Source organism: Amborella trichopoda, chromosome 3 (genome assembly GCF_054954075.1).
Source record: "Amborella trichopoda isolate Santa Cruz 75 chromosome 3, AtrichopodaSantaCruz75HAP2 v2.0, whole genome shotgun sequence".
In the NCBI taxonomy this organism is placed as follows: domain Eukaryota; kingdom Viridiplantae; phylum Streptophyta; class Magnoliopsida; order Amborellales; family Amborellaceae; genus Amborella; species Amborella trichopoda.
In genome coordinates, this window is record NC_142338.1 from 57,545,183 (window position 1) to 57,617,271 (window position 72,089).

The 72,089-nt window shown below is 35.2% G+C and overlaps 3 protein-coding genes, 1 long non-coding RNA gene and 1 pseudogene across 15 annotated transcripts in view; 3 read left to right on the forward strand and 2 right to left on the reverse strand.

Moving 5' to 3' along the window:
• Positions 1-634: 634 nt before the first annotated feature.
• On the reverse strand, positions 635-1,981 carry LOC148782995 (uncharacterized). 4 transcript variants are annotated; one of them, XR_016051898.1, is made up of 2 exons: positions 1,355-1,981; positions 635-1,246 (listed from the first exon to the last, which is right to left on the reverse strand). It is a non-coding gene; the product is annotated as an uncharacterized LOC148782995 (long non-coding RNA). The 4 variants fall into 4 exon arrangements; XR_016051901.1 differs by having other exon boundaries at positions 635-1,260; XR_016051899.1 differs by having other exon boundaries at positions 1,316-1,981.
• Positions 1,982-9,176: 7,195 nt separating this feature from the next.
• On the reverse strand, positions 9,177-11,832 carry LOC18429571 (putative indole-3-pyruvate monooxygenase YUCCA4). Its single transcript, XM_020664182.2, has 4 exons — positions 10,594-11,832; positions 10,119-10,367; positions 9,795-9,917; positions 9,177-9,621 (listed from the first exon to the last, which is right to left on the reverse strand). The coding sequence occupies exons 1-4, from the start codon at positions 11,272-11,274 to the stop codon at positions 9,400-9,402; spliced, it is 1,275 nt and encodes a 424-aa protein (XP_020519841.1). The 5' UTR covers positions 11,275-11,832; the 3' UTR covers positions 9,177-9,399.
• Positions 11,833-27,306: 15,474 nt separating this feature from the next.
• APS1 (ATP sulfurylase 1) lies at positions 27,307-35,400 on the forward strand. The gene is made up of 5 exons (XM_006838857.4): positions 27,307-27,775; positions 33,080-33,485; positions 34,269-34,529; positions 34,769-34,855; positions 35,063-35,400. Exons 1-5 carry the CDS (start codon positions 27,324-27,326, stop codon positions 35,198-35,200), a joined length of 1,344 nt encoding a protein of 447 aa, XP_006838920.2. The 5' UTR covers positions 27,307-27,323; the 3' UTR covers positions 35,201-35,400.
• A 2,952-nt stretch (positions 35,401-38,352) lies between these two features.
• On the forward strand, positions 38,353-39,594 carry LOC105420292 (pentatricopeptide repeat-containing protein At1g08070, chloroplastic pseudogene; annotated as a pseudogene).
• A 25,719-nt stretch (positions 39,595-65,313) lies between these two features.
• LOC18429573 (protein argonaute PNH1) overlaps positions 65,314-72,089 on the forward strand; it is a 9,567-nt gene continuing 2,791 nt past the window's right edge. Inside the window, exons 1-16 of one of the 9 annotated variants that reach the window (XM_020664346.2) lie at positions 65,314-65,950; positions 66,147-66,355; positions 67,432-67,581; positions 67,868-68,001; positions 68,103-68,212; positions 68,314-68,438; positions 68,638-68,773; positions 68,905-69,021; positions 69,158-69,265; positions 69,379-69,450; positions 69,622-69,744; positions 70,299-70,458; positions 70,590-70,711; positions 71,116-71,253; positions 71,434-71,576; positions 72,085-72,089. The exon at positions 72,085-72,089 is cut by the window's right edge and continues 58 nt beyond it. In XM_020664346.2, the coding sequence (XP_020520005.1) occupies positions 65,621-65,950; positions 66,147-66,355; positions 67,432-67,581; positions 67,868-68,001; positions 68,103-68,212; positions 68,314-68,438; positions 68,638-68,773; positions 68,905-69,021; positions 69,158-69,265; positions 69,379-69,450; positions 69,622-69,744; positions 70,299-70,458; positions 70,590-70,711; positions 71,116-71,253; positions 71,434-71,576; positions 72,085-72,089 (2,182 nt within the window). In that variant the 5' untranslated portion in view covers positions 65,314-65,620. The other 8 variants (XM_006838858.4, XM_020664347.2, XM_088861699.1 and 5 more) reach the window with 8 other exon arrangements.

Below are 72,089 nucleotides of genomic sequence, written 5' to 3' on the forward strand. Positions count from 1 at the left end.
TGAGTTTTGATGGGCAAAAATATTCAATCATTCATATTTCATAACTTCTTTCTCTCTCTCTCTCTCTCTCTCTCTAAGTAAGAGCATGCAAAGGGACGGCCAAATCGAACCGTGACGCTAGATTACGTCATTTTTTATCTTGGTTCGATATGTCTCGTCTCTAGCCGTATCAACTCACCTCATATAGTACAATGAGACAGGGTGTATGACTAAAGTACCCTGAATCAATTCATTAATTGTCAATAATTCCAGAAATGGCAAAACGTACGTTTAGTCTGGTACGCAAGATTTAGCAAAGGTTGGAATACGTGCTCCGCCGGGAGCATCTACAGTCCCTTGGGAAAAAAGGCATTACTAAGGACCTTTTTTATCCGGATTTTTTTTGATCCATCTAGGAATCACCGAACGATGATTGTTTTAAAAAAAAATAATAATAATTTGTGCTTTTAACACTGAGATTTTCTCCATAAAATTTGGATGGCCAGTATTAATTTGGGAATGTTATCTTTCATCTTGTAGGTCTACTCAGCACTCACAAGACCTTCTTGGGAGGAAATAAATTTTTTTTTTTTTTCAACTGAGATTCTCATAACCATCTGAGAGAATCATTAAACGGTCCTTTACAAAAGAAACAAATTGAAATTTAGCTTTCTAACATTCAGATTTTACCCTCCAACATCGACTCTTATAAGTAGGAATTAAAGCATAAGAAATAAACAAACCAGGAGAGGAGAAGCCAGATTTAACAAGGGCTACTGCCTCATTGGCCGCACGGTAGACATGAAAAAAAGAAATAAGAAGACCAGGTGTCAAACAGAGGTCAATAATTTTCAACTAAAAAACATGAAGAGACCAAAGAATTATTTGCTTCTACTTACTCCATTTGATTATATTGAGGGAGTCACCTTCAATGATAATCGCTCTTGATGTGCCTTTACTAACGATAATCTCTAATCCTTGTAGAAGGGACGAGATTTCTGTGTGATTAGCCATGGTATTGCCACAAGGTCCTGCATAAGAAAAATGGTCGATCCCTCACGGTCTCTAAGCAAGCAACCAATTCCAACATGACCCGAATTGCCAATAGAGCTTCCGTCAAAGTTAAGTTTAAGAGGGCCCACTAGAGGTGCCTTCCAATTAGAGTGTAGACTAGAAGTCGGAGAGCAAGGGTAGACAAATATGCTTTCAATTAATAAAGATGCCCTCCATGACCTTTAGCAGTAGAAGAAAACCAATCCCATGGAGCCTGCAAGATACAATCTTTAACACTTTTAATAGGTAGGAAGAGAAATCCCATCAAAAGTTATGTTGTTACCTTCCAACCAAATTTGCAAGATAGAAATGGAAATTATACTCTTGCACTTAGTGTGACGGTAAAAGATTTGGGTGGCCAATGCAAGAGCGTGGGTTCAAATCCAGAGAGCAGCCACTAAAAAGCCAAAGATTAGGACCAACTCCAGCTCATCCCTCTTGGACCATGCGAGACCATCCCCCTGTTTTAAATGGAAATTATACTCGTGTGTAGGAGTGAGTAGAAATGTTTTGGCACAACTGAAAATTGTCGTCGTAGGTTATGGATGACCATTGAACACGGAAGGACACGGCAAACCACAAATAAAAGACTAATATTGTGGAGATGGAAAGAGAGAGGACGGGAGCATTGTTCAACAAAAAGCATGAAAATATGTGAACTGACAATGTCATTTGCTAAGTTTGGAAGGGCAAGGTGGCGATGTCCTTTTGCGTATTTGGCATGCGCTTATGCATAGATTGTGTCGTGTCGTGTCCTTGCATTGGGCTCGAGCAGTTTGAACAAACTAAAAAACCCTCGTGAAATGTTTGGCATTCTTCAACAAGGGTAGAGAGAGAGAGAGGGGATGCAATTATTGAAAGCGTGACATCCTCGAGGCGTTTCGTTCTTCAATCTCCCGTCAAATCACGTAATTACCGTTGCCTTTACACGTGATTGCGCCTATGCACGATACACTTTTTTAAAAATTTGAAATCTTTTTTTTCCTCATCTTCATGCATTTTCATTTTGATGTCCACACGACATTTTTGCATACAAAAAGTTTTGAGGTCGGCTCTAGTTTGATGGTTTAGAGCCTATAAATTTTTCCTTTATCCGGATGAAAAAAGACAAAAGAATATTGCATGCACCTATCGCTCTCTCCAATTACAATATAAAATCTCTCTCTTAGTAGGAGAGATTATTTTAGGTAAAAAAAATAGTATGTATATATTTTAAGATGTGAGAAAGCTTTTTATGTTATCCTACAACATAGAAGTTTTATCCTCTTTTTAACAATATCCAACCGTCTATTTTTTATCAAGAGAGCCATTCACCATTTGATTTCAGATCCGACATCTCAAAGTATTTTATTTTTGAAGAATATACTGTTTGTAATTTTTTGTAAACTTTTTTTTAAAATAAATTATTGGTGAAATGTTTTATAGAATTTTACTTTAAATCAAGGTCTTTAATTTACTCCTACTATTAATTTTCTTATCTATAAATAAAAATTCAATAATATTAAGTTAATGAAGAAATAAAGTAATAGGGAATAAGTTTTTTTTGGAAAAAGATAAAATATGGGTTTACATCGTTTCCATGAAAAAAAGTGATTTTTTGAATATCTTTTGAAAAACTCGGATTTTGGATTTTAAAAAATCGGATTTTTTTTGAAAAAAATAAGTGTTTTAAATAGAGACTTGCTAATCATGCTCTCTACACCCATTCTCTTTCTCCACCTTTTCCCTATCTCTCTCCCCTATACATAAGCTTCTATAAAAATCCTTTATCTCATGCATTAATCTCTCAATCTCAATATTCTCTATATCTCTATCTACACATCTCTCTCTCCTCCACATAAATTGCTATAAAAATCTTTCAGCTCTCCTAAAATCTCTCAAGCACTTTGTCTCCACATCTCTCTCTCTCCCATCTTTCTCAATTTATCTCCACGCAATCCCTCCCTTAACTCTGACTTAATATACCCTAACCGTAAGACTCCTAACTCTATTGTTTCTTTCAGATAGGGTTCTTTCCTACTTTTTGCAACATTGGCTTAATAATGTAGTATAGGTATTTACCGATATGTTTATTATCTCCACCTCCCTTAACTCTGACTTAATATACTCTAACTATAGGACGACAAGGGCCCACCTCTCACTTCAGCTTAATATTGTAGTATAGATATTTACCAGTTTGTTTATTTTGAATGTAGCAAACTAAATTGAGGCTCTTCTCTATCTCACTAGTTAAATTGGTTACTTATCTGGCTCTAGACTAGCCACAAATTGGACCATTTTTAAGCATATATGGAATCGCCCTATATGGATAGAGAGTTGGTGGAATCGATCTGGTTTCATGTCAGACCTGTTGCCATGGAGCTCATCAGCTCCTTATTGGTTATTTTCTTGTATTTTAAATTTTTATTATTTTTAAATTTTTTTTTTATTGACCAATTCTTTCTACCAGATTGCAATCTCGATAAGTGATTCGCCAATCCAAACCGATTTGCTAGATGGCTGATTCATCGTTCTATTTGGGTCTATATGGTTGGCCGACCTGGCAATATGGACAGGTCTAATTGGCTATCTAGTAAAACAATTAAATAATTTTTTTTTATATATATAAGGTGCCAACTTATATACTATTGAAGTAAGGTGTAGAAAAAAAAAAAAAAACCTCTAACAGATAGTGTTCAGACATTGGAAAAGCCTTCAATTTGATCATCTTAATCTTATGAAGATAAAAAGAATTTCAAGTTCTAAAAATAGAGTCTTATATCAAATAATCTAGACCGCATATTTCAAGATTTTCAAGTTTTTATAAATGTGCTCGATGTGTATCATTTTTACAATTCTAATTTTTATAACTAGCGATGGAAGTAGAGTTTCAAACCACGTAAGGCTTTGGACATCAAAACTACATCTCTCGAAAAAATTTAGAGGTAATCTAAAGCACAAGGAAGGCCCCTTCTGCAAACCTCACGCAATCGAGAAAACTGGAAGAAAGAGAAGATGGGAAGAATAGGTGCCTTTATGAATTTGACTTGAGATCGTTAAGACAATAAAACAAAACAAGGTCAACATGAGAGAGTAGATTCCCAACAATAACACAAGGGGAATATTAGAGATTAGAGATTCCAATTCTGGGAAAGCCAACCACCAAACCATGTTCGGATTGGCAAACCAGATTCAAACATCTATTTAGGTAGACCGAATTGTTGTACACTATGCTTCCCACGGCAGGATATTGTAGGCTCTCGAAACATAAGCCAAATATTGAAACAAAATGCAGAAAGACATTATACTCCCATAGGAGTATACTATCCATTTACTTCCTCAAGTAAAACTCATCATTGGTTAATTTAGGACCCCAAATTTTGAGGATATAACCTTTTCAATCGCTATATTGACATCAAGAAAAACAAAATCCTAATTGCATCTTCTATGCACTTGAAAAAAGTAAAGTAAATAGAGACCGTCGAGTTTTTAGAGGGTGAGATCTAAGTATCAAGATACTCAAAATTTTAATTTTAATTTTTTAGAATAATAATATAATCATTTTTAAGGGGTTACTAGAAGCTCATATTGAAAACCTCCTCCCAAGTCGGTTTTGTGACTAAAAGGGTAGATGTACACTATGCTCCGGTAGGATCATACTATATGTGTTGAGAATTGCAAAATCTGATAGAAGTATTTTTTTTGCAAGGTATACGGTTAGGGGAGAATGAAGACCTAGACTTTAGTTGGGGCATAGGTGGTGCTACCACCATGACCCAACCCCATCTACAAATCTTGATTCAAGAAAATTTCAATGCGAAATTGTAAAATTCCTATAAACAAGGTTTTAAAAAATAGATTGATGACTGGAATTGGGCATTCTGATTTTTAATATGGTGTAGAGGATTGGCGATCCAGATTGACAATTGGGTTTCCCAAACTGGTCTATTAAAAACAAAATATTGAAAAAAAAAAAGTGGCTGGTTTCCTATATATTTCACAAGAACTGGTTCACACGCGAGGATTTCCAATCTAGATCGGTTAGTTCTAATCGGGATATGCGTTGAAGGTCGCTTGTGAATATGTGGAACTGTAAATCCTTTGAATACAAAGGAAAATTGAATGAAAGAACGGGAGAGGCCCCAAAAAGTTGAAAGGGAGAAATGGGGGCTATGGGGTGCCGTTATTTCCCTCGATATATGTGAAGAAGAAAAGTGCGGAGTTGCTTTCTTAATACAAAAAGGTATTATCGAATTTTAATATAAAGGAAAAGATCGAAATACGATTGATATTCTTTCCATCCCATTTGTTGGCATTTGACATCATCTCTCAAAAAGGGCTGGCAAGTTCCACGCCCTCTCTCTTTCTCTCTCTAGGGTTTTGTTTACTTTTGGAAAGCCCACGGATTGCATGACGTTTACCTGTCAGCCCAATGCATATGTGGGGTTGTCTCTCATGCACGGAGGTGCAAGGACGATAAAGAATATTTGTTTTTTATGTAGTTTTAGATGGAGTACAAAAAAGCTGATTTATTTTCAACTTCGGATTTTGTTACCCTTTTTAAAATTAATATAATATTCGAATCAAGTAGTGAACACTAAAAATACATTAGAAATAGTTGATATTATCTTAAAAATATTTCAATTGACCATCTCGACCTCAAAAATTATGAATATGAAAATAAAGATTTCAATTGGTAAATGTAATTACATCATATAATATATTATCTAGACCGTTTATTTTTAAGATTTTCAAATATTTATAAATTTGTGTCTTTCGACGTAATTTGATAGTGTGCTTTACTTAAATTGTTTAAAATAAGCACCTTACAAAACCATTCGTTTTAGGTTTATGTTGGGTTCCCCTTTTGTGAAATGTTGCTTATAAGATGCAATTTATGTATGGTATCAATCTTAAATAATCAAAGTAAGGCTTACTTTCAAACCTCGCCAAAAGATGTAGATCTAGTGTTGAAAATCCTTGAGACTTGAAAATCTATTTTCATCTTGCTCTAAAAATTGTGCAAATCGAGTTGATTTATGAATACCTCAAAATCTTTAAGATCAATAGTCGAGAGTTTTTTTTTGGGTGAGTGAATAGTCTACATAATGTACAACAAGATGCACTATTTTTAAAAATTGAAATTCTTTTCATCTGTATCCTTACAACTCCAAGGTCGAAATTATCAATTAGGAGTGAGATTTTAAAGTGCACCTTATACAATGCATAAGATGACACCTTGATAAACTTGTTTCTTATGAAAAAGTCATTCACGAGTAATCGAGAGCAAGAACCAACTGACTCATTATCGTCCATCTCTAAGATGGATGTTTAAAAAAAAAAACTCACAGGGGGCTAAAATGAATTTAGACATAAAAAAGTTTATAAAAAAATCACATTTTAAATATTAATTTTTTTATAAAAAATCACATTTTAAATATGAAAAAATTTATTTTATTCTCATATTCATAATCATCTTAATCAAGATCAATAATCCTAAAAAATTTAGGTTAAAAATCTATTTTTAAAATAGATTTAAGTGGCACCCGCATATGCACAAATGAGTTGGCTGACTCATAGAATCCGTCATTTTCTCATTCAGGTTGTAACATCACAGATAACGATTACGTCATGCATGCGGAATACTACGAAACCGGTCCGTAGGGCCAACAGGGGCATTCGTGGTTACGGGGCAGGTGCCCAACGAACGTAACATAACATGCTCTATTTCACTTAACGGATTAAAAAAAAACGAACAAAAAAAAATGCCCCTAAACTCCCTGTCTCAAACAATAATCCAGCTTTGATTAATGGGCGTTTAATTACGATTAACATGTTTATCCACTCTTCTCCAACAAATTAATAACCTAGCAAATTTAGAAAATTTTTTTTTATGGAAAAAGTTAATATAAGTGCAAGGTTTTGACCTATCAAATTAAGACGAGTCTCAAATATTTTATCAGAAGAGGTTTTTTTATGTTCAAATATGCTCCAATTGATCATCTCAACTCCAAGATGTATGAACATGAAAAAAAAATAGATTTCAAGTTTTAAAAATAATTCATCTTATAATGTATTTTTGGACTGATATTTAAATTTTCATAGATTTATTCGATCTATATTATTTATAAAAAATTTTAAATTTTATAGTTAAAAATAAAAATATATTTTAAAACCGTCATCAAGATTTTCAGTATTAAAACCATATTTCCCACACTATTTGAAGGTGCGCTTTGCTCTGTTTAGAGCGTCAGCAATATACAAACCGCACCAAAATTTATGAGGGGGCAATTTAGTCTAATCGAAGAGATCCGATCGGCACTCGTCATCGTTTATTAAATAATGAGTTGACCTGTTAAATTATGCAAGATCCATGCATTATAGCCATGGAACGAAAATCTCCATCCTGGCCTCAACATGGGAAGTTTCCACTTCCAAGTAATAGGCAGCTGATTTTAGCGCATTTTCTCAAGGAAAATGTTTTGATTGGCCCAGCCCTATAATAATAAACAAAACGTAATTGGTTGTAGTTCTAAGGCTTTGACCATTAGGGTTGTGACAAAAATTAAGATCTTATGCCCGGTACACATTATGTAAATTAATATTGGTTTTGACCATTATCGTTGTGGTACACATTATGTAAATTAATATTGGTTTTGACCATTATGGTTGTGGTACACATTATGTAAATTAATATTGGCTTTGACCATTATGGTTGTGACAAAAAATAGGATCTTATGCTCGGTACACATTACGTAAATCGTTTATTTCACCCTAAGAATAAGATATGTATATTTTTTGTGCATCAAATTTTATAATTGGTGTAAGAAACTGATTTTAGCCACCATGGAGATTTTTGATGTCTAATACTTTTCGAACGGGGATTTTTAAAGCCACTATAGAGGTTCTTGATGTCTAATGCTTTTCGGACGAAGATTTAAATGCTGCTTTATTTTATTTTCATAAAGCCTCGGTCTTATAGAAACTACATCCTTTGACCAAATTCAGCTCAATTTGATAAGATCTCGGCAAAATTATGGCCATGTATACGAGTTTGGCAGGCTTTCTATTTCAAAATTAAGGAATTTTTAAGAAAAATTTAGAAAACATTTCTATCAACATTTTGGGTATTTGCTAAGTGAAATTTACACAAAACCCCTTTCTATATTTTACTGTTTAAGTGCTGGATTTTTACTGGAATTTTTATCCAGAGGTCTTGGGCCATTTGAGTGGACAGAGTTTTGGCCTTTGGGCTACTCTGCAGGAATGCCGTACTCTATTGGAACTAAGTGGAAACGAAAACCACAACCGAAATTTCGGAGCACTGGGGATCTGAGCCTTACCCATTCTTGCCTTGAAGACAAAGAGTAAATACGTCTCCAGTAGAGGGGAAAATGTCATGAAAAAGTGGAGGCAAAAAAATAAAAGAGACAGAGCTTATTGACATGAGAAACAGAGAGAGAGATAAAGCTTATTGTGTGTGTGTGTGAGAGAGAGAAAGCTTATTGAGATGAGAAACAGAGAGAGAGAGAGAGCTTATTGAGATGAGAAACAGAGAGAGAGAGAACTTATTGAGATGAGAAACAGAGAGAGAGAGAGCTTATTGAGATGAGAAACGGAGAGAGAGAGAAAGCTTATTGAGATGAGAAACAGAGAGAGAGAGAGCTTATTGAGATGAGAAACAGAGAGAGAGAGAGCTTATTGAGATGAGAAACAGAGAGAGAGAGAGCTTATTGAGATGAGAAACAGAGAGAGAGAGAGCTTATTGAGATGAGAAACGGAGAGAGAGAGAAAGCTTATTGAGATGAGAAACAGAGAGAGAGAGAGCTTATTGAGATGAGAAACAGAGAGAGAGAGAGCTTATTGAGATGAGAAACAGAGAGAGAGAGAGCTTGTTGAGATGAGAAACAGAGAGAGAGAGAGCTTATTGAGATGAGAAACAGAGAGAGAGAGAGAAAGCTTATTGAGATGAGAAACAGAGAGAGAGAGAAAGCTTATTGAGATGAGAAACAGAGAGAGAGAGAGAAAGCTTATTGAGATGAGAAACAGAGAGAGAGAGAAAGCTTATTGAGATGAGAAACAGAGAGAGAGAGAAAGCTTATTGAGATGAGAAACAGAGAGAGAGAGAAAGCTTATTGCGAGAGAGAGAGAAAGAGAGAGAGATGTACAAGAAGTGTCCATTTTATGTATGTATGCATAGAGAAGATCTCATGCAAAAATGGTTCATGTACAAAACACAAGATCTTCATACTGTGTATACCAAACAGGCCCAAAAACAAACAAACCAACCAACCAACCAACCAATCAACCAACAAAATGAGTATGAGTCCGCATAGAGCTTTTCCTTTCTTCTCCATAAAATAAAACGACCCCCTTACTCTCTCTAATTTAGCCGGGTTTTGTATATAGGATGAAATGTTTATGGTGGTGCGGCCTCTCTCCAAGATTTCTCCATTGTGCCCCTATGTCCTGAGCCACATTTCTTGCATCCGACCCCACACCAAGTAATCCTCTCCTCGTGAAACCCACACTGTACAAACCCTTCTCCCCTTTCCAACCATTGGGAAATGACTTTCTTGGTAACCCTTCTTCCCCAAATAATTCTCTCTCCTATTCAACAAAACAACCAAACTATTAACAGGTTATTTAGAGAGAGAAAGTGGGGCAAACCGCCCAAATTTAAATGTTCATAAACAACTCACTATAGTCAGAGAGAGAGAGAGAGAGAGAGAGAGACAGAGAGAGTTAAATACACAGAGAAATTATAAGTTGCAGATGAAAACCTTTAGCCAAGAAGGGACGTTGCTTTTGTAACCTGTAGCTAAAATCACTGAATCAAAAGCCTCTTCTTGCCCATTCACAAATTTGGCCCCATTCAATGTCAGAGACTTCACGGCAGGAACAATCTGAGAGTAAGAAGGAAAGAGAAACAATAGTTTGTTACAGAGGTTCTATGAACTGATGAACCGTAAAAAGATAGAGAGAGAAACACATACAAAAAGCAAGTGGAGGAGTCGATGGAGAGAGTCCATTGTTTTCTCTCTCCTCCTTTTTTTCCTTTCTTTTTGAAAGTCAAGTTGGGGTTTCTAAGTTTGTTTAGTGCTTACCTTGATCTTTCCACTTTTGATTTTTGCAAGGGCCCCCACATCTAAAACAGGGGTCTTTCCTGTAGTGTTCTTGAGCTCTATAGGTCCCATTTCAGGCCTTTTCAACCCCTGTTTCTCTGTGCTCCCCAGTATTACATGTGAAGCCATTAACAAGAACTTGTCCACCATCCTTAATGGAAGCCACTTCAACAACCCCATTGCCACCCCAAATGTCGACAGCCCAAACATCTCTCTGGGCAATACATGCACCTGTACAAAAAAACCCATGTTGGAATCACTAAAAATACCTTGAAAAAATATATATATATATATATATATATATATATATATATATAGAGAGAGAGAGAGAAAGAGAGAGAGAGAGAGAGAGAGAGAGAGAGAGAGAGAGAGAGAGAGAGAGAGAGCAACCCTTGTCCACTAAAAAAAAAGGATAATGTCTGAGAAAAAGAGACAAGAAGGTAGGTATGAAACATACACTGTTCCTAACCACCATGAAAGGCTTTGCATCGTGGTTGCAGAGGTCAAGGCAAACCTCCATGCCTGAATTACCAGACCCAATAACCAGAACCTTTTGCCCCTCCATTTCTGAACCAGTCTTGTAATCACTAGTATGAACCACTCTGCCTTTGAAAGAGCTCAAACCAGGCAAATCAGGCACCATTGGCTCTGCATTCTCCCCTGTTGCGACTACCAGCCACCTGCATATGTACTCCACTAATATAGACTCTCTCTCTCTAACCATTTCAGTCCTCACCCTCCATCTTTTCAACCCTGAATCATAACAAGCAGACTGTACCCTGCGGTTAAACCTCGGGCGTATATTAAACCTCTCTGCATAAGCATTAATGTAAGAAATGAACTGTTCTTTTGTGGGGTAGGTTGGAAAGGTTTGAGGAAACTCCATTAATGGGAGCTCGCAAAAATACTTGGGCAAATGGAGTTTCAGGCGGCCGTATGTTTTGTATTGCCACATGGAGGCCATGCAATCTTCTTTCTCTAGAATAATGGAGGGGACGCTCTGTTGCTTTAGGCAAGCGGCCGTGGCAAGACCAGAGGGTCCTGCACCCACAATTACAGGCCCACTGACCCAGAAACTGATAAGGTGTTGGTGTTGGTCTTGTGACCCTTTCCCCCGTTGCTTGCACACACAGTCCATCAAAATGGCTCTCACTTTCTCTCTCTACAATGATACTCTAGCTATCTCTACGAAAACTTCAACCAGGCACACTCCAAATACTAATGCTTTCTCTCTCTAAAGTGAAGAAAGCTTGGTCCGAGACACAGAGGCACAGTGAGTCTCTCTTTAAATGGCTGATAGCTTCTTGAAATGCAGGGTGTCTTGCTTCTTTGGCGGGCTTCCTCTCTAGGATAGAGAAGGTGGCGTCATGAATGCATTGATGGGAAATGCAGGGTGGTGGTGGGGCGTTGAATATAAGGGGGTGGAGAAGAGAAGAAGCGAGTACATGCATCTGATAAAACTGGCAAGAGAGAGAAGAGGGTTCGTCCTGCAAACGGAACATCTCTTCCGCACCCATCTCTTTCTCTCACTAACTTCTCTCTCTAAAACCCTCTTAATCCGACCCAACCTTCAATGAGGATACTTCACGGGCTATTAATAGTAGCTTAGCTCGTTGCAGCCCTTCTTCTAAATGTTACCAAATTCTCAAACTACCCCTATCTTCGCCGATTAATATCGGCTATTTCTTCTTAGACCGAGAGATACACGAAACTTCCTCATCATTTAGCATCTAGTACTCAATTTTTTTGGTTTTTTTTTTTTTTTTTTTTTTAAATGTTAACATAGATAGGTTCCAAGTATTCATTTTTAAATTTCATGCGACAGCCATTCCCCATTGCGTATGAATCCACAGGATATTTCACATGATGAAAATGGGTAATTTGGACTTTTCACGACTCTACGATAAACGGTAAAATATGGCACCTGTCTATATCTTTAACCAGAAACAAATCGGAAATTCTCAGACCTGTTGCACAATGTTCAAGACAAGGTCAAATAAACCTCAACCTGACTTCTCTCTCTCTCTCTAACTTCTACCTGGCTCTTTCTCTCTCCTAGTTTTGAACGTTTCTTGTATTTCCCTCTCTTCTCGTGCGCACCCGGTCTGTCTGTTTAACTTCAGAGTCCCACGCCTCATTTCGCTCTCTACCCAACACCCTCTTTCATGATTGCCTCAAAATCCTCTTAATCTAAAAACCCCCCCATCAACTATATGACATTCTAAAGCCCAATTCTTGTAAATCCCTATTCTCTCTCTCTTCATCTAACTTCCCTCGAACCAATGTCTCTTTCTCTCTCTACTAAAATATGCATTCATCTCTCTCTATGGGTGTCCAAATGAAATCTTTGTGAATCTCTCTACTATCCAGCCATACCACGCTTCTTTCTCTCTCTTACATCAGGGAGTTGTATTCTCGAGGAGAGAGAAACGGCCCGTTCCGGAACCCTCCTTTAAAGCTCTACGTACGGTAGACTTTCCCCTCTCCTGCAACGCCTATGAATGTGGCCAAACACCCTTTTGGACTTCATTCTCTTTTTTCTTTTTTCTTTTTTTACATATTTTGGATTTCATTCTCTCTCTCTAACGTCCCTTGGTCCCTTGTTTATGAGCCGTCACTTTTGAGCCCCTCGCGTCACGACAAGCCCCCATCGCTCGTGCCAAGGCACGTGACAGATTTCACCAAAAAAAGCCGCCCACGTCGGACTCCTCTATGCACGGCCGAAGCACACTATGTGCAGGAGTACCGAGAAAGACCGCATCTTTAGAATAAATATCCATACTGCCACCAAGTCATCCTAGCCCGTGGGTGGACCCCTCGAGTGGTTATGGACCTGGACCTAGACAATAGAACTGATTGATCGGGTAGGTCCATTGACCTTGACGCTACTAGGTTTGGGTCCGGCTTGGGTCGCATCTGAGTCGAGGCCAACCTAATCCAACTCGAATCAAAATAAGTAAATCCTTACCTCATAACTCACCAGAAATTGTATGTCGAGCATTGAAAAACCTTTACATACATCCATTCGACTTGAATATTATGGTTGTAAAAAAAAAAGGATTTCAAGCTCTTAAAATATTATATATTGTAACAAATTATCGAGACTATCCATTTTACTTTTAAAATAAATGTTCACATGTCTGCATCATCTATACCATTTTTTGGGTTTCAAGTTTGATTGGTGGTGCGGAAAATTGATTTTAAAACCATCATAAAGCCAAAGGTACTTTCCAGATGAAGCTTTAATTTATTTTTGTAAAGCTTAGACCTTAAAGAAACCTCATCCATATTAATACAAATTACATATAAATAATAAAATCAACTTTTCGATATTTTTATTTACAGACCTAATAACCCAATCCATTAGGTTGGGCCCGGATCCAAGAACCCGATCCAATCTAGGTCTACCCGGACACAACCCATTCCTACCCCTAATGCCCTTGCCCTGGCCTTCATGAAAAGCATACCAAGTGATCTATGTGACTACATGGAATATGGACACAAGAGCTTGTGCAATTATAGGTTGGACGGTGATGAAGAAATAGTGGACCTCAGATTGAATTCCATGATATTTGATGTAGCACATGCTTGAGCCAAATTACTCTATGATTTGACACTTACGACCACATGGTTTGGATGGTTATATGGATCATAATATTTCATTATCACCATCATAACTTTTATCCAACTATTTCGGGTCAGCTATATGAATCTTGATTTATCATTCTACTCTATTAAAGGTCATATCCTCAATGAGACTATAAGTCCCTATATCTTTTCGCATTATCTCGAATAATACCTTTTTAGGCTTATCACTTGCCAATTTTTAGCCTTCTATTTAAAGTAACTCGCATCTCTTTGCAAGTGGTTCCACCTAAAGTTTATGTTGGTTGCTTATCTAACACAAGTCACTTCTTTTATCTAGATTTGACGGGTCAAGAAAAAGTTTGAAATCCTCACCTTTTTTAAATCGATGGACCATAGTATTCCATTCCCTCGTATTCATGGTCATTCCACAAGGAAAGTGTCTACGCTCTTTATGCATTTATGAACGGGCCATTGCCCGTCAGGGAGGATCAGCGCTTTGAAAACTAACCAGTCGGTCACACATTCGTCTCAAACATGATCAAAACCATGTGGCTTGGGTTTTTCGAGATCCTTCAGGATCAGAAACTTTTTTAATAAAAAAGAGAAGTTGCTAAGAACTGGCAGGAGTTGAGGCGAAACTTGAGAGTTTTCGCTCCATACTGGTATCGATTGCAGGCTAACTTGACGATTTTTGAAACACGGGTGAGGGCAGAGGAAAATGTTGCCATAGTTGATAGTACAAGCGATTCTGGTGAAAATTTATGTCAGCACAAGGATTAAACTCGCAATTCATATTCTTTTTGAAACTTGGCATTTATTGAAAAATTCAGCCTTAACCACTTTCATATTAAAATGTCCCTTCCCTGCAAGATATGGAAATTACAAATTAGCAAACTTTATTTAAAAAAAAACGTTAAGCAAATTTCATTGAGGTAATGAACAGGTTACATTCGCAATAAAAGAGAAAGGAGAGAAAAAGAAATACAACAAAAAGGCAAAGAAAGGGGGTGAGAGAAAGAAGAGGAAAATGAAAGGGAAAAGGGAGGCTCTGGACCAAAGTCACCTGTTTAGCGAGACAATTTGCATCCGTATTGAAGTCTCTAACAACATGAGCAAAATTGACTTTTTTTCCTTGCACGAATAAGAGGATTTCATCTATAACATGGCTTAAAGTCGAATACACCATTTAATCACATTAGCTGAATCCCCTTCAATGATCAATGTCGAATGGGTTGGGATAAGTTTGGAGACCTCCATCTTGAGGGCCAGAGTTCCGCTTCATTAATATCACATTGGTGCTTGGTATGTCCAGAGGGTACCTCCTTCTGAATCCCACCCCATAGCCTCATATTTGTTGTTCCATCAAAATTGCAAATTAGGTTACTTGCCCAACGCCAATAAATTCCTTTCCATGCAAATTAGTTTACTAGCCTTGCCTTTAGTTTACTTGCCTTGCAAATTAGTTTACTTGCCTTGAGTCGAGTGATTTCCAAAAGGGCATGGGATGATATTAAACAAACAATTAGGGACATTTTCTATTATTTTCTGGCATTACAGTTAAAAAGTGGGTTTTGTCCTCGTCTCTGTCCTACGCTTCGTTGCACGCAGAAGCATCCACGTCACAATTTTCATCGAATTTCCCAAAAAACCGTTCCTTTTTCTGTATATGACAATTGTACTCTTCAAATGCAGGATCAATTTTTTGCAGTCGAATGAATACTTATCATTTTCGTTGTTTTTGGTATTTAATTGCGGGCAGGCACATTTGAGCCTCATGCACATGCACGTGGGTTGACCCATTTTCTTATCACATTTTAAAGTTTTGCATTTTTTAGAACATAAGGAAAAACACCTAGTATAGTAAATAAGTTTGTAACTAGAGAAGATAGATGGTCGAAAAATTAAATAAAATTAATGAACCAGGGGACTTCCCTATGGTTTAGAACCTCCGATAGGTTCTGAGAAGGTGGGAGGGTCCTTATGTTAGGTGATCGGTCCATGACATTAACTTGACCGGTGACAAAATCCCAAGAATTTTAATTAAAAGCTAACTATGAATTAGTGCGTTAAAATGAAATTCCAATTACCCCAAATTTCACCATGATATCAAATATAGTTATCGGATTGGTCGATCCGACAAACGAGGCTATTGAATGGTGCGTTGGCTAGTCCGGTAAATAAAAAATCGAGTTTGGTTGAAACTAGTCAAAACTCATATTTGACCGTTTTAACTAATTAGACAAGCTAATAAAATTCGATAATGTTTTTATAACTATACTTCATATCTTAGAAGTGTTAGCCTTTATTTTATTTTAATTTTTTTAAAAGGTGGTCCAACAGGTTCGACCTGCAACTAAACTAGTTTTAATTGGAGCAGATTCCTCTCAAATTCAAAGGCCATCCCAATTCTAGTAATAGTCAAATCCTCTTGCAAAAAATAACTATTTATGGCGTTTTGCCACTCGTTGTGGTGCGTTTTATGTAAGAAGAATATGACATATGTTAAATTTATTTAAGCTCAAATCATCTTGCATAGATTTGGCTATTTTCTTAATTTTGTTTTTCTTGGTGCCTTTCATGCCTTAAGTGATTTTCTCACACTTCTATTTTGAATATTATTATTTAAAATGTTTTAGATGTTTCCTCCAAAACACATGACATCCAGTATAGAATGTGAGGCATTAAATGTTCCTTTGGCAATGGAATCTCTAGCATGTAGTATATAACTCAATCAAATCTGAAATTCGTTATGAATTTTCCCTATTGCAAACTTGTTCACCATGCGATTTTCAAAAGAGAGTCACTCACCGTCTGATCTTAGATCCTAAGTGTCAAAGTATTTTATTTTTAGTTTTTTTTTTATACAAATTGTATGAATATGAAATTTGTTATGTGCCATCTTCTCAAGTGGGCGCACCTATAAAAAATATTAAAAATGATTTTTCGATAAAATATAATAATCAAAATACTCCTTGAAACTTTTAAAGGTATTTTGGTTATTTTATTTTATTGAAAATATTTTTGTATATTTTTAGCTAGTGCCAGTTTAATTGAGGATTGGACGTCCAAAATTTGGTGTCAAAAATAGTTTATAGAAAAAAATTAAAAAAAAAATAGTATAGAGACATGACATTGTGTTGGGGCAATCTTAGCCCTCCATTTGGAATGGACTGTTGGATAAAGAGAAGTATATAAGTTTTATGCTGTAAGGGAAGCATAAAAAGCTTGCCCTTCTTTAATTTAATTTACTTTAGAAAAAGGAAAAAATTTATATAAGGAATCAACTTTATAATGTACGAGTACGATGCACCTAAAAAACCACTGAAAAAGGTTGTTTCTATGTTGAAAAACTCTTAAATCGATCATCTCGACCTCAAGATTCATAGACATAAAAAATGAATCTCTTGTCCTAAAAATAGTTAATCTTCTAACACATTATCTGGACCATCCATTTTCAAGACTTTTAAGTGATTATAGATCTGCTTGATGATCATTATTTTTAAAAATTTCATAAAGGGAGGCAACAATAGATTTTTTTTCAAATCATCGCAAGGCTTTGTTGCATCAAAACTGCATTTTTGATATAGTTTTGACGTGCACCTTAGTTCAATAATATAAGATTGACACCTTGTAAAAACCTCACCCTTGGAAAAATTAACCTAAAAGCGTGTATATCCTCAAAACCTGAGGCTGTGTAGATTGCTCGTTTGGCTCCATGGTTTAGTTTGGGTGAGTACAGTATGCTCCCAAGGGGGAAAGACTTGGAAGATTTATTTATTTATTTTCCCCTGAAGTTTTGGGATCTGTTACAGTATTATTACTAAATAATTATTTTCCAAAAAAAAAAAAGAAAATAGATTTTGATTTCTTAAACATATAAATCAATCATTGCAAATGTTGTACAGTTTTTGTTCAATCTTGGTACACCATTTTTTTAGGCATATCGGGCGTACAACCTTTGATTTTTTTTGTTTTATTAGGAGATTGGTTACTTGGTTCAAGAGATCATATCCCAAATTTGAGATCTAAAAAGCATTCTTGGCTTAAGTTTTGCTACGAGGTAGGATCAACTTTATCATGGAATCGGTTCACTTTTAGCGAACACGTTACTGAGTTGTCATGGGCAAGACTTGCCCTGTCCTGTTATGTTGCTAGGGTCCACCACAATTAGCCAATTCTCATCTAGGATTATGAGACCTTGCAACAAGGACCAAGATTCTGTGTCATTCGATCCACAAGCTGGGACCGGACCTAAGCATTTGAGAATAATAATGATCCCGAATCAAGCCCCCAAGCCAGTAGGGTCTGTGTTTTTCAGAGAGCTCCCATCAAAATTGAGTTTTAACACGCCTCCTAAAGTAAATCTTTCTACTGGGCGTACTTTTTATTGGCTAGGCTCATTCAACTAATTTCATTGAATAGGGATTGAAAGTCTGAAGCATTGCTCGTTCCTTGGTCCAAAAATTATTTGTGGCTTTAAGCTTACCTTTTAAAGACTGAAGCTTGGATCATTAGTCCTTGATTAATCGGCTACTCCTTTCAAACCATAGTAGCCATGTTGTAAGAACTTTTAACTGGTATAGTAACAATCCCAAATAGGGAATGGAAGAGATAACGATCGCAGATATTGCATGTCAAGCAAAGTAGGGAGCAACCCTTTGATATCAGAGAGACCCTACACAAAATACCAAGCACCAAATGCAAAATAACAATATAGAGGGTAGTGTCTTGCTACTTCCTCAACTTGTTTGCAGAGAAGGTATATGTTGGGGGGGTAAACCTCTATTTCTGAGATGGTCTACTGTCGAGGCTATTTCTGGCCCTATGAGCCAGGAAAAGACGCAGGTCTTCTGCGGGCATGGTATTGCTCACACTGTATGAGCCGCCGAGTTCCCAGCACTGTAGCTTGCGAGTAATCTACACATCAACTTTACAGGGAGCACTTCTGGGGGACTGGTTCCCATAAGTAGAATATTTTTGTCCCGCAATCCACCCTAAGCAAGATTAAAAAAGCTCAGCTCGGGCTTGGGACTTTGCCCCTGCCTGGGCCAAGTAACCCAGGCCAGTTCGAGTGGATTGGCTTGATCCTAAACTAGCCCAAAGTATGATCAAAATTGCCAATAAAAATACAAGTAATTTAAAAATTAGTATAAAGTAAAAGATGTTATAAACATCAGCAAAAGAGAATAGGAAATATGCATATAGAAGATGGATCATGAAAAAAGTGATTTATGGCTTGAAAATTTAAAAAATCCAAAAAAAATGGAAAACAAATAATAAGAAAAATTCCCCATCATTATAAATAACTTAAAAATTATATAGGAACATACATAATTTCTAAGTGATTCGTTAGTAAAAAATTTCAAGTGATTTTAACAAACCCCAGCTCGTCTATGAAACTCACCTCGAATTACTTGGCCAAGTGCAAGTCAACTTGGCCGAATTCTGAAACACTGACCTGATCAAAGTCCGGATGAACGTGGTCCTCTCTCATAAATCGGGGTTGTCACCTTTAGCGATGTCTTGAACAAAGTGTTCTCTATGTTAAAGGAGCTGGGTTTCAAAGTTGGATGTTTTTGGGCACACCAGGAATTTATATTCATATCCCCCCCACATTTCGATATGGTAGAAACCCAGAAATTCCAGTTTCATAAGATTTATTGTTTATATTTTACTATTGTTTTTTATTCGTGATTGTTGTATGGCAATTGCTTCCCTATTTATTTTCACATTCTATTATAGCTTAATGTACCTAAGATTTCAAGATCTTGCCCAGATGTCCTCCATTTCTTCTCTTTTTTGGGAGATCTCGGCTTCCTTTGTCAAGAGGAAGCTATTTTCTCATTCTTTTCACTCTATTTTTGTCACTCCACATTTTAGGCCTTTACTTGTAAGTCTATATACGAATTACCAACTGTTTAGTTTTCTCTTCTATCTATTTGGGTCCACCGATTGAGCTTTATATGAGGAGTGCAAAGCTATTGGTGGGCAGCTGCTAGCTCTTTGTCTTCTTTTTCTCTTTTTTTTTTTTTTTTTCCTTTTTAAGGGTAATTTAGTGGGGACGATGGACGCTACCCGTTTTTCAAATGGATTAGGAATTAGCTTTTTTGAAGGTGTCAGCGGGTGGTGTCAGCAGGATTGGAAACGATAACGTGATAACTAAGTATAGGGATGCCACCACCACGACCTAACCCCTTTCCTATGCAGCTACAAGCTAGAGGGCATGCTAGACTATATCGAAGCCAATGGGCCTAATATTAACTTTCTTCTCGGCAAACTTTAAGGGTTCTATGTGTTCGTTTGTCATATGTTAATCTCTTGCTTATTTAAGAGAAAAGAATGATAATATTTGTTTCAAGAATCGCTATTGAGTTTTGATCCTTTGGATGTAAAATTGGGTGGCTATAAGGTGTGCCAGGACTCAAAGTCTAAAAAAAAACTTGTTGAACATGCATGGCTAGAATAATTATAACCTTTTTATATAAAAAATCAGTATTTGTGTCATATATAGTAAAATCCAGTAGTTGTGTCATATATTAAAAATCAGTAGTTGTGTCAAAGAACGTGGACAATCCAATACGTTAGAACGAGCAGTCTACAAGTAAATTGAAAGCTTTTGAAAAACTTCTAACAATGGAGATCAGTGAACTACAATCTTCAAATACGGAAAAATCTCTTGAATTTGAAATGTATACCAAATCACTGGATTCATTTCTACACCTTGGAGCTTACTGCAAGTCAAATGATTTTTAAAGGACTGAAATGAAGAGTCCAAAAAAGTCGTACGAGGTGGACCATATTCTATGGATTTTTAAAGGACTGAAATGAAGAGTCCAAAATAGTGGTACGAGGTGGACCATATTCAACCATATAATTATTCTTTTTAGATTCATGAATCTTGGTCTAATAATCAAGAGCAAACTTGGCCGGTCCAATTCAGAATTGGGCACTCGCCAATCTGTTTTTGGCCGGTTTTGGTGGTCTGGCAGGGCATTTTTAAAAAAATTAAAAAAAAGTTTATAAAATCCTAAAAAAATAAGGAATTTGTTTGTAATGTGGTTTTAATATTTCTTATTTTTTGGCCAAGGCTACTTACTTTTACATTTTTCCATCTTTTTTTTAAAAAAATCTAAAAAATACTCCTGTGCACAAATTAATTTTTTAGAATCCATTTTTTTCACTACTTTTCAACTTCATTTGGATGTGCTTTATTTAATTAAGCTTTAAATATGCTTTCAATATTTTTTTGGATTTTATTTTTTTATTTTTCAACACATTTCAGACTGGACGGGACCTGCCCGATTAGGCCAGTTGAACCAGCCGGTTTAATGGTTACCTCAAGGCCCTTAGCCAGTTTTCGAGGCTGGTTCAATATTTTTAACACTGAATCAAGAGTTTAGATCTAGAACCATTTCTAAGATGGATTTAGAAGGGTGGGTTTTCTACAATAGATGTGTTTCTGGACACACCTAAACCACACCCCTTACATAAATCAGACATGGTTGAAGGTAGACCAACCTAATTTCTTAGGATTTGTTTTGTCTATCGTATTGGAATTTAACATTAGCCAACATGATCGTGTATATCTTAAATGACCTACTTAATAGTTTCTTCTCAATCTAAAATTTGGAGATCTACTATAGAATCACCAAAGGAGTGGTTTTTTTCAAAAAACTAGATTTTTATGTTTTTCTTGGCAAGTAGAATTGACCATCCAAAAATTGGATAGTTTACGCTGTCTTGTAGTATTATTTTTTTTCAAGAACATATAGAATGCAATTGGTTTTTTTTTCCCTTTGATATTGCTCTCTAGTTGAAGAGGTTAGTCCACCTAAAATTAAGGTCTTAATAATACTTCAAAATATTACGTTCTAAAAATACTTTTCAACCCAGAGCATATCACCCGTAGGAGCATAAAATCTATAATCTCATGGAAAGTAGTTTTGAAGCATTTAGATCTGGTGCAAACCTTAGTTATCAATATTAGAATGGACTAGGTACTCCAACTAGTGAGATTGCTAATCGGTACTTTGATCGTTCTAGTGTCATAGCAAAAATTGAGTTTGGTAGTTAGTCGAAATTAATGTTTGTGCTAGTTCTGGTAGGTCAAAGTCAACAAATTTTGACCGATTAATAAAAAAAAATTATATAAAGACACCATTTATTTTTGGTACAAAGATGTCGTAATCATTGATTAGACTTAAAGTTCAAATTTTCTTTTCTCAATCGTAGTGATACCCCCAAGTCATCCAATTTAACATCTAATGGCTTGGAGTAATTGTGACCTTTGTGTACCAAAGATAAATGGTTTCATAATATATAATTCCATTTTTTAATATATTAAATAGTATTATTGTTTGTAATTTTTATTTCAAAAAATTATAGATATCCCCAAAATGAACTTCATAGATATCCTTTCCGATACTTTTAGTATCACACCCTACACCCAAATATTATTTTTTCTTATATTTACTCTCAAGTCCAAAAAAAAAATTGAAACTATAATTCTTTTTCTCACTCTCTTTATCCGTCATCTCTCTCACTCACTCACTCTCTATCCACCCTCTCTCCTAAAACCTGAAAGGCAAGCATATTTTTTCTTTACTTAGTGGGCCTGTAACAGCAACATATAAATGTCACTCTCCTCTTATATCGTTAAAATCTAAATGTCGACCTTAAGGCCCAATTGAAGTTTTGGGCACCTGCCCAATCAAAAACTGCTGAAAAGAATCTGCAACTTCCAAGACGTAAGAATGGAGGAGATCTTTCTCTCTCATAGCAACCTTAAGCCCGAACTAAAGTTTTGGGCACCTGCCCAATCAGAAACTACTGAAAAAAATCTAGAACTTCAAAAACGTAACAATGGAGAGAGACACAAGAATGGAGATCTCTCTCTCCCTCCCTCGTTCTTTAATGTCAACTCTTAAGCCCGAATTGAAGTTTTGGGCACCTGCCCAATCAGAAACTGCTGAAAAGAATCTGCTAACTCCAAAGACAGAACAGTGTATGGCTCTCTCTCTCCCTCCCGGGTAGTTGCGGGTAGATATAGGGCGGATAAAGAGCTAGAGAGAGCGTAGGTAGCGAAAGTGAGAGGAAGGCATTTTAGTCTTAATTCTTTTTATTTTTTTAGTGGAGTAAATACAATAAAAAATGATGTTTAAGTGGAGGGTGTTATACCAAAAATATTAAGGGAGGATGTCTACAAAATTTATTTTGAGTATCCATAATTTATTTCAAAATTATTAGGGGAAGATGTCTATAAAGTTCATTTTGAGATATCCATAATTTATTTTATTTTTTAATTTTAATTTTTTAATTTTTTTAAATCCATTCTAAGTTATTTGAATTGCGGCTCCACCATTTTCCTCACCAATTTAGTAGGTAGTCCAATCCTAATAACGCTAGTTCAAAAACTCTTATGACCCCATGAAGGCAAAGTATATAATGAGACTATTTACCTATGTTACGTGGAGGTCACAATTAATCTTGACCATTGGATGTAAAATTGGGTGGCTTAATTTATTCTATTGACCAAGCGTAAAGTTCAAAATGAATTTTCTTGAACTTTATGACCACCCAAGCAATCAAATTTTACATCAGATGGTTATAACTAATTGTGACCTTATAACAAAGGCAAATAATTTAATTTTTATACAATCCCTGGAGAAATACGTGAAACAAAATGCCTCCTCTCAATTGGAGCTTATATGTAAATAACGGAAAATGATCTACTGCAATGGTTGTATAGTAGTATAATGCAACCACACATCTAGAAAACCATATTTTTGGCATTTTGTATGACCCCAAATTTTGCACACACATTTTCTTTATCTTCATAATCAATCCTATGAAAAAAAAATTTCAATTTACATCCTAGATATGGTCAAAATTAGTACCCATCTAACAATGAATCTCGACCATCCATTTGGTGAATTTCAAGATCTAGGCCTTGACAAATTCAAAATCACTTTTTTGTTTTTTAGCATTATTAATCTAATGATGATAACGCTGTTTAAAAATTTTGGGAATAAAAAAATCATTTTGAGGCCTATATCTAACCATCTCAATAAAATGGACGGCTTATATTAATTGGGCTAGAATGAAAACTTTCTATAGCATTTTTTTAAAATTTTCTTTTTTGTGATTGTTCTTCAGCATTTAAAAATTCATGTCAAACAAATGCCTCTAGCATAGTTTTTTAAGATAACTGCATTATACTACTCTATACACCCGTTGCATGAAATCATTCCCTGTATGTAACGGCCTAGGTGGTAAATTAAGGGCCGATGTTGATCTTCTTGGTTACATACTTACATGCTAGAATCATGGACAAATGTTTTGGTTGCAAAACTTTACAGAAGTGCATGTGATCAAAGCGAAAAGAGACTATAAACAAATGAATTATAATAGAATGTTATTTCTATTGATCATAAAGTCAAGAGGATTGTATCATGGAAGGCCTTGGCACAAGGAGATCACAGCTATCAAGTGTGAAATTTAAATTTCAAAATGTTGTCATTTGGACTTTGTACCTAATCAATAATACATCTCTAGACAATTTAAATTCACATCCAACAACTTAGATTGATGATAACCTCTTGTACCAAAAGTAAATAGTTTTATTGTATAATTTTTTATTATGCAAAAAAACATATGGCTTCGACAACAATGATAATTTTTTTATATATTGTAAATAAAAATTTATTTATTGTGAGAAGAGAAATAGGCTGAATTGGATTAAAAAACCAAGAGTTTATAGCTAATCTTACAAATCGGGACATTTCGTTCATAACCTTAAACCAATGGTTGATATGAAATGTAAGAGGGCCAATGGGAACTAAAATTTATCTTTACCCCCCTTTGGAGGGACAAGAGGTCCATGTCATGCTGTACCATCTACCATATCGATTTCACCACATTCGTCCATGGAATATTTCACCAATATTTTGCTCAAAAGTCTACATCGGTGTTTCAATACCCGCTGGGTTGGATTAGAGTTTTAGAAACAAGTGATTTTTTATTCGGATAATTGATATGGATGGGAATAGGTCAAGATCAAATCAGTTCTGGGATGACATGGGTCATTCCCCCCAAAAACTTTCAAATATGTTGTTTTTATTTTTTATTTTTTTATTATTTTCTAATATTTTTTTAGTTTTTTTTAAATCCCCACTGCATGAACCTAAATTTTAATTTTTATCTAATTGTTTATTTTTAAATATTTTTATGGGTCATCGATTCAAACTGGATCTTGATCGTTGATCTAGTGATCTAACATATATTTGTAGGTGGATGATTCGACCCACCGATCATCAGACATATCGTTCACCCACATATTTACGTCATATCGTTGGATCGGTGATAAGATCGGGTCTGGATCGGTCTGAATTGATAAACTAGGAAATATTTAAAATAAATAAGATTAGATAAAAAATGAAAATGAGGTTTATGGTGTGGAGATTTAAATCAGAATATAGAAAAAATTAGATAAGTTTTAAAAAGAAAAAAATAATACAAAAGGAGGCTTTGGGGAAAATTAGACTGAGATCTATACCATCCCAGAACTGATTCGATCCCAACTGATTCCCATCTAGAATGGTGATCTGAATCGGCAATTGCCAAGTTTTAAAACATTGGTCAACATCAATATCAATACCTTGGTTATATTTTTCCATTCATCATCATTTTCGTTTGGGCTTTATCTCGACTATTTGAGGTCGGCTATACAAATCTTTTTTTGCTATTATGCTATATTAAGGGCCATATTCTCAGTCAAACCATAAGTTACTATATATCTTCTCAATACTTCCATCAATGTTATTTTGAACTTTCTCCTTATCCGTTTAGAGCCTTCAACTTCAACCGAGTTGATGCTCCTAATCGATGGTGTTGTTCTAGGTCGGTGTGGCACATGGTGAAATCACCTGAGTCTACTTTCTGTCATCTTTTTTACCTATTGGAGCTACTCTTAAGTTTTATCTTATATATTCATTTAGAATGCTATCTTTTCTTGTTTTATCACTCATCCATCTCAACATTCTCACGTCAGTTACATTCATTTTATAAATATGTTGTTTCTTGATCCCCCAAAATTTTATCCCATAAAGCATGAGTGGTCTTATAGCGTTTTATAGAACTTCCCTTTCTATTTCGTTAGTTATATATTACCATTCAAGTACCAATGACCATCCAAACATTAACAAAATAACAAATAAAAAGTGATCGATATTTTAAAAATTATTCAAGCAAGTCGCTTGAATCAAATAAAATTAAGGAGTCAGGTGGTTCTAATGGTCCCTGTTCATCAAAACACACGGTTTCCTGGGTCGAATCTCCTGGATTTTTCATAGGAAAAATAATACCTTATTGAAATGCTCTAGTCCAAAACTCGGAGTGAGTCGTGTGATTAAGAAGGGAGTTAGAATGGGACGCTTATGTGTCGGGCCCAAATTCGACTTTTAAAACACTGATTGTGACGATAAAGATGACGGTATTATGCAAAAGAAAAAAGCAAACTTGGTTGTGGGAATTAAATAAGGGATTAGGGGATCAGTGTGGATGATAAAGTTACCCTTGCCTGGCCCAATAATGAAAAGGTAGCCGGCACCTTATAAAATACATTAAATTGAAAGACCATATTTAAGTGGAAAGATAGAGATGGAGGGGATTCAAAAACATGACCAGGTTCATTCCCCCGTCGTCCCATTCTCCTGCATTTCCCTCTTCTTTTTGTATGGGATTTGCTTTCTATGCATCTTCCTCTTTCAACCTTCAAGTGCCCACCTCTCTTGACTCACGCCCACCCTCTCCTCCTATATATATATATATATATATCATGCTGTAGTACCTTTGTACATAGATCTCTCTCTCTACATTGAACTTTCTTACACTTTGCATTGGACTCTCTCTCTCTCTACATTGACCTCTCTCTCTCCTTTTCAATTGGATCCCAAGCTCACATCTGCACCTATACTGGGGAGACAGAGGTACACGTCTCTTTTTACTGTCTTAGAGACTCTAGATCCAAAAGGAAGCCGCCTCCCTCCCTTATTATTCAGAATATACAGAATCTCTCTCTCTCTCTCTCTCTCTCTTTTGCATGGTACTTTGACCCCCCCCCCCCCCCCCCTCTCTCTCTTATTCAAGGGCACAGGTGCATCTGAATCAAAAGAACCCCCCTTCATTTTCAAATTATGAGAATCGAATCCGCAAAGGACATGTATCCGTCTCTTTCTGTCTTTAAGCAGAAATCCACTTAACTTTATTTATTGTGGAAAAAACAATTATTTATATATCAACAACCACATGTGCATGTGCATTTGAAAACCACCATCCCTCTGTTTCTCCATTTTTTTTTTTTTTATGGAGATGACTGAAATACACTATCCCATTAAATGAAATAAATAATCTCTCTCTCTCTCAACTCGCAAACAAAACCCACTTCGACGCTTCTCTTGAATTGGGTCTGTTTGGGTCAAGGAGATGGCGTCAATGTCTTCCTTGATCCCCAAAACCCAATTGGGCGAGACGGGTTTTCTCCTATCATCATCACCCGCCCTCAAACCAATCCGAAACCCTTCTCTCTCAAATTCAAATTTCATGAGAAGCATCAGTTTCCAAAGTGGAAGAAGAACCAAATTAGCAGGAAACAGGGCATGTGTGAAGAGAGAGGGAAGCGCCTTATCAGTTTCTTGTAAGCTGATTGAGCCAGATGGTGGGCAATTGGTTGAGCTCCTGGTTCCTGATTCCAAGAGAGAGAATAAGAAGAGAGAGGCAATGGGGTTGCCTAAAATCAAGCTGTCAAGGATTGATTTACAGTGGGTACATGTTCTGAGTGAAGGATGGGCGAGCCCGCTTCGCGGGTTCATGCGCCAGTCTGAGTTCCTCCAAACTCTTCATTTTCATTCACTTCGATTGAGTGATGGTTCGGTTGTTAACATGTCGGTGCCCATTGTGCTCGCCATTGATGACAGTCAGAAAGATGATATTGGGCATGCCAGCAGCGTCTCTCTCGTTGATTCAAATTACAGGCCTATTGCTATACTTAACAAGTAAGGTTCTATTCACTTGATTCTCATGCCTATCATGCTTTTTGTAGGGTTTTTCTTAATTTGATTTCCATTGTTTATTGTTGGCCGTTGGAATTTGGCTTATTTCTTTTACCTCTTTTGTGAAATTTGATTTCTTATAATAATGTCTTTGATGGCATGTGAGTTCCGGGGATTTTTGGTCCATTAGGTCTTCTTTGTTTAAGGCGTAATTCAGTGTGACCCCATTTGGAAGTTGGGGAATTACTTGCTCCATTTTCTTTTCATGCAAATTTTGTCAAGGTTTACTTATTTGGCTCAGGCCCGAATAATTCTGCGACTTTTGCCCGAGTAGTGTACAGCCCAAAAAGGGTTAAAAAGTCAAAACGAAAGAATCAGGAAAAAAGGTAAAAGCCAACTAACTGTAAACAACATTAAAAGTCCAAAAATGATCGAATTCGGAAAATTTGATTTATAGCTGTATACAATTTAGAAAAATCTGAAATAGGGGAAATAGAAAAAAAAAAAAAAAAGGAAAAAACGACAAGAATAACTCACGAATCATTGTCAAAACTATCAAAATTATATATAAAATATCTATACATTGATTTAGTAGAAAAAAAATATAATTTTTATGGTTTTTTATATAACCCAAGTTTGTACCTAGGAACTCGGCTTGGCAAGGTATCAAATCTGAGTAACTTGGCTAAGTCCGAGTCAACTCAGCCGAGCTTTAAAATCTTGGTCTCATGTTTTTGATCTGATACAGATTGCATCTGGATTTGAAGATTCATTTCTTTATTTTGCCTGTCTTTCTCTCTTAATATCTAAATTAACAATAGAATGCTCATGGACATTGAAGATTCCTGTGTGTGTGTGTGTGTAAGAACAGAGGGTCCTTGTTCCTAACTCAGAGAAGCTTCAAGCAGAGTTGGAACAAACAGCATTAGTGTCTTAGAATTCAACTTTGGCATTTCATCTAAGACAGTTTTAGTCTTGTTTGTGTGATGTTGTGCTCACTGGTGATGATCAATGGGCTCTTAGGTGTTGCTTCATTATCAGTTTGAAATGCTAATGTGGGTTTTTCAAACAAAATTTTTGGTGTAGATGTAGGATTGTTCCCTTATGTAAATTTTCAATGTAAGTGTACTTAGAAGCTTATACTCGGGCATGTATCATAAACAACAGCACATTGGACCCACTTAAGTCAAAAATAAAGTTCTCGCATCAAATGGGTGATCTTGTTGCTGATCCTATTGTGAGACTTCTTTATATGACAGTTACTTGGCAAGATATCATATACAGTGTTCATGTTGCTAGCTGATAGCCTCTTAATGGAAGTCACGCTTGTCCTATACAAATGATAGGGAAAGGCCCTTTGATTGTCCTCTTTGGTACCTTTTAGCTCTAAACATATTTTGTTTCAACCGGGCCAATTGTCCAAATACTACCTATTCCACCATTGGGAAAGGCCTTTTGATTGTCTTCTTGGTACTTCTCGTCTTTGAGGAATAAGAATCAGGATACTGTTTCAAGTTCTTTTGCAAAAATTTAGTATTCTTCTATGTCAGATCCGTCCGCAGAAGTATTATGCTCATGCACTGTTTTTTTATCTTTGGGCACCCACACCTTAATAATGTGACAAAATCATTGCCATTAAGACAACTTGGAATCTTGGTTTTCATGAGTGGGTAGAGCATTTGAGGTCAAATTTGCTCTTCATTTGGTGTTAAAATTCTTGTTAGTGTTAGCTTCCTACTTCTTATTCCATTATAGCATAGTTAGGTGACTTTATTAAGACCATGATTCTCGATCATTATCAATATTGAGGAGCAATCCCTCCTTGCTTATTGAATGAGTGAAAAATGGGTTGGGGGCGGGAAAGGCTGTGGAGGATCAGACTTTACCTATATATGCATTGTTGCTATTGTATAAGTTGTAATGGTGGATTTATGGTTACATTGTGTGTCTTAGGCCACGTTAGTCCCTTTCTCATTCAAGGGCATCTTAGTATTCTTTGCAGCGATTTGTTTGAACAAGTGGTAGGCTTCATTTTTTTTTATCAATTGGATTAACCTTGTAGCATTCTTATTGATTGACAATGCATGAGACAGTGTTTGACTGAGATGAATTTGGAATAAAATGACATGCATGACCTTTGAGAAGACACTCTAGATATTTTTGGTAGCATGTGAAGGCAAAACAATTATTGGTTAGACTATTTCGGTACTTTAGATCTATGGCTACTAGAACAGATTTATTGCAGTAGCTAGTGCTTTTTTTTAGAGACTATGATTGGATGACTGAGTCTAGTGGTTGTTTAGCTGTTCAGATATGGGATAACTTTTCCTTATTGTGTGCACAGTTTCTTTGTCTTACTCAATGTTTTCCATCAGTACTTGTGTATTTTCTTTATGGTTTGCGAAATCTGAAGAGGACATGAATGAAGGGTTAGTCCTTTTGGCTTAGATGATTGGCAACATCAACCTCCCAAGTGTTTCATCCTAGAACGGGTTCCGTTCTCATTGCAATATATTAATTTGGTCTACCTTAATTTAATTCTGTTCACTTCGAAAAGATTAATTTATTGTTAATTTAACTCTGGTTTTGTTTTTTGGTCTATTTAATATATGTTTTATTATTAAATTTTTATTTCAATTTTATTTGTAGCATTGTATTATATTCTACATCAATGTTTTTTAACTTGCCTCGGGCATCAGGCTCGGCCTTGGCCTAAGGTGAGTAATTCAGCCAAGTCCTAGTGGACTTGGTTGAGTAGAGTGCAGGGCCCAAAAGACCTTAAAGAATTTTAAAAAAAAATTCAAAAAATTGTATAAAAACGATAATAATAATTGTAATAGTTAAAAAAACCAAAGGCAAAATAAAAGTCCAAAAAAGACAAAAACATATATAAAATATGGATTTAGAAAAAACTGATTTATGAGCTATTTTAGAAAAATCCAAAAAGAAGAAGAAAATGTAACAGGAAAAGTATCCCATCCACATCATGTAGATGGGTGGAAGGATGCACAAGCACCCTTGGTTTAGATTTCATGAGGCCATACCTAAGGGACAAAAATTGATCTCATATTTTATTTTTTATTTTTTATTTAAATAAGTTTGTTTGAATTTTTTTTAGTGTAGATTTATTTTTATAAATATAACCAAATAAAATTTCTTAAAAAATATTTTAGGTAGAAAAATGACCTAAATACCCTTAAATTTATTTTAATCAATATTTTTTATTCAAAATATTTTTTATTATCTATATTCAATTCTGCTTATAAAAATTATGTTTAAGCCCACATTTCAGATTAATATCATTTTTAGAGAAAGAATAAAAACAAAAAATGAAATTCATTATTGGCCCTTGGATGAGTCTAGTCAATCTGAACAATTAAAAGGTACTTGTGCTCCTTTTAAGCATCCACAACATGTGGACGCGATACCAACCCAGTATAAAAATAGGCCATATGACAAGAAAACCCACAAATCATTGTAAATAAATCCAAATTGCTTATATAAATTTTGTACATTGATCCTACATTTTTTATATTTTTTTGCAATTTTTTTTAAATTTTCAAGTGGCTGAGTTGCACTTGAGGACTCTGCTCGGCAATGAGCCGAATCTAAGTAACTCAGCCATGGCTAAATTGACTCGGCCAACTTTTCAATCATTGTTGTACATTATACTTAATTATTCTTTTCATTCCAACCTTTCACTTTAACTTTAAATTTTATATGGAATTAATTTTTTGTTAATGTCATTTGTAGTTATCTTCATGCTTATAGTTTACTAAGTTTTGATTAATTATGTTCTTCCTGAGATAAAATATTGTATCTGATTGCTGCAATCACCAATTTCTTTACTCAAAACTATTGATTTCTTTAGGAAAATGCTTACCACCTTGGTACTGGTAACTTGTATGGGTGCACACTTTAAATTTTATATGGAATTGATTTTTTGTTAATGTCATTTGTAGTTATCTTCATGCTTATAGTTTACTAAGTTTCGATTAACTATGTTCTTCCTGAGATAAAATATTATATCTGATTGCTGCGATCACCAATTTCTTTACTCAAAACTATTGATTTCTTTAGGAAAATGCTTACCACCTTGGTACTGGTAACTTATATGGGTGCACACGTTCATTGTACTAAGGCTGACCTAGTTAAGTACCAAAGTATTCCCACACTCAAATTACTTATTCATGTTTGCCCCTTATGAATCCAAAAAAATTTCTGTTGATTTCTTGCAATCTTGAGAGATCAAGATCAAGTTTGCTAAGTTATCGAGGTGCATTGTTTGTTAGTTCGTCTTTTATTGAATATCCATAGTCCTTCAGCCTTTTTATTTGATTGATGAGTACTTCTAAAATCTAATATACTTTTGAAACCTTCTGCCATGCTACTAAGGGGCAGCATTCATATGTTTCCTCCAAAAACTTGTATTGGTGATTGTCTCTTTACACTTTTGCAATTTAGTCTTGCCATTGTGTAAGTGTACTTGTATGCTATATGAATTTTCAATGAACCCTCTTGCTTTGATTTGAAGGCTTGTATTGAACCCTAATAGGACTTGAGAACCAGCTTGAGCAGCACTAAGCTATCAACAAGATATTGATCAACTGGAGCTTCTCCATAGAAAGTATAACATTTCAGTTTCATATTCAGTGGAGGGACACTATCTTACTGGCTTAGGGCTTTATGATCAAACAACTGTTGTAAGTTGAATGAGAATGACTCCCCTAAATCACATTAAAACCAAAGTGGTAGCATAAACAACCATGATCTTTTTCTGTTGAATATGCTTCCATGGGTCTTCCATCACCAGTTGACCTCCAAGCTTCTCATGCCTTCAGTATAAGTCCAAAGGGATTCATGCTTTTCAATTCTCTCGAATGTTTTGTTTCAGGGTCATAGCAGTGATATCCTGTAAGTTCTCAATATCAGATTCCTGCCAAGATAACTGGAAGTTCCAACCAGTAAAGCTAACATATCTAAGAGAAAATATGCTAAGATATAACCACAATCACGATAAGTTTGATTGCTTCCAAGGCATTTACCAAGTGTAATACTTGACAAAATAGGATTTCTATTTATCAGAAATAGTTGTATGAATAGGTTTACCTCAGGAACATGATATTGAAAGTTTTTAATCTCTGGACATGTAATGCCATCATAATTTGGTAATAATGTTGATAGTCCCAGTAAGAGAAGCCGATGAACTCTGTTGATCCCTGAAGTGATTTAACTCTTGAAAAACTGGACTGTTCTTTATTTGCTTTTGTTGGTTTTTGAAATTTGTTATGTTGATGGTCTTCTCAGCATTGAAATTTACAAGCACAACAAAGAAGAGAGGATTGCAAGAACATGGGGGACCACTGCCCCTGGTCTTCCTTATGTAGACGAAGCAATAACCAATGCAGGTAATTGGCTTATTGGTGGTGACCTCGAGGTCATAGAGCCAATAAAGTACAATGATGGCCTTGATCAGTATCGGCTCTCCCCCTCTCAACTCCGTAATGAATTCGAAAAGCGTGGGGCCGATGCTGTATTTGCTTTCCAGCTCCGAAATCCAGTTCACAATGGTCATGCCTTGCTTATGACTGATACTCGAAGGCGCCTCCTCAAGATGGGTTATAAGAACCCAATTCTATTGCTTCACCCCTTGGGTGGCTTCACAAAGGCTGATGATGTTCCCCTCAGCTGGAGGATGAAGCAACATGAGAAGGTTTATAAGTTATTCTCTTCTCATAATTAATTTTTCTATCTTCATTTTTTTATTGGTGTTGCTATGTGTCCAGTTCAATTGTATATGCAAAAATATAGCATTGGAGAAGCTGATGACATATCGATTGTGTGAAAATGGGGACATTACATTAATAAAGCTATTTGATTGGAAACTTCCTTTGGGGAATACACTCATAAAACATTCTTGAAATGTTGGACCTATGATTCCCCTGCCCTTATGTGCAGATCACATTTGTGTGGCGATATTTTGTATAATTGCCAAGGGCAATTTTGAAATCAACTGTCTCAGTGTAATTGAATAAGTGATTAAGATTTTCTCTTAGCAAAAATGCAAAATCCCTGACCCAAAATATGCTGAGTATCTCTTAGAATTTGCCTGGATATCAGACATATTAGTTTGCGCGAGGAGGTCAAGGGTTCAAAGTCAACACAAAACTTGCTGACCTACTTTTTCAAGGAATTTGGCTTGGGCTGGACTAGTCAGCAGTTGACATTAGGAACACTGTATCAATTCCCATCCCTGAAGTACCCAAAATCCCTGAAGTACCCAAAAAAATGTTTCTTTCCAAATCTCTATAGTAAGATTTAGAAAGAAAATAATATACACAAAAAAGAAGAAGTGGTAAATGATAAGAAAATAAATTCATGCATGATTAGTTCATTATTTTGTATCAATTCTAGAGCGATATATATATATATATATATATAGTTTCTTTCCCTAAGTTGACTATAATGGCTAGTTTCTATTCACGGTTTTCCTCAGGTTCTTGAAGAAGGTGTTCTAAATCCGGATACTACAGTTGTGGCAATCTTCCCCTCTCCCATGCATTATGCGGGCCCAACTGAGGTGCAATGGCATGCTAAGTCTCGGATAAATGCTGGGGCAAACTTTTATATAGTAGGTAGAGACCCTGCTGGTATGAGCCATCCTGTAGAAAAGAGGGATCTTTATGATGCAGATCATGGAAAAATGGTATTGAGTATGGCTCCTGGACTTGAGAGACTCAACATATTGCCTTTCAGGGTACCCTCACCACTTATGAAACTCATAGTCATTCAGTTAGTTCATATTCTGGCTGGTTATTGCTCATATTCTAAAGAGTGTGGTTCAGTTGTTTTTGCATGAGTTTTCCTAAGAAAAACGCCCATTACTGTTTGATTAATGTAGAAACAAACCCATAAAGGTTCTAAAAAAGGTACACTTATCATAAGTAATCGACAATAAAGGATTTATATTTTGTTATGTTTGTGGTATGAATGCAGGTTGCAGCCTATGATAAAAAACAGATGAAAATGGATTTCTTTGACCCGTCAAGGCCTCAGGATTTCCTCTTTATTTCTGGCACTAAGGTAAACTCTATTAGCTAATCTCCTTTGCTCTTTGTTAACTTTTTTGAATATCAGGCTCTTTCACTTAAGATTCAATGAATAGACATGCTTTTTTCATTCACGAGAAAAATATAAAATAGAGTTCTAGATTACTGCTAATGAATTAAACAAATGAACCATAGATAATATTGATTGTAAAGGTAAAGTACTGATTATATTTTGATACAGATGCGCACTCTTGCGAAGAATCGTGAGAACCCACCTGATGGGTTCATGTGCCCTGGCGGGTGGAAAATATTGGTTGAATACTATGACAGTTTGGCTCCCAAAGAAACCGGCAAGTTTCGTGAAGCTGTTCCAGTTTAGAGCACCACTTTAGACTGCTTAAACTGTCTCACTATGAATTATAAATAAAAATTGCAGTCTTGTTGAAGGAAAGAGACCTTATCTATGTGTTGCACCTGTATAGTAGTTTGAATTATCAACTGTGTGAGGATATGTTGTGAGAAAATGTTGTAAATGGTTTGCTGTTAATCTCTATGTTCGAGGTGTATTGTTCTTGTTTCTTTTTGCTTTTTCCTGTTGTTCTTTCGTTATATTTGGAAAATGAGCATGAACTCTAAATTATATAAACAACCACCGCAGTTTACATTAACTATAAAAGAAAAGGAGAGAATTATGTTAATATCTATTCTATTTAACGTTATATAAAACTTACCTACAGTTTACCATTGTTACATTTATACAGCGTTTATTTTGTGGTTCCAAAATTGTCCATATTTTGGATTCTGAGAATCCAAAAGCAATAAAAATAGAGGATCCTTGGTGGGAGAGAGGGTAGTCGGGGCTTTTTTTTTGTTTTTTTCTCCCTCACAAATTTTTTTAGATTTTTAATTTGAATGTAACAAAAATACAAGATCCTTAGCGGGAAAATGCAATTTCAGATTATTTTAAAGTAAATTTTGAATTTTTGAAATCTGAAAATGTTTAGGTATGTTAAAATACAATTTTGGGATTTTAAATAGAGTAATGATACTATGAGATCTTTCCACACCCATGTGTATAGGACTTTAAAAGATTACCATTAAATTTGGCACATATCTTTAGAAAAGTTATCACGTGGGTGTGAGATTTACTTTTTTAGAGTAAATTTAATAGTGATCCTTAAGGATCCTACACATATGGGTGCTTGAAGGTTTCATACGATCATTACTCTTTTAAATATCTAAAAATTTTAATTTTTAAATGAATTTCAGATTTTAAAAATTTAAAAATTTAATTTTGAAACAAGTTTCTCCAAAAAGATTAATTTTCAAAAATTTGGGATTTTAAAAATTTCAAAAATATTGGGGGAGAGTGAAATGTAATTTATTGGATGTTGAAAATCTAAAAGTTTCAAAATAGATTTTGAAATTTTGAGAAAAGGTAACTTAGTTATTTAAAAAATTTGCAAGCTATTATAACAGGCGGAAAATGGGTACGGAATGGAAAAATTAATTGTAAGATTTAATTAACATTAAAAAATAAAGAGTAATGATCCTATGAGACCCTCCCACATCCATGTGAGTAGGACTTCAAATGATCACCGTCAAATTTGGCACAGATCTCTAAAAAAGTCAAGTCTCACATCCATGTGATTACTTTTCTAGAGATCTGTGCTAAATTTAATGGTAATCCTTTGAAGTCCTACTCACGTGCGTATGAGAGGGTCTCATGGTGTCATTTCTCAAAAATAAATATTATGTAATTTTCTCAAAAAAAAAGTTTATATAAGGTTGCAACTTTAAAATGTAGAAGTAAAGATGCACTTAAAAAATATATCATAAAAGGTTGTTTAAATTCGACATCAAAATGTGTGAATATGGAAAAAAATGAAGATTTTGAATCTAAAAAATAATGCATGTTGCAACACATTATCTAGACCTTTCAGTTTCAAGATTTCATATGTTTACAGATCTACTTGATTCTAATTATATTTTTAATTTAAAATTTTATAATTAGAGATGAAAATAGATTTTAAGATAAGAGTAATGATCCTATGAGACCTTCCCACACCATGGGTGTAGGATTCTAAAAAGATCACCATTAAATTTGGCACAGATCTCTAAAAAAGTTATCATATGGATGTGAGATTTGACTTTTATAGAGATATGTGTCAAATTTAATAGTGATCTTTTGATGTCCTACACACATGGTTATGGGACGTTCTCACAAAGTCATTTCCCTTAAGATAATCCTATGAAATTTTTACTTCAAATTACATGTTATGATAAAATTTGGAGGTATACCTTAATTTGATTGTTTAAAGTTTCCACTTTATAGAAACCACACCTTTTTTTCAAACTTTTATTTTTATTTATTTATTTTAAACGGTTCTTTGGGCTATTAATTTTAGGGGAAAGTTTATATAGAGCCGAGGCTCTAAACAATCAAATTGGAGCCTATCACAAAAAATTTCACTAGAAAGAATTGTTTTTATGCTCAAATATCCTCAAATTGATTATCTTGACATCAAGATGTATGAACATGAGAAAAAAATAGATTACAAGTATTGGAACAAACGTATTTTGTGACGTATTTTTTATCGTCAATTTTTAAGATTTTCAAGTGTGAAAATAGTCTATTTTTGAAGCTTTAAAATTATAAAAATAAAAATAAAAATATATTTTAAAGCTATAAAAAAGATTTTTAATATTGAAACCATATGTCTCGAGACTATTTGAAGGTAGGCTCTAATTTGATTGTTTAGAGCCTAGGTTCTATACAAACCGCACCCTTAATTTTAAACCTTGCAAAAGAGAGATTATGAGTCTGTCTCTCCCCCATGCATTGGGGCATGCTCCCCTCTCTCTCGCCATGGATTAGAGCATGCCGCTGTCATGCTCATCAAGAAGAATCTCATCAATCACTTGACTCTGCTTCAAAATTCTCAAGAGAAAACTTCCAGCTTTGTCATCAAACATCCGGCTCTAATCCACCTGCAAAGATGTGGAGACATGAAAACATTCAAACAAATTCACTCTCACTTCATAGTTACGGGCCTCACCTATCATCCCTTCGCCTCAAGCCGCCTCCTCGCCTTTTGCTCTCTAAACTCCATGGATTATGCCATGAGGCTTTTCACACAAACCCTAAGGCCGAACCTCTTCTCCTTCAACTCTATGATTATGGGTTTCTCTCTCATCAAGTCCCCACAACAATCTCTCTCTTTCTACAGGCTTTTACTCCACGGTGGCTTGTTACCAAACAATTACACTTTCTCTCTCCTCCTCAAGGCTCTCTCTTCCCAAAAATCCACATCCCCAGTGCGAGGAACCGATAACCACATTGTAAAATCTCTGGGTTCTGAATCAGATCGAGAAAAATTCTACCAAAATTGCACATTTTCAGGGAGAGAAATCCATACCCATATTGTAAAATTTCTCGGTTTCGAATCAGACATTTTTGTGAACTCTGCATTGGTTGATTTCTATTCAAAATCACATGATCTCAGAAGCGCGCGCAAGATGTTTGATAAAATGCCCAAGAGAGATGTTGTCTCATGGAACTCCATGATTGCTGGCTATTCTCGATATGGCCTTCCTATGGATGCTCTCTGTCTCTTCAAATCCATGCAATTTGCTCAAGTTCAACCCAACGAACACACTCTGGTGGCTCTATTATCTGCTTGTTCAGAGCTAGGCTCACTAAGCCATGGCAGATGGTTCCATTTATACATAAACAGGCACGACATGAACCCCAACATCTTCATTGCCACTGCTTTAATCGACATGTATGCTAGGTGTGGAAGTTTAAAATGCGCTGAAAAGGTTTTCAAAAACATGTATAAGAGAGATACACTTGCGTATAATGCCATGCTCCATGGCCTTGCTATTCATGGCCATGGGCATGAGGCATGCGATCTCTTCCTAGAGATGGAGAATTCAGGGGTGAAACCTGATGGGGTGAGTTTTCTCTCTTTGCTTTGTGCTTGCACACACTCTGGGCTTGTGGACAAGGCAAAGTGGTTCTTTGAGCTTATGCAAATGGCTCACAATATTAAGCCCAGGCTCGAGCACTATGGGTGCATGGTTGGTGTATTAGGCAGGGCTGGCCTTATAGAAGAAGCTCATGCTTTGATCGAAAGAATGCCTTTAGAGCCCAATGCCATAATATGGAGATCACTTCTTGGGGCCTGTACAATTCATGGCAATGTAGAGTTAGGTGAGGCTTGTTTGGATCACCTTTGTAAGCTAGACCCTGAGAATAGTGGGAACTATGTGCTTCTCTCTAATATCTATGCCAAAACGAATAGATGGGATGATGTTGGGAAATTGAGGAAAGTGATGAGAGAGAGAGGAGTGAGAAAGATGCCGGGGTGTAGTGCGATTGAGGTGGGGGGTGTTGTCCAGGAGTTTGTAATGGGAGATCACTCACACCCATTTTCTAGAGAGATAAATTCAATGGTCGAAGAGATTTTTAGGAGGTTGCAGGGTGTTGGATATATAGCGTCTAAAGAAGAGGTCATGTTTGATATAGAAGACGAGGAGAGAGAGTGGGCTCTCTCGTGCCATAGTGAGATATTGGCCATTGCATTTGGTCTCATCTCAACTGAGAGTGGGGTGCTTATTACTTTGGTGAAGAACCTTAGGATTTGTGGAAATTGCCACTCTCTTGTGAAGCTGGTTTCTAGGATTTACAGTAGAGAGATTGACGTTAGGGATGGGACAAGGTTCCATCATTTTAGAGAGGGAACCTGTTCTTGTAAGGATTTCTGGTAATGGCCTTTGGCCTCTCTCTTTCTAAGAGTGTTCAAAAATCTTGAAAATCTTTTTAAGTATAGGTGCATTTACATTGATATTGCAGTTTCATTCCTTGCACTAAACATGTACATCTAACTCCGTGATTTCGATGGATGAGGACCTCAAAATCTGCAAATACATCATCTTACTTTTCGAGATGAACATTGTGGAGCAAAAAAATGAAAATAAAAAGAAATAAAAAAAAAATTGGGGCCGTAAAAATGCTATGTCAAAACCTGAGATCAACATTGAGGAAATAAAAGTCAAAAGAAATTTTTTAAAAAAGATTTGGAGCCGTAAAAATGCTTTGTCAAAATCTAATCTGAGCCACCCATCTAGATTTGCACCCTTTAGCTTCAAATCTATTATCTTGGCACGAAAGGTATTTGCAGGTAGGTTTTGGGTCTTCAATCCATCAAAACCTTTGAGTTTGTAGTGCGGTTGTAGTGTAAGCAGTAGCTTCATATATGTTAAGTAATAGGTACCTACCTAATCAATACGCCTTAAAACCTTTGGGTGATGGAAACGTGAAAAGTTAGGCCCTTAGACCACTTTGGATCGTAACATACAAACACGCTCCGCAGCGGACTTTCTCGGTGGCTCTTATGGTTACTCTCACTCTATGGTGGCTCACACTCTAGTTTTATTTTTTCAAGTAGCCCTTTCTTAGGATTTGAACTTGGGTCGCAGTGGTTACTCTAAAACCAAATTTTAGGTACCTAACCAACGTGCCCCAAAACTCGAGTGATAGAAACGCAGTGGTTCTTCTGATACCAAATGTTAGGTACCTAACCAATATGCACCAAAACCTTTGGGTGATGGAAACATAGAAAGTTAGACCCTTAAATCACCTAAGATTGTAAGAACATAGAGCTGGCAATGGGCTGATTGGCTTGACCCAGCCAGCCATCCGGCCCTAAAAAACTAGGGCTTAGCTAAAGGCATGGTCACCGTGGCCTGAGGACAGAGCCGAGCCAGGAGCGGGGCATGGGTAGTGCCTGGCTTAAGCTAGGTTTGCAGAAGGGCCAGCGAGATTCTGGATAGGGCATTTTCTGCTCTATTAGGGTGGGATCGTGCTCGGGTCAGCCCTTTAGGGACTAAGGCCGGGCCAGGACTGCGCAAACATTTTCCGTAGACCTGCAAAGGCAGAATTAATAGCATGGGATTGTGTGTCAAACAGCAAGAGCGCACCAAGCACCCAATTTTTGCAACACAGAAGCCACAAGAAGTAATATGGTTTCCTTTCATGCATAGAACAGGTAAGCAAAAGCCAGTCTTGTCCACAAGACTAACATAGGCTAAGAATGAAGCTTCAAACGCAGGCCCATAATAAATCATTTGAAGTGTACCTCAAAAAATCCATTAGCGAATGTTGTTTTGATGCTGAAAAATCACCCATACTTGATCTCTAGATGTATATGATAAAAAAAAATATTTTCAAGTTTTAAAAAAATAGTACATCTTATAATACATTATTCGGACGATCAATTTTCAAGAGTTTCAAATGTTTGCATATATGCTCAATTTGTATCATTTTTTGAACTTTAAATTTCAATACTTAAGAATAGATTTTTAAGCCATTGTGAGAGTTTCCAAAATTGTGTCTTCCAGTAAGGTTTGAAATACTCCTTATTTTGATTGCTTAAGGTATGGACCTTATATCAACCTCACCCTTTACATAGTGGAGCCTATTACATGCCATAGAGACATCATCTACATAGATGCCCATAAATAGAGCACTCATCATATGCAGTAATAATAAATCAAGGTAAAAATTTGCTCATTCCCCTCTCGCTATCTGTTTTTTGCCGTTGCGGTAAGCAAAAAACGTGTAATAATAATAAAGAAAAAAATTTGTTTCCTATTATTTAGCACTGGACATTTTTGCTCTCACTTTTATTTCCCTTCGAAGCTTGGTGGGTGGTAACCACACTTCTGAGATTAGTAATGGTGATGACATCAAATGTTGATGATGTAGAAACGAAAAGCAATCCATGAAAACTAGACAGAAGAAATAAACATAAAAGAAAGAGACAACCAACCATATCACAATGATATACGTGGTTCGGCAACGTGCCTATGTCTACGAGAGATGATAACTTTTTTACTGACAATAGAGAATAGGGCTACAAAAAGCTTTCTTCCTCACGATAAATGGTATAAATTACCAAAATACCCTTATACGGATATATATTAAGTTCCAGATATATCGAATCCCATGTACGGATATATCCTCAAAATACAAGACATCAATCCTCAACAGATGAGACCAGGAACCGAATCCGACCTAGGTTGGGTCCAAGCATTTAGACACGGACTCAACCCGCAAGGTCCAAAACATGGACCGGAACCCAGAACCGGTTCAGATTGATCCTTCTGGCTTGCAAGTTGACCCAATTGCCACCCCTAGATGGATTTTTTCAGGTCCAAGCTTTTGCAGTTCTGTAATTTAGATTACAACGATCATAAATAATGGGGGCAAACGAATTTTGGTCTTAAAAACGTTCAACCTTTTTTGTGGCTGCCCATTTAAATTCTTCGAAGAACATGTGCTTTTTGTGATGTTTTTGGAGCTCCAAATCAATCTAAGGTGGAAGTGGATTCACAATGATTAGGATGTAATTTGGAGTCCTCAATTACCAAAAAATAACCAGGCATGATTCACCAAATACTTTTGCATCCAAGAATCATCCAAAGTCAATAAAGTAATGAATAGTTTCAGTCTGTTCTCAATTATTTGTGCGCATGTGATGAGACTACACTTTCTACTCAAGGATTTAGAGCCTCTATGTGCGTGTGTGAGAGAGAGATCAACCTTCTCTTTTTGGGGAGAGTTGCGATGTTCGCACAAAATCGCCGATATATGATCTGGGTCACCGATCTATTTTTTATGACATAGTCTTAAGGTTTGTTATGCGCTAGTAGTGAATCATAGGCTCGATCTTTTTTACAAAGACTGATAGTCTGATCCCCTCCCCAAAAATATCTGCCTTATACTTGAACTTTCAGCAAGAAGAGGAGAACAGATAACTGACACTCATTAAAAAGGAAACTCATAAAACATGGCCCAATGGTGCATGCTAACACAACAGAACCCAGGGGCAGTGAGCTACATTTTGGAAGAACTTTGGTCTTTGGGACTACTTCTAACCACATCCTTTTGGGCTTACCCATTGCCATTTTCGATCGTTTCACTCGAACTAATTCACACATCCTAAAAGGTGTTGCACTAGGTCTGCGCCACACATAGACAGTCCACTTAAGTGTATCATCTCTCATCTTATCACTTATTGGTGCTACACCTAAAATTTTTCAAATGGATTCATTTCGAATTCTATCTCTTTTTATGTTGGCACTCATCCATCTCAACATCCTCATATCAGCTACATTTATTCTATGAGTATATTATTTTTGTCCGACAACATTCCACCCAATAGAGCAAAGCTGGTCTCACAATTGTCTAATAGAAATTGCTCATCGATTTCATTGGTATTCGGCAATCACATTAAATTCTAGTTGCGCATCTCCACTTTACCCACCTAGCTCTAATTATATGTGTGATTCCTTCCTCAATCTCTCTAATTTCTTGGATTATCGACGTAAGATATCAAAAGTGTGGTCTTTTTGGTACTTCACGGCTGATAATATGAACTACTTTTTCGTCTGTACTCCTATTATTACTAAACTTGCATTCCACGTACTTTGTCTTAGTCCGGTTAATTTTAAAAACTTTAGATTTTAGAATATCCTTCCAAAGTTCTTACTTTGTGTTGATATCATTTCGGGTCTCATCGATTAAAACTATGTCATCTGCAAACAACATGCACCATGGTACCTCATCTTGTAGGTACCTAGTTAAGTTGTCCATAATTAAGACAAAGAGATATGGGCTTAACGTTGACCTTTGATGTAGATGTGTTGTCAATGAAAACTCACTCGTCTCTCCGCTAGTTGTTTGTGTACTAGTTAGTGCTTCAGCGTACATATCTCTCATCAAGTTGATGTAGTATATGGAGACCCCTTTCTTTTCTAACACTCTCCAAATCAAATCTCGAAGTACTCTATCATAAGCTTTATCTAAATCAATAAAGATCATGTAAAGGTACTTTCCCTTCACTATAAACTTCTCAATCAGTTGCCTAAGTAAAAAAATAGTATCGGTTGTTGACCTTCCTGGCATAAAACCAAATTGGTTTTCAAATACATTTGTTTCATGCCGCAGTTATTGCTCAATCACTCTCTCCTAGAGCTTCATAATATGGCTCATAAACTTATCTCTCGATAATTCACACAATTTTATGTCTCGTTTGTTCTTGTAAATAGATATCACAATACTTTTCGTCCATTCGTCTAACATTTTCTTTGTTCTCAATACCTTGTTGAACAACTTCATCAGTCAATTAATGCTAATATCTCCCATGCACTTTCAAACTTATGTCGGGATTCTATTTGGTCATAAAGCCTTTCTTATCTTCATCCTCTTTAAAGCCCTTAAAAAATGGGGACACAGGTATATCAACTTTTTCTCCTTTTTGAAATAAGGTTATTTTGTTTGAGAAGATCTCACTTGGGTAGTGGTTTTGCATAAAGTTGTTTCCCAAAATAAAATCTCCATGCATGAATGGAAAACATAATACCTTGGGGATGGAAATTTTTTTATTTCCCAACCAGATAACAATGTTTTTGGCTTTATATTCTATGAGAGTATTGCTCCCATCAATGTCAGTTGCATGTAATGGGCTTTTCATACGTTCCCATTTTTCTACTGGTAACGGTGTTGGGCAGCAAGCGCATGTGGTAGCTCATGTGTCAACCAGAATATCAAAGTGATATGGTTTATATTCTTGAAAATTAAAATCACCCAAAACAAACAATTACTTTTTTCGGTTTTGGTTATGGGAAAAGATTATTTCTTTTCCGTCTAGAAATTTGATTTTTGAAAGCAAAACAGTTTTTTGATGCTCTTCTTTTTCATCATTTTTTGAATTACTAGTGTTTCTAGTTTCAAAATTGCTAGACAGTCCAGCAAAACAGTTTTTTGATGCTCTTCTTTTTCATCATTTTTTGAATTACTAGTGTTTCTAGTTTCAAAATTGCTAGACAGTCCAGGAAAACATGATATTGAAATGTTTTTTAGAGTTTTTCTTTTCTGTTTAAAGATAGATCTTTTGTTTTAGAGAATCTTTTGTTTAAAAAATTCTTGGTGCCGGACTGTTGGGTACTGATTGAGTAAAACTTTTGGTTAAAGTTCTTTAGTAAAAAAAGTACAAGTTCTTCCCAGACGCTTGAAAAGTTACAGGCTATAGGTCTTGGCTGTAATTTTTAGAAAAGCTATCAACCAACCAATTTTTGAGAATTTCCAAATCCTTCCCGTTGATTAATCGGGGATGGATTTCGTTACCAAAATTTCGTGGTTCAAAAATTTCAACAAACTTGTTATCAATATTTTTTGTAGAGGTTCTAGTTTTGCTTGTAAGCTCGTGGATGGCTTTCCACTCGATTGTTCTTCATACCAATGTTTTTGGTCTGAATCAGAATCCTCACACTATCCTGGAGGTTTTTATCATGGATAGAAATGAAATACTTCGGTTTTACTTTAAACCAAAATTTTCCAGTGACAAGGTTAGATTGAATGCCTCCTATTATTGTTTTAATAGGGTCATTAAATCTTTTGTCCAAGACAACGACAAGGGTTCGTGTGTCAATGCTCTGTCTGAAAAGTGCAGTGATTTCAATCAAAATGATTCTTATGTGCATATATCTCAAACTTGAAATTTTTTTTGATCATTTTGGAAATCTTTCCTTTGTCAAAAATAGGAATTTCTACAGATCCAATTTCATTCGCTCTTGTAGTGGTGTTTCCACTGAAGCGCTCAAAGTGTCTGATGTTCCAAAATTGGAGCTTCGACATTCTGTAGATTTCTTCCTTTTGAGATTTTCAATTTCTCAATTGTTTCTTCGTTGATGAAGAATTCTTCTTGAACTACATCACCGAGTTTTACAACTTGTTTAGAAATCTTAGAGTTGTTCTCCGAGTTTTCTTTAGTGTGTATCGTGAAAACATATTCATCCTCTTCGTCCAACTCGCTGTCAAATTCAGAGAAAACTTCAAACTCAATTTCATCTTCAGAGATTTCTTCTCCAAAGCATATTTCGAAAAAAATTTCATCAACCATTTTGATCATCTTTTTGGCATTTTTCCCTTTTTGGGAACAATTTGGTGCTGTGACATTCTTCGTTGCTGATGTAGCAACGTCATGAACTTTTAGGTTTGCAGTTGTTTTTTCTAATAACGTACATTTTCTTCTTGTTGAACCTTTTTCCCTTTTTCCACTTTTCCAACGAAATCTTTTCTTTTTGAAAAATTTCTTTTTCTTTCCTTTTGCATCACGCCTAAATTCTAAATTATTTTTTAGAAGTTTGGTCCAGTCGTTTATGCTAAGTCCTTTTTTGACTTGACAAATCTGATTATATTTCCTAGAGTATCTACTGATGCGTTATCAGTAACATACTTGTCATATTTTTCTGTACAAATCTCATCCCATGGAAAAGGTAGTTTGTTGAAAAACTGTTTTTTCCAAAACTCAGATTTGATGTCATCTAACATTTCGTAACATGTTTTAAATTCTTTTGCAAAGGGCTCAAGACTTTGGATTTTACAAAGTTTTAGCTTTATGAGTGAGTAATCTGAATCTTCTTTTAGATTCAGATCAAGTGCAGTGCCACAAAATTCTTCTCTTAGAAGCTTTGTTACTTCTTTCAAAAGATTTTCGTTTTTCTTGTCAAAGAGTACTTTTTGTGAATGGATCCTTTTATAGAATCCTCCCACTTTCGAAGATACTGTAGAACTTCACCTTGCAGTGTATCCGCAAGATAGTCGAAAAATTTATCAGTCATCCACAAAGGATTGTTTGTTATAATAATAGTCATGGACTGTGCCCATTCGCTGATAACTTGGTTGTAATCAGAGAAGGGCACATTCTTAAGATCCAAATACGTTTCAGTTACCGAAATGTATATCTTGTTTAAATCTTCTCGTCTGTTGTTTATAGTGGGAATTGGTCTTTTAGATTCTGCAGACGTCTGAGGTTTTTCCTCGGTGGTCTGGCAAAAGTCTTCTTTGTTAGAAGCTTCTTTATATTTTTGAAAATTTTCAAGATTCTCTTTTTGAAAACTCCTTAGTAATCTTCCCATTCTTGGACCGAATACCTTTTAAATTCGGGGTTAGAATCCAAGTGATCTGGCAGTTCAACTTTTCTTTTTCCTTTAAGTTCTGAAGCTGGTTTTTCAGCTTTTTCTTCAGAATCAGATTCTGTATCAGACTCAATTTTGACTTTGAAAACAGAAAAAGACTCATCTTCATCTATGTTTAAGATGAGATGGTTATTGTTTTTTATCATGAGTTTTTCATTTCCAGAAAACAATTTTTGCATGCTTCTTTGAAGCTTTGATCTTTCTTCAAAATCAGTTTCTTTGATATACCAGGATTTCCAGTATTCAAGAATTTCTTTTATGGCTTTGAAATCATTATGCTCTTCTTCCAAGGTTAGGATTTCTGTCCCGAAGTAGAGTGACTTACATGGTTCATAAGTCTCGTTGAAAACAATGTTTTCATTTAAAGATTGTTCAAAACTTTTTAGCAAAATTTTTGACTCAGGGTTTAAGTCTATACTTTTTATTTTTTGTAAGCTATCTATTTTATTTTCTACATTAGAAATCTTTTCTGAAATTTTTTGTTGGTTTTTTGAAATATTTTTAAACCAGTGATTATCGAAATCAAAAAGTCCATTTATACTTTTACTAGGATTTGAAATATCTTTTTCTTCATTTTGATCCAAATGATATAGATGCTCAAAATTATTTTAATCTAATTTATTTTCTTTAGATAAGCAGCTAATTTATCCGATGTTATTTTTCTTGGCACCTAAGTGATAAAATGGTTTCCTTTGAACAAAACGGCCTAAACGTACTCCTGGCTAAACGGCCTCACAGTTCAAGAAACCTTACACAAGCGTATGGGTTTTAGAAAAACCGAAAGAAATAAAGATGCATTGCTTAAGAAATAATTTAAATTAAATTAAAACTGAACATAAACATCATAAAGATAATTAAAAGAAATGTAGATTTAAATCTTACTAGAAGAAATGACAAACTTCACTTCATATATTGAAATAGCATCTACAAGCTCTGAGCATAAGGTTTAAAATCACAACGAGTACATGCCCTGATACCAGTTTACAGACAGACACAACAGCAACAGCAGCAGATGAAGATGACATCAGACGAAGATGACTAGAGACTTACAGTAATGAAGAAGAAAAAAAGGAGAATTTGTTGTATCTATAAAGGAAAGAAGTAAAGGAACTAAGCAAACCGCTTATATGGGAAAGCGGAAGACTAGGACTAAAACCCTAAGGTTTGAACTCAGAGTGAAGCTCTAAATTTCAATAATTTAAACAACTAGACTGATCTACTATTTATAAAGAGCGGACTTCAGCGCCTACGTTGTAGCCTGCGTCATTGATGATATCATTTTTGCATCATCCTGTGTCATCAGGACACGTGTGCTGGATAATTTTACAGACAGGCCGTCCTATAAAATATTATTTTAATCTTCAATCATATTGGCAATGTTGTGTCGTCCAACACTATCCATACTGTCACTACTGGGAAAGGACTGGTTTTTGAAATTATGTCACTAGGCAGGACTTGTTTAGCCTTTTCATAGAGACATATTCTCTTGATCTTCTCGAAGATTGGATCATCTGTTTGATGATCCAGAAGTTGTGATATTTCAATAAACAAATTTATTTTTTCAAAAGAGAAGTCTTTATTCCAATCCATTTGTTTAATGGATGAAAATATTTTCTCTTTTAGTTTTCGAAATCATGACTCTGATTGTTTATCAGGTCTGAGAGTGAGCTCATATGTTTTCAAAACTGGATCTTATTCCTAATGATATGGTTTTTCCGTACCTGGTCTAGTTCTTCATAAATGTTATTTGGAATGTTGGGTTGTCTGAAAACGTTAGAAACTTGTTTAGTTTCCAATTGGGAAGTTTAGGTGAAGGTTCTTTTGAAATTGTAGAGCTTCTGTGTCTGAGCAAATTGGTTATTCGCTCTGGACCTTTCGCTTCCCGCATTGTTTATGAGTATCCGATTTCCTTTGTTGTCATTTCCTTGTTTAAGATTGTCTCTGACTGTTGACGGATCCTTGATTAGGATATCGTCTCTGACTGTTGACGAATCATTGGTTAAGAGTTCGTCAGTCCATTCTCCCCGTTAAGAAAATCAGCCAAGACATTGTTAGTACCTTTGATGAACTCAACGGTGAATTAGTACATATGTAAAAGATTCATCTAGCTTATGCATAGGGTTTTCCTCCCGCTTTTTATTTGACAGGAAGTCCTTAACGGCTTTGTTATCTGTTTTGATAACAAAGTTTTCTGGCGCGAGATATATGGGAAAGCTTTTTACTCCACGTATAACTGCCAGTAGTTCTTTTTCGTAGATCATGTAATTTTTTTCGTTTGGTTTAAACTTACCGGAATTATATCCACAAACCAATTCTTTTCCTTCAATTTCATCCTTTAAGACGGCTCCCCAATTTTCATCTGAGGCGTCGGTCTCGAGGATAAGTTTTTCTCCTTGTTTAGGAAAATAAACCGAATGGATGTTTTTCAATTCTTCTTTAATACGTTTGACAGTGTTTGTGTCATCTGTATTCCAAGAAAATTCTTTGTGCCCTTTCAATTTTTCCAAAAGAGGTATCTCCTATTTAGAGAGGTTTGGAATAAAATTTCTACCATAATTAAGAATTCCTAAAAAGCTTTGAAGATGTTTTTTATCTACCAGTTCATTTGGGAGTCAAGATGATTCTATGCTCAAGGAATTTTCTTAGGATTCAAGATGATTCCATGCTGAAGGAATTTTTTTAAAATTATTTTGAGATGATTTTGGTGTTCCTCTATGGTTTTAGAAAACACTAAAATGTTATCAATGTATACGACACAAAAATCTTTTAAATTAGAAAAAATATCATCTATCCATCTCTAAAATATTTGTGGTGCATTGCAGAGCCCGAATGTCATTACTTTCCATTGGTAATGGCTTTATGGAGCATTGAAAGCGGTTAAAAGTCTAGATTCTTTTGTTAGCATGATTTGCCAGAATCTTGACTTGCAGTCAAATTTACTGAAATATTTTGCTCCTTTGGTTTGATGAATCAAAACATCTTTCCTGGGTATAAAGGATCCATCAAACTCAATGTTTGGGTTAAGCCTCTGATAGTTGAATACCATCTTGGCTTTATCTCTTTTTTCTTCATTACAGTTTCTTACCATGAATGCTGGGCTATAATGGGGACTTGTTGTTTGTTTAATCAAGTCGTTTTCTAGCAGTTCTTTTAACTGAATAGCAAACTCGTCTATATCTTTTTTGAGATAGACCATGAGTTTTACTCTTATGATCCTGTTTGGATTAGAGAGTTTCAGGCTGCAGTATCTTGGAAATTTGGACCATAGTTTCAAAGGGTTTTCTGAAAATTTTGGTTCAAGCATTTTGTAAATCTAATGGCTAGCATCTAACTCTATGAAAAAGTTATTTTTGAAATTTTAGAATTTTTGAATGGTTTCTCCCCGTTTTTTAGGTGAGAATCCAAACTGACATCTATATTTATGTTCTATAAGTATAACTTTTCAAGCATCCGGGATGAACTTGTACTTTTGTGGCCAAAGAATTTTAACCAAAAGTCTTAGTCAAGAAGACCTTTTGAAAGAAGAACAAAAAATTGAGAAATTGAAAATTCTTTGTGAAGGGCTAGATTAGATGTCCTAAAACTCAAAATTCAAATTTTTCTATTAAAAATAACCATTCAATAATTATTATATAGTTTCCAAAGTTTTAGACTAAAAAAATCAAACTAACAACGTGTTTTGAACGAGGGAGTAGTTGACAATGTTGTTCCAGTGGGAGCACAATACATGGAATAATGGAGATTTACAATCACATTAAATTCGCTCAAATGAATGGCTATTTCAAATGGTCTGGACATGATAGAAATATCACCTTGCAAACATATTCCAATTTGGGGAAGACTGATGTGACCCAACCTTTCAACATTTTTGCTTTACTTCACACCCATTGCTATCAATGCACGCATTCATTCTCTAAAGTGTGCACCCCCACTCTCTCTTTCTCTCTCTAGGAATAATTAAGTTAATTTATGGTACTTTCTCTCTCCTCCAATAAAAGAAACCATAAACCCATGTCAAGAAAACCCAATTTGTTGAGCCTTATTAAATAAGTTGCAGTGCTTATTTGGGACCAAACAGATCATATTCTTTTCAACTTCCACGCCAAGCTTCTAACATATATAAGATATTAAATAAGAAAAAAAAGAGGGAAAAATACACAACTTAATTTTTCATTTTATTTCATGGTAGACCCTCTTTTTAATTTTTTTTTCAAGCGACATAAATAAACTTTCAAATATTTCACTCAACCCTCTTTATTTTCCTTTTTTTTCACTTTTGGCTATAAAAACTGACCCAACAAACTATTTTATTTCGTCTCAATCGAAAACCTCTTTTCCACTGTTTTCATTTTCACTACGATAATATCTTTTTCTAGTACGGCAAGGGCACTCTCTCCATTCACCATAATGGAATCTGCTCACTTCTCACGATAAGTTTTTCTCTCTCTCTCTTTGCTTTCAAAACCTCCATTGCTCTCACCGCTTGGTATTCTCTCTCTGCATTCGAAACCTCTATTTTCTTATAGAAATCAAGGTTCCTATGTATATAAATTTTGGATAATCCATTTTCGAAATCTAAATATATCAAGCACCTAAGAATATACAGAAGAAGGAACCCATTTGCAGCGGAGGCACATGTTATTGTGTATCTAAATTTTAGATTGAGATAGAATAAAATAGTTTGTTGGGGTCAGTTTTTATAGCCAAAAGTAAGAAAACGGGAAAAATAAAGGATGAGGGGGTTGGGTGAAATATTTGGAAGTTTATTTATGCCGCTTGAAAGAAAAATGAAAGGAGGGTCTACCGTGAAATAAAATGAAATATTAGAAATTTGTATGATTTAAAAAAAAAAAAAAAAAAAAAAAAAGGGGTAAGAAGAGGGAGCTCCAATTCCACATCTTCAAACATTTTTTCCATTCCCTTTTTAATAAGAGTTGGGTAGTGGTTTTTTTCGATTTAGTACCTCGAGTTTTGCAAAACTTTCCTTTCTCTTTCTTGCCTCTGCGCACGCTTTAGTTGGATTTTTGTGGAATAAGTTATTTTGCACGAGTGAGGCACAAGCTCGAACTTCGAAGTATTGACGAAAATGCTAAAAACCCATCCCCAGCCATCTTTTACTGTCTCTCCTTCAACTAAAGCCTACAATAATTCTCTCTTTCTCTCTCCACTTTTTGAAAGGCTGACGAGACTATCTTTTTATTTTGCCTTTACAATTGAGGAAACTCGATCGTTTGTTTTTGCACCTCTCTCTCTCTCTCTCTGACTGCGCACCTTTCGTTGTCCTTGAACAAGAGCCTATAATCTCTATTCACTTTCCAAAGACCAACCAAATTATCATTGTTTTGTCCAGATAAATGAGGAAATTATGCTCTCTTTCTCTCTCATATAATCATGAATTTGTTTCAGTTTCAAAAAAAAAAAACATTAATTCATTGATTTGCTTCTCTCTTTCTCCCTCTCTCTCTCAATGTTCATGAAACGACCTTATTTGTTCAACTATTTCTCTCCGAAGAAAGAATTATATTTTTTGATTATTTATTTGTGTGACAGGCTTCATCCGCCGTTGCATTGCATCTTTTTTTTAATCTAGATGTTGCATATTTTCATTGGACTTCGAGATAGGTAAAAAGAGACTTATTTTTACTCAGGCCATCAAGAGTAGACCGGGGAAGCTGGTCCAAGTGGTTGGGCTATCGATTGGTGGCTTGTTCTATGTTCAAAGCAAAAAGAGTGTCTAGTAAAAAATTGTTTAAAAATAATATTTGACTGATTAGAGTTATTAATTTTAATTTGTTTGATTAATTAAATTAGTGGATTCCTATTTGGGTGCTGTTTGTATAGAGCCTAGGCTCTAAATAATCAAAGCAGAGCCCACATTCAAATAGTATCCAAAAATGTGGTTTCAATATTGGAAATCTTTAATAGCCTTAGAATATATTTTTATATTTATTTATAAAATTTAAAGCTTTAAAAATTATGTAGATTGACCGATCTATAAAAATTTAAAAATCTTAAAGATTGACATCCCAAAAATAAATTACAAAATATACTATTTTCAGAACCTGAAATCCATTTTTTTCTCATGTCCATGCATCTTGATGTCCAGATGATCGATTTGAAGATATTTAAACGTCAAAACAATCTCTTCTAATGAAATTTTTGAGGTAAGCTTACATCTGATTGTTTAGAACCTCGGCTCTAAATATAAACTTTTCCTTTTATATTTTAGATTATTATATATAATTTTTTATTCAAATTCTTTTGACCGAATCGACAGGTCCTTACGAGCTCAAAAGACAATCCTGATAACAATTATATGCAGTGTCTATTTGAATGGTGTAATTATCAGGGCCCTTAAAATAACACGTACAAGTGATAGCACACATTTTCATGTATTGACTACACCGAAAAAATGCAGTAGTTTTTGCTTTTCCTTTTTGCAGATGAGCGGTGGGTTTCAAACTCACCGTGATATTTTCTGTAGTCCCGATGGTCCCTACACCAGTCTAATTGGTCAATAAATTTGTCCTCTTCATGGGTGGGAATTTCCAAAATTTCCAAAAATATCAAAAAAAACACCACACTATCGCCCATATATCCCATACAAATGTCAAAACTGCTGGATTTAGGTCCACTTTGTTCCGAGGGTACTTTTTGTCTTTTAAGTGTAGATACACAGAAGTCTCGGTAAGTGCGTCTTGTGGTCTTGCTCTTCTCTTATTTGAATTTTCTTTCACAATGTAACAAGTTGTGTGAACAAGTGTTTGAAAAACTCAAACCCGAACGGTTAACGGGTCTAGCAGGTAAAAACTTGGATTCAACTGTTCTAACTGGACAAGTTCCGGATGATAAAAAAAGTATTGAAAAAATAAAAAAATTTATTAAAATATGAAAAACATATGAATAATGTTTAAAACAAAACACGTTTAAATGAAATTGAAAATTAAATGAAAAAATAAATTTTAACGTATCGTTTTTTGAATTAAAGTGAGTATTAATGATCAAAATAATTTTTAATCTTTACCATAGTGTAAAGAATATTAAAAAATACATTACAAACCAAATTCTTTATTTTTGAGAATTTATATACATTTTTTTGAAATTTCTTTTTAAATACTGATTCATCACCAAAACTGCCTAAAATCGAAACTGACCAGTGGTCAGTTCCAATCTAACCGGGCTGTTAGAGATTAGATTGCTCGGTTTTCCAATAATGGTGTGAACAAACAATGGGGAAAACAATTCGGGTGTGGTTTTTATAGAGCCGAGGCTCTAACCAATCAAAGTAAAGCGCACCTTCGAATAGTGTTGTGAAATGTGGTTTCAATACTAAAAATCTTTTTAATAGCCTTAAAATATATTTTTATCACTAGTTTTAAAATTTAAAGCTTAAAAATTAATGTAGATCGGCAGATCTATGAAAATCTTGAAAATTGACAATCCAAAATTGCATTACACGATACACTATTTTCAAAACTTGAAATCAATTTTTTTCTCATGTCCATGTATCTTGAGGTCATGATGATCAATTTGAGCATCAAAACAATCTCTCCCAGTGAAAATTTTTAGGTACACCCTAATTTGATTGTTTAGAGCCTCACACTTATATAAACGTTTTGCAAACAATATGAATTGTACCGGATTTTTTCACCTCATTATTTGAATTGGTACCAGATTTTTTCTCCTTCTCCCTAAGGAAGAGAGTGGTCTAGGGGACGAGTGTGATTTCAAAAAGTCTCTAGGAAGGGGTTTCTATGGGTGAGGCCACTCATATTGTACATATGAGCCCCCTTCTCAAATCTATCTAAAAGATGGATTTTTAACCTAAATTTTAGGGATTAATGATCTAGGCTAAGATAATTATCTAATATGAGAAAAATTAAAAATTCAATATTTTAAATTTGATTCTTTTTGGGATATTTCTACACCATCATTTTTATTTCAACCTATTGATTTTTTTTTTTGCAACATCCATCTTTAGCCAGGTGGGTTTTTTACGACGTCCATCTTAAACAATCGACATTGCTGAGTCAATGGACTCTTGCGCTTGCTTCCTAATGAACAACTTTACCTTAATAGTAATATTTCAACATAAATTTATCAAGACAAATTTTAAATATCAACCATTTAATATTTTAGATTTGGGTTTGGTTAAGCTACACACTTGGTGGTGTAAACCATTAAAGTGCTCAATATTTTTTGATACTAAAATACCCTGGAATTGTAATACAAAATTTTTCAAGTAGAGGCATTTTTTATCATTTAGAAGAGTAGAATGGATATTTTTATAAGAAAATAGTGGTATTTTATTAGTAGTTAAAAACAATTAACGCATCTTGTGGGTGATGTCACCACCATATCGGTAATGTCAATGTCCACTATTGTTAATAAATGTTTTTGTTTCTATTAAGAATTTATAACGTATCCTTGATCAATTACTTAAAATACCCTTAAACCAAAAGTTACTATACGGTAGAATAAGGGTATCTAAATGTCTAAAAATGTTGAGCATTTTAAGGGGCTACACCACAAGTGGTGTAGGTAAAAAAATCCGATAGATTTTTATCAAAAGACACCTAACAAATGAACTATTATAGTTCATGATTATATTTTTCATGGATTTTTTAAATGAAATAAATTAAATAAATTAAATTACAAAACATTAAAATGTTCATTTATTGGGTGAATTTTTTTTTTATTTCCTATAAATTATTAATGCCGACGCCACACACGAGGTGGGTGGTCGCCATCGGTGATTTGGATACTCCGGACTCATCTCCGTCGATTATTGGGTCGAGATTTCATTGAACCAAACTTTAATCCCGATTTGGTCCCTTGACTAATGGGTCAGTTGTAGATATGACATACATGGATCCTGTTGGGTCCAGATTAAGGTTTCGCCGATCGAATTGGATCTTAAAAAATGAAAAGAAAAATAGAAATAATAGTTAAAAATATAAGATATTTCAAAACTTTTGCCTAGCTTTACTTAGTCAGTCTGGCCAAGTCCAGCTAGCATGACTGGCAAACATTAGTTAAGCATCAATTTTGACCAGCTCTGTAACTATTTCGGTTTTGCTTAAGACTAGACTAGCCAAAGCACTTTTGTTGTTGTACGACTGGTTTAACAGATTGATCCGATTTGATCTTAATAACTAGAGCCTAGATACGAATAGCCCAACCTGAAAAACTAAGGTTGGGCCTCAAAATATGGCTGAGGGCTATGTTAAGGCCGGAGGCACAAAGGATAGGCCCTGCCCTACCCTTTTTTCTAATTTTTTTTTCTGTTTTCTCCCTTCTAGCCTATTAGGCCTGGCTTGCCCTAGACATGAGTTGTGGCTTGGCCGAGATGAAGCTTGAGCCAAGGGCCCTCCTCCCCGGTCTAAACAGGGATAGGCTTGGTCCAACCCTAGAGGAACTAGGGCCAGACTTAGCCTAGGGTTGGCCTGCCGTAAGCCCAACCCTTCGCCATCCCTAAGTCCATGCCATACGAGGGCAGGTTCAGCTTTGGGTTGACCCGATACATATACAACCTGCCTACCTAATTGTCATAACCCTCATTGTTATGCACAAACTGCCTATCTAATGGTCATAACCGTCATTGTTATGCACAAAAAATTCAGGCAAGTCATGAAGGAGATACATGAGGGTCTCTTCATTCTTACGCCAAAACTTTCATTCCATTGCATTTTTAATATAACAGGTTTTACCAAAAAAAGGTTTATATAATGTTTCAACGTTATACTAAGGTACACCTCAAAAATCCTTTAGAAGAGTTCTTTATATTAGGGAATCCTTATATTGAGAGGTAAATATGATAAAAAACGAGAATTTTGAATCCTAAACATAATGTATTTTTTAACAAGTTATTTAAACAATTTATTTTCAAGATTTTTAAGTGTTTATAGATCTACTCGATCTATATTTTTTTTAAAATTAAAATTTCATAGTTAAAGATAACAACTTATTTTAAAAGCACAATAAGGTTTCCAATATTGTAACTACGTCTCAAAGCATATTTTAGAGGTGCGCCTTACTTCTACATTTCAAAGATGGCACCTCATATACCTCTATCAATAGTATGTTTGATTATAAGTTCTAAAATGATTGCGTTTTTTAACTTAAAATATTTATAATAACTATGAACCAATTTTATTTTTAGAGAAAAAAAAGCTAAAGCAATGAGATATCAACCATTTAGAAGTTTCAACCGGAAACTCAATTCTTGGGGACCCGCCATCCACTCCCAAAGTGGCTTGTGGGCTCCTACTTGCAACCTTTTCTAAATCAAAGTAGAACGAGTCTCCTTAAGGGGGATGAAACCAAAACTTTAAATTCCATCACACCTTTACCTTTTCTAAATATGACCACTGCATCTTCACCCTTGCAATTTCAAGAAAAATAAGGTTTGTCTAGAGTTAATAATCCTTCAAAATACAAAAGTTCATGTTAGAAGGGGTTGTGATGGGTGTATTTATCAAAACAATGATTTTTTTTATTAAAAAATTATTTAAATAGGCAATTTTATCATTAAGCAATGACAAATTTGAAATTTTCACAAAAATACAATGGCATTTTGGTAGTTAGTATCCTCGAACTTTATTTATAAAGTGTTATTGTCTTTTAGTTAAAATTTCAACTTTACCCCTTATGGAGATGACAAAAGTATCATTTGTCTTGTAGTAATATTTACAAAATTGCCCTACAAAAGTAACTTTTTTTAAAAGATGTTAATAAATCCACATTTGAAGGGTTGTGAAGTTTAGAATATATATATATAGGGTTGTGAAGTTTAATATATATATATATATATATATTCTAAACTTCACAACTCTTCAAATTACAAAGCTTCAAGATAGAGAGAGTTGTGAATGGTGGATTTGTTAGTTTTGTTGTTTATTTTTTTAAAAAGGTTATTTTTGTAAATATTGCTACAAGCCAAAGGGTATTTTTGTCATCTCTATAAAAGGTAAAATTGAAATTTCAACTAAAAGACAAGGGGCATTTTACCAATAAAGTTTCAGAATACTAACTTCTAAAATGCCATTGCATTTTTGTGAAATTTTCAAATTTGTTTTTGTTTAATGATAAAGTTACCTATTTAAATAATTTTTTAATAAAAAAATAATGATTGTTTAGATAAATACACCAATCACAACCCCTTCTAACTTGAACCTTTGTATTTTTGAAGAGTTGTTAACTCTAGACAAACCCTATATATATATATATATATATTTATATATGGAAGATTCTATGGTACGCCAATTTGTGTACTATTACAATAAATACTGAATGGTCCAGATCGAATATGGATCGATCTGATGATCACGAATGTCTTGTAGTGTTTTATTTTTTATGTTTTTTTATTAATCGAAATGATTTGAAATTTGAATCATATATTCATAAAAAATAGGCGAATCTACGAAAAAGACCAAAAAAATATTTTACATGAAATATTTTACATGATATATATATATATATATGGAAGATTCTATGGTATGCCGATTCGTGTACTATTACAATAAATACTGAATGGCCCAGATCAAATATGGATTGATCTGATGATCACGGATGTCTGGTAGTGTTTTATTTTTCATTTTTTTTATTAATCAAAATGATTTGAAATTTGGATCGTGTATTCATAAAAAATAGGCGAATCTACGAAAAAAGACCAAAAAAATATTTTACATGAAATAAATTGATCAAAATACCCTTGAAAATATTCAAGGGTATTTTAATCAATTTATTTTTTACGAATTATTATTTTTATATTTTTATTAGGTGCACCTCACTAAGAGGTATGCACCTCACTAAGAGGTACACACGCTCCAAATTTCAAATCATTTCGATATTGAAAAAAAAAATATTAAAATTAAAACACTCTTGAACAACCGTGACCGTCAAATCGGTCTAGATTCGATCTGGGCCGTTGGGCGTTTAGTGTAGCGGTACCCACATGGGCGTACAAGAAATTTTTCCTATACATAGATATATAATTTCAAGTGATTTGGATTTATAGAAAAAAATTAAAATTAAAATATGAAATGCAATCGTGATCATTGGATAGGTCCAGATTGAATTTGGGTTATTGGGCTTATATGCAGTTGTAGGTAAGTGGGCCTATGCCAGATTTTTCTAGATTTTTATATGTTTATGGATCTACTTGATTTTAACCATTTTTAGAGTTTAAAATTTTATAATTAGATATAAAAATAGATTTTTGCATAATTCTAAAAAATATATTACACCAAAATTACGTGTTATGATAAAATTTGGAGGTTAAGGTTGCAACCTTATAGAAACCCCACCCAAAATAAAATGTCCTAATGTTTTAAATCACTGTCATCAAGGAAATGATCCTACGAGACCTGGTAACAATTCAATTCCCACCCCGTTTGTCTTCAAAGTACAGTGGAAATAAAGCATGAGTTCATCAAAAGCTCGCCATTGTTCACCACGTTACAAATTATCTCCATAACGGTGATTTTTTAACTTTTTGGTGGGACTAATTATTTTTGGAAGTAATATAACTTTTTGTAGTGTCTTACAAACTCATGAACAAGTGTTTATCAGTAATATCAACGAGAGAAATTTATCAAAACACGTACAATTTATCACGTATTGAATGTCTTACCCATTTTCAACTATTGCAACTCGCCTTTGGACTTTTTGAAATTAAATCAAAAGATATAGGTAAAATGTTATAGTTCACCTCTTTGATACATTTTTAATAGATGTCGCTACAAAAAATGATTATGTAGGTAAACTCTTTAAAAAAAACTTAAACTTTACAAGCGATTGTTATGGAGAGTGTGGGCTACTATTAGTGAAAATATTAAACTTTACAAAATCAAAATCTAGTTGTTAAGAAGGCCAGGCCCTACTATAAGAAAAGATCCAAGTTTATGCAAGATATATGATTAGTGACAACCATTACTTATTTGTTATTGAGATCTTGTCTGTTAGGGGTTTTATCAGGATATCATCGTGTTTGTCTTTTTAATCAAAATTTATCAAATATGTCAACACTTTAATATATTATTTATTATCAAATAAATTCTTATTGAGATTTATGAATTTGAATCTGAAAAAGTTTATAAATGACAATAAAAAAGACTATGCTAATTTTTTTATAAATGACAAAGCATAAAATAATTTATAATGTAAATCAAAATTAAAATATCAAAACTTATTATCCAACTCAATGCATTTAGCTATATATCCATTATCAATTACTTCGAAATTGCTCTCCATGGGCTTTATTGAGATTTTATGAGCGATTTTTTATCCATTAAGCAAATAAAAAACTTTATGGATCATAACTTGTATCTAGTAAGAAAGCGAAATTAGCAATTTTAAGATGAAAATAAACATTTCATCATCAACATCATTAGAGCCTTTTTCCAACTATTTGGGCTGGGCTACGCGAATCCTGATCCATTGTTATCCTCTATCAAGAGCCATACCGTCAATGAGGCCTCGATCATGGAGCACAACGATAGACTCTAGATTACAAAAAGTTCGTAATAATTCAAGGGAAATTTATCAAATTACCCGTAATAATTCAAGAGAAATTTATCAAATTACCTATGAGAGATGAACAATTTAACACTTTGATATTGTTAGGCTTGATGATAGTCAAAATCACTACATTTATATTTTATTCAAGACGTTAAGGGTATTATGGAAAAAATAAAAAGGGGCCCAAGTGATCTCTACAAAAGAAGGTCAAAGAAGACATAATATTCATCTTTTTTAAGATCATTTATTTGGAGGTTATGAGAAGGGATCTCCAAGATGGAGATGGGTCTTCAAGATAGAGAGAGACATGGCCTCCAAGATAGAGGTGGTATTCCTATGGGATTTTAGGTTAGTTAAGTTTCCACTTCTAGAGAGATAAAGTCTCTTGGTTGATCTCAAGGTGCTCTTTCCGATAGCAGTATAACGGTAGGAAAGATGTTGATCGACGGTGTTACTCGGTCGGGAGAGCGGGTTTAGAAGGGAAGATCGATGATGATTTTTTACTGATGTTTAGAGAGTGATATTATCTCTTGTAACCCAAACTTGTAATCTTCAATGAGATAGTGTAATTCTACTTGTCGAGGCCATAGATGTAACCCTATGGGGCGAACCATGTAAATCACGTGTTGTGGTGGCGTGTTTTTTTGTATTTCTTTTATTTTTTATACTCGATTTATAGTTGTATTCATCTACTTTGTATTGAGCCAATCATGTACATGATCTTGGGTGGGATCCCAGTATATGTGATTCATGGTTCCGCAAGTGAAGGGTTTCTTGATAATCCTACAATTGGTATCAGACTGGAGCCAAGTGAGAATAAATCAAGAAATTTATTCAATGAAGGCCGGCAAGACGAATTTGGTGATTTTGCTATCAAAGTGGAGATTGTTAAGTTTGGTAGCAGTCAAAATCACCGCATCTATATTTTATTCAAACATTAAGGGTATTATGGAAAAAAAAAATGGGTTTTTTTGGTTAACAAGAAAGAAGCCCAAGTGATTTCTATAAAAGATGATAAAGGATTACATAATAATCTATCCTTTTGAGGCTCACTCCTTTAAGGGATTATAGGAAATGATGGAGATGGGTATCCAAGAGATGAAGAGACCTGGCCTCCAAGAGAGGCAAAATTCCCATGAGATTTTTTAGTCCGTTAAGTTTTCACTCCTATAGAGATAGTCTCGTAGTTGATCTCAAGGTGCTCTTTCCGATAGTAGTACAGCTGTAGGAAAGAGGTTGATCAACCTCCAAGAGAGGTAAAATTCCCATGAGATTTTTTAGTCAGTTAAGTTTTCACTCCTATAGAGATAGTCTCGTAGTTGATCTCAAGGTGCTCTTTCCGATAGTAGTACAGCTGTAGGAAAGAGGTTGATCAACCTCCAAGAGAGGTAAAATTCCCATGAAATTTTTTAGTCAGTTAAGTTTTCACTCCTATAGAGATAGTCTTGTAGTTGATCTTAAAGTGCTCTTTCCGATAGTAGTACAGCTGTAGGAAAGAGGTTGATCAATCAGGAGAGCAGACCACTCTTGATATGGGTACAATGACTTGTACCCAACCTGGGTGTAGGTCAGGTTCACTTCTAACTTAGACCTAGTCCCGACCAGACGTGACTGGACATATTCCCACTAACGTTAGCCCAAGAGAGAGCCCAACTATGGCGTGATCACCTTGAAAAAAGTTTCTGAGGACCACTTGGCATTTTAAAAAGAGTGAGGGTCAGTTTCGTTAATGGCTTAAAGGCTCAGTTCCAGTCGACCGTTAGGCTTTTTTGCCTGCATGACACTAGCAGGATAGAGTGAGAAAGTGAGTCTGAACTCTAGAGAGAGAGGAAGAGTTAGAGAGGTAGAGAGTCTAATCCTTAGAAATATAATTGCTATCTCTTGGTGGAACGCTTACTCTTATTAAATCAGCTTTAGCTAATCTGCCAATTTACTTTATGTCTCTTGATAAGCTTCCTTCAAGAGTGATCAAAGCTTTGGAAAGGTTAATGAGAAATTTTCTTCCCGGGGAAAATGAAAATAAGAAATGCTTTCATTTAGTTAAATGAGAGATGGTGTGTACATCTATAAATGATGGAGGGATGGGGATTAGAAGACTAAAACCTATGAACAATGCTCTTATAAAAAGTGGTGGTAGAGAATTGCAAATGAAAAAGATCAATTGTGGAGATAATATTAAAAAAAATATATGGGGAAGATATTGAACATGGTTTGATTGCAAAATGAAATAATACGAAAGGTATTACTTCTTTATGGAAGGGGTTGTTGCTCATGGGATGTTCTTTCTTAGTTATATGCATATGATGGTGGGAAAAGGTGATTCTGTTAGATTTTGTTAGCAAAATTGGATTGGAAATTGTCTTTTGAAGTATCAATTTCCTAATCGTTTTGCAAAGGTTAAGATCAAGAGTAAAATGATTAGTGAGATGGTTAGTGGAAGAGGTTTCAAAGCCATTTGGGATATTCAGTGCCCCTACCGTAAAGTTAGTAATGTAGTGGCATATAAAATAGCAAATTGTCTACTGCTCCTGCAACAGTATTTTTATAGCCGTGACGAAAATGATAAATGTATTTGGGCCCCTACTAATTATGGTACGTTTACTGTGAAATGTGCTTATAAACTTTTCTTGTATGGCATAATTAGATGGGAGGATGGAAGTATTGCTAAAGTCTAGAGATAGCCTATTCCCTTAAAAATTCGGGCTTTTGTTTGGTTGTTAACACGAAAAAAACTGTTAACCGTGGATGTGTTGGTTAAAAGAGGTAAAATTCTTCTAAATGTCTGTTTGATATATAAAAATGATGAAGATACCATGTAACATATGTTTTTTTATTGTGTTGAAGGTAAAAGTATTTGGAGATGGGTATTCAATGGGTTAGGGATTCAAATTAATTTTCAATCCAGATTCACTGATGAATGAGACTTAATTGATGTTGGTAAGAAGAGTAAATATATTTGGAAAATGGTTAAAGCTGCTACAGTTTGGGAGTTATGGAAAGAAAGACATAGGAGAAGTTTTGAAAGCATACTTAGACTTTTTATGGATATACGGGAAAAAATCATAGTGATTGTGGCTAATTGGTTAGCTGTTAATAAGACGTGGTGGGGTGTGTCTCGCATAGATTTGATGTATAATTTATACAAATTGATTAGATAAGAAAGTACTAACAAGGTTAGAATTGGGTTATAGAAAGTACGAAGGTTGGATAACTTTGATGGAAGTTTTTTATCCAATCCACGCCCAGCAGGGGTGGGAGGCATCATTCGAGGTTGTGAAGGTAATATTTTATTAAAATATTCAGCCTGGAATATAACAGTTAATGAGGCAGAATTGAGATATGGACTTCAAGGAGTGCAATTTGGTAAGCAATTTAATAAGCTAGTTATGATTGAAGGGGATTCACTTAATGTTGTTAAGTGGATTAAGAGAGAAGCGGAGTTTATTTGGTTACTACATGGTTTAGGGAGAGAAGCGACAGTAATATGTGATGGGAAAGGTTTCTATGCTTTCCTTATAGCATAGAAGTTCTATCTTTTCCCTACCATCCAACCGTCCAATTTTGACCAAGAGAGTCATTCACCGTTTGATCTTAGATCCGACATTTCAAAGTATTTTATTTTTAATTTTTTTATACAAATTGTATGAATATAAAATTTAGTACGTGCCATCTTATCATTGGGGCACACCTATAAAAAATATTAAAAATAAATTTTTGATAAAATATAATGATCAAAATACCTCTTGAAGTTTTTAGGTGTATTTTGGTCATTTTATTTTATTAAAAATATTTTTTTTATATTTTTCGTTAGTGCGAGTTTAATAGAGAAATGAACGTTCAAAATTTGGTGTCAAAATAATTTATAGAAAAAAATTAAAAATAAAATAATATTGAAACATTGTGATTGGGGTAATCTCAGCTCTCCATTCAGAATAGACGGCTAGATAAGGGGGAAAACAGAACTTCCCAGCTGTAGGGGAAGCATAGAAACCTTGCCCATATGTGATTGCAAGACTGTGATTTATGGTCATGTTTTTAGAGAATCAAATTATGGAAGCTGATAGATTGGGGTGTTGTTTTGTCAAGACCTTGCCCATATGTGATTGCATGACTGTGATTTATGGTCATGTTTTTAGAGAATCAAATTATGGAAGCTGATAGATTGGGGTGTTGTTTTGTCAAGACCTTGCCCATATGTGATTGCATGACTGTGATTTATGGTCATGTTTTTAGAGAATCAAATTATGGAAGCTGATAGATTGGGGTGTTGTTTTATCAAGTTTAAGTGTGGTGATGTTTTTAACGTAATTTTTAGCTTTTTTTGTAATTTTTTTTTTTGGTGTTTGTTACCTTTTTGAATTATGTACTCTGTAATGGATGTTCTGATGAAATGAATGGTTACCTGGTTCTCAAGAAAAAAAAAGCGGCAGAAAGTCTACGTTTTTTAGCGGAATAAGAGAGAGAAAGTCTAGATAAATAAGATATGAAGAGAGAGAGTGTGTTGACCACAGAGAGTGCAATGGGTTTGGAGTTTGAAATCCAAAGGTATATGGAAAGTCCCTGTAGAGAGAGTGAGGCTGTCTTTCTGGCAACAATGACTGCAAGTTCGAATTATTCTTCTTCTGTGTATGATTGCTTTTCATCCTTAGTCTTTGGCGCCTTTTATATTATCCTGACCAACCCTTTTTATGGCCCCAAGGCTTCTGACTCGTACCAGACAGCCCATATCCTCAGACCCATTAAACCTTTTTTTTTTATCCTTTTACACGTGATAAAGAAAGAGAAAGATTTTCCGTTTCTTTTTCGTCTTACTATTTCTCTCTCTACGTATTTTATGTTCTCTCTCTATAAACATATCGTCGTATGCATGCGTGTAAGGGGAGTGATGATGAACAAAAGGAAGATTTAATATCAAGCAGAAGAATAGCAAAAAAGATGAACCCGTTTTCTTAGCAGATAAACCGGAAAAAAACCCAGAAATCTAGAGAGAGAATCGAAGCATTACTTCTCTCTAAGTTTATTACTTGTGGAAACACTCTGAAGTTGCAGTCTGCCTTCTGGGTTTTTGGGCTTTGGGTCTTCTTACATTTTAACCGAGTTTTGAGAGAGAGAGTAATAATAGTTGTCGTTTTGAAATACTCAGAAGCCATTAGCAAGACCTGGTGTTCTTCTCTTTCTCTCTCTAGCATTTCTCCGAGGAGACAATTTGGGTTGTTGGGTTTTGTTCGAGATGAGAGAAGAAACAGAGAATCACGTGGTTTTGAAGAATCAGAAGCCATTAACGAGTATTCAGAACGAGAAGAAAGCTCAAGAACCCCATTCTCAGGTCAAGATCAAAGGGAGAAGAAGACAGAGGGGTAGAGCGAGAAAGGAAGGAAAACTCAATGGAATTCAACATGGAGGTGGCGCTAATGGAAGTGAAATGGAGACGAGTCCTCCTTCAAGCAAAAGCTTCAGGTTTCCTCTTAGACCGGGGCAAGGCCAGTTAGGAACCAAGTGTTTGGTGAAAGCAAACCATTTCCTTTCTCAGTTTCCTGGCAAAGACGTTACTCAGTATCATGTGAGTATTCATTTTCACAAACCTTTCTTTGTTAATTTTCCTTTGTTCCTTTTGTTGCAGTAGAAGAGAATTGATCAACGGGTCTCTGCTTCCCTCCCCCCTCTCTCTTTCTCTCTATCTCCCTCCCTCCCTCCCTCCCTCCCTTTCTCTCTCTCTCTTAATGGCTCTCTCTCTCTACTTGGTGAGTTTTTTGTAGGTTACTATAACACCAGAGGTGGTCTCTAAGAGGATGAACAAGGCTGTGATGGCAGAGCTGATAAAGGTTTACAGGGAAACAGATTTGGGAATGAGGCTTCCAGCCTATGATGGGGCTAAGACTTTATACGCCGCTGGTGAACTTCCTTTCACTTCAAAGGAGTTCACCATCTGGCTTGTTGATGAAGAGGATGGAGTTGATGGCTCAAAGTAAGGTTTCTCTCACTAAAACCTCTCTCTATCCTCTCTCTCTCTATATATCTCTGTCTTCTATTTTGTTGGAAATATCTGTTAGACTTTGAAATCTGTATCTTATTTTATCGAGTAATTGGGCAAGTTCAGTGCATGTTGGTGTCTTGTCCTTTTCTCCTTTTCTCCTCTTTTCATTTTTGTTCTTTTTGGGTTTCTCTCCCCCTTCTCTATTCTCTTTTGCCTTTGTTTGGTTGTTGTCATACCTGATCCAGTTTGCATTATTGTGAATTTGTACTTATTTACATGGATGTAAATATGCCTGGTTCTTGAGTGATTGATATATTTAATGGAATCCATTTCCATGCACATTAAATCAAGGGTTGTGTAGATATAACATGGAAAACTATGTCTTTCATCTCAGAGATGCTGTTTACTTTTCTGAAAGCTTTTTGTTGGTGACTCAAATGATGTTTGCACTGCTGGTTCATTGCTTTCTTACTCTTTTTCTTTAGTTTTTAATTTTTAATTAATTCCCTTTCTTGCTTTAAGTATCTCCTTTCTCTTCTTCCTCTATTAGTACTGTAACAAAATATGTGGCACTGTCACTGTGGCTTTGAGCTTATTTTGAATATCTATCAGCTCTTTTATTCATGGACTCTGGGAAAGAAGTGCTAGCCATTGAACTCATTAATATATGAGTCTTAAGACTTTATTTTGAAGTTTCTACTAGTGATTAAAAAGTAGGAATTGAGTGGGGACTTGCAAGGGTCTCGATCTCAAGTAGCACCAGTCCGACTCAGGTGAGTCCACATTGGACAGGGAAGTTTTGAGAAGGAAAATTAGAAAAATATGAGAAACTGGGAGACTCAGGTGATTATGTGGTTGTGGTGAGGAATTGCCTGGTCCCTGATCTCGTCCAACTCAAGGGAGTCCAGAGTCGGACTGCAATTTTTTAACTCTGATTCTTATCTTCAGGATTCTGGACTAGACCAAGGAAATCTTATTTTGATTTTTAAGGGATACTCTTTTTTCTCCTCTCTCTCTCTCTCTCTCTCTCTCTCTCAATTTCTATTGATGTTTTTCCTGTTTGGCAGAAGAGAGAGAGAATTTAAGGTGGTTATTAAGTTTGTTGCTCATGCCAACTTGCAACATTTGGGTGAATTTCTAGCTGGTAGACGAGTGGACGCCCCGCAAGAAGCTCTCAAGGTTCTTGATGTAGTCCTAAGGGAACTCTCAAGGCAAAGGTGCGCTTTTTTAAAAGTGAGTTTCTTTGATAGTATGCTGCCTTTTGTTGTTTTTTTTTTAGTAAAGTTAACTGTATTTCATTGGCCAAAATGACCGAAGTTACAAGAGGTGTGGCGATCCCGAGGTATCGCACTATTCGGGCCCAATCAGGGACGAAGCAGTGTCTGCCTGCCTTTTGTCGTTATAATTAAGATTAGCTTTTGTTCATGTTCTGAGTCCTAAATTCCTTCTAAACCGGAAAGATTGAATTTTTATTTTATTCATCAATTGGATTATTGTCTATAGGTACTGTCCCATTGGGAGATCCTTTTATTCCCCTGAGCTTCGAAGACCACAAAGGCTTGGAGATGGGTTGGAGTCATGGTGTGGTTTCTACCAGAGTATCAGGCCTACACAAATGGGGCTTTCCCTAAATATCGGTAGATTTTTTTCTCATCCTAGATGAATTTACTTTGCATGTTGTAGAAACCAATGTTATAAGCAGCGCAATATTTTATTGTTCTTTTCTTGATTTTGCTAGATATGTCGTCAACTGCTTTTATTGAACCGCTCCCTGTTGTTGAGTTTGTGGCTCAAATCTTAAACAAAGACGTATTATCTAGGCCACTGTCCGATTCTGAACGTGTTAAGGTAGCCTTCTTCCTTTGATTTGTTTTGGACCTAGTGAAATACACATTCCTTTAACAAATATAATAAGAATATAGTAGGAACATTAATGATATAATACATAGTATCACCTTATTGCAAAGATCAAGAAGGCTCTTCGAGGTGTGAAAGTAGAAGTCACACACAGAGGAAATGTGCGTCGGAAATATCGAATTTCAGGATTGACATCACGACCCACTAGAGAGCTTGTGTAAGAATCTTTATCTTTCTCTTTCTCTTCTTCTTTTCCTAGGTGAGTAATAAGCTTGGGGTAAGCAGTATCCCTGCTAATCCATATATGAGATCAATTCACATCTTATACTAATACTATATACATTCATTTGATTTTGTTTTGTTATCCTGGGCTTACTAAGATGCTTATGCGTCAAATGTGCATTCATATGTTTCAGGTTTCCTGTTGATGACTTGTTAAACATGAAGTCAGTTGTTGAATATTTCCAAGAAATGTATGGATTCACTATCCAATACACACATCTACCATGCCTTCAAGTGGGAAATCAGAAAGTAAATTATCTGCCGATGGAGGTAAGCATCTTTAACTGTGATGACCTTCCTTGACATGTGAGGTGAGCATATCTAACTATGATGTCTTTCCTTGGGATTGGTTTACTTTTGTCTATATAACTGAGACTCCATATGTTGGTTGTAAATCGTAGACATGCAAAATTGTGGAGGGACAACGTTATACAAAGAGATTGAATGAAAAACAGATCACCTCTCTTTTGAAAGTTACATGTCAAAGACCAAAGGACATGGAAACAGATATTCTACGGGTACAAATGTGACTGCAATTGTTCTGTGTGCATGGAGAGAGAGAGAGATTGTGATTTTGTTGAACTCATAAATTTGCTCTTATGCCAAGAGAGAATAACTTTTCCTGGATCTATTTGAGAATGCTATTTCTTGCAGACTGTGCATCATAATGCATATGACCAAGACCCATATGCAAAGGAATTTGATATTAAAATCAGTGAAAATTTGACCCCTGTTGAAGCACGGATCCTTCCAGCACCTTGGGTAAATTTGCACCTCAAGCCATTGACTTTCATTTCGATTTAAAGTTTGTGCCTCCTTCACCAAGTACTGGCTCAGAGATTGATTGAGAGCAAAAGTGTTTTTTGTTTGAATAGCTTAAATATCATGACTCTGGAAAAGAAAAAGATTGCTTGCCTCAGGTTGGTCAGTGGAATATGATGAACAAGGTACCGCCCTGTCCACACTTTTTTTTTTAAGTTGTTTTATTCTACTCTTTTGGTAAGGAACAAAACTTCAAGCTAAGGATCAATATAATGACAGATTGAATTATATTGGCCTCCATGATTAATTGGTATTTTTCTTATGAACAACTGCATACTCTTTTTGGTGAATAACAGAAAATGATCAATGGGAGCACTGTGAACCATTGGGCATGTGTTAACTTCTCCCGGAGCGTTCAAGATCATGTCGCCCGTGGGTTTTGCAGTGAGCTGGCTAAAATGTGTCAAGTCTCTGGCATGGTAAATCTTGTGTTTTGCCAAACCTTCTTTTTACCTTTTTTTTTTTGTTTTCTTTTGGACAAGTTACCAAAACCTCTATCTTCTTGCAAGATGCCATTTTTCTGAGAAAAGTTGTGCATTTTTTGGAAATGATATTTTGATGCTTAGACATGAAAGACTTTTATACTTAAATAAATTCAATTTCAGAAATTTATAGGGAAAACTATTCCTTGTACCTTTATAATTCTCGTTTGGGTTTTACATTTTTCCTGAATTTTATTTTTATTTATATTTATGCTTATATTTGATTCTTCTTACTTCCTTTGGGGTTTCCTTTGAAAACCGTTTTCTTTTTAAATTCTTCCAAAAATTAAATCCCTAAGAAATTTCCAAGAGAACTTTGTTGTTACCATTCAAATTTGCTTGTTTTCCATTTTCTCTTCTCTTTGCTGCCTTGCATTTCAATGTTTCGTGAACCATGCTGTAAATTAGCCAGCCAAGGATTTTCTTTCTCTAGATGGTTTTCTTATTTTTAAGAGTTTAACTAGAGTTGGGGTCAATCTATTATGCTATAGGTATTCAATCCTGAACCCATTATCCCTATCTACAATGCCTGGCCCGAACAAGTGCAAAAGGCTTTGAGACATGTCTATAACGCAACCATGAACAAGCTCAATGGGAAAGAGCTAGATCTACTCTTGGCCATTCTACCTGATAATAATGGCTCTTTGTATGGTATGTCTTTCCTCATATTATGTTGATTTTGTCCGGTCTTCTAAATTAAATTTCTATTTGCAAATAGTATATGACGCTGATTAGCAGATGTTTGAATGGTTCAAACCTGAAGAATATTATCGAATTTGCAGGTGATCTTAAACGGATATGTGAAACTGACCTGGGCCTGATATCTCAGTGCTGTCTCACAAAGCATGTGTTCAAGATAAGCAAACAATACTTGGCAAATGTCTCTCTAAAGATTAACGTTAAGGTCAGCTGGAAAAACATGTTAGGAAGCATTAAATCATAGAGAACTATGTATCAAATTTCCTTTTGAACTGTATTCTAGTTTACAGAATCAATTCTGCACAAATCTTTATTTGATACTGGTGTTTGACTGTATGCGAGAGAGAGAGAGAGAGAGAGAGAGAGAGAGAGAGAGAGAGAGAGAGAGAGAGAGAGAGAGAGAGAGAGAGAGAGAGAGAGAGAGAGAGAGAGATTACACACTATTTTTGGTTTAGAAAGAGATTACACTATTTTTGGTTTGACCATGACGTGTGTATATGTGTTTATCTGTGTATATATGTGTGTCTGTGTGCGTGTATTTATTTGTTATTTATTTGTTTTTGGGCTAAGTCGATATGCATATGTACATACATATGTACTTTGTCTCAGATGGGAGGAAGAAATACTGTTCTTTTAGATGCTATCAGTTGGAGGATACCATTGGTTAGTGACATACCTACCATAATATTCGGAGCCGATGTGACACATCCAGAAACAGGGGAAGATTCCAGTCCATCTATTGCAGCGGTAATAACTATTCTTGGTTTCTTCTTTTCAGTTTCTAGTTACCATCTTGTGTTTTCTGAAACCATTTTGTTGGTTCTTTGTTTTTATATAATTTCCCATTTTATAAGTTCTTTTATTGTTTGTGAAATCACTAACGTGGGTGTTTCAGATACTGATATATTTTATGATTTCATGTCGCAGGTTGTAGCTTCTCAAGACTGGCCAGAAATAACTAAATATGCTGGGCTGGTTTGCGCACAGGCTCATAGACAAGAGCTTATCCAGGATCTGTTCAAGACCTGGTATGATCCTAATAGAGGCACAGTCTATGGTGGAATGGTTAGGTATGTGGTGCCGTTACTATTATGTTTCGTTTATTTTTTATTTTTTTGGTCTTGACAGTAATTTGTCTCTAATGATGGTTGATATTGTTATACTTTACTATTGGTAAGAATGTTTTCCTCAAAATGGTTGATTCACCCCTTAAAATGTAATTATACTAATGTATGTTTATGCTCCTTAACCTGAACCTTAAACTGTAACTAGAGATTCTGACATTCTCATACAATTGGCATGGGACACCAGGTTTTGAATTCTGTCCATAGCAAGAGAACAACATAATCTCATAAAATTTGCTGCTATAAACTTCCAAGGATTTGTTTGTTGATGCTTCATGCTCTGTTGGTATTATTTAACGTCCATGTTGTGAATTCATGATTCAGTCAAATATAATCTACATAAATGAAGAGAGAGAGAGAGAGAGAGCTTTGCCGAATAGTTTCTGTTCTCTCAAGATGAAAAGTATATGTTTTTCTGGTTTTCTTAGTTTTTACCAAATGATTTGTCCTGCAGAGACC

Excerpts from the sequence above, each read along its gene's own strand:
- APS1 (XM_006838857.4), top strand. The coding sequence starts at position 27,324 with ATGAGAAGCATCAGTTTCCAAAGTGGAAGAAGAACCAAATTAGCAGGA. Across the intron at positions 27,776-33,079 it reads CCTATTGCTATACTTAACAA|CATTGAAATTTACAAGCACA; the intron begins GTAAGGTTCTAT and ends TGGTCTTCTCAG. Across the intron at positions 34,856-35,062 it reads TCTTTATTTCTGGCACTAAG|ATGCGCACTCTTGCGAAGAA; the intron begins GTAAACTCTATT and ends ATTTTGATACAG.
- LOC18429571 (XM_020664182.2), bottom strand. The coding sequence starts at position 11,274 with ATGGACTGTGTGTGCAAGCAACGGGGGAAAGGGTCACAAGACCAACAC. Across the intron at positions 9,918-10,118 it reads TCAAAAGTGGAAAGATCAAG|ATTGTTCCTGCCGTGAAGTC; the intron begins GTAAGCACTAAA and ends TCTTACTCTCAG. Across the intron at positions 9,622-9,794 it reads ACGTCCCTTCTTGGCTAAAG|GAGAGAGAATTATTTGGGGA; the intron begins GTTTTCATCTGC and ends TTTGTTGAATAG.